This window comes from Phoxinus phoxinus (assembly GCF_949152265.1).
Source record: "Phoxinus phoxinus genome assembly, chromosome: 3".
In the NCBI taxonomy this organism is placed as follows: domain Eukaryota; kingdom Metazoa; phylum Chordata; class Actinopteri; order Cypriniformes; family Leuciscidae; genus Phoxinus; species Phoxinus phoxinus.
This window is the reverse complement of record NC_136878.1, coordinates 20807283-20879371: the sequence shown is the minus strand read 5'-3', so window position 1 is coordinate 20879371 and position 72089 is coordinate 20807283.

The following is a 72089-nucleotide window of genomic DNA, read 5'->3' as shown; positions in this document are numbered from 1 at the left end:
CTAGGCTATAGGGGACAAGTGCAAAGTAAAAGTTTGTTGAGTATTTGAACCTCACTGCGAAGAAAAATGAAGGGGGGGGGGACAGAATCCGACTGCAAAAAAACAGCTGTCGGAATCCGTTCCCCCACCCTCATTTTGAGAGGTTTTGATGAAGTGGCTTAAAAAAAGGCTGATTCAATTTTTTTGTGGATGGAGCTTAACTGCCATCAGTTTAAAGAATATCTTTTGCCTTTTAACCATGATAGGAAAGTATGAAAAAAAAATGGAAAAAAAAAACGATGACCCGGGACCTGTCGTCAAAATCCCAAAAGTATGAAAAAAAAAACAAAAAAAAAACATTGACCCGGGACTTGAACTCTTGTCGTCACAATCCCAAAAGTGTTAAATGTCAATGCTTAGACCACTAGGCTATAGGGGACAAGTGCAAAGCAAAAGTTTGTTGAGTATTTGAACCTCACTGCTAAGAAAAATGAAGGGGGGGGGGGGGAACAGAATCCGACGGCAAAAAAACAGCTGTCGGAATCCGTTCCCCCACCCTCATTTTGAGAGGTTTTGATGAAGTGGCTTAAAAAAAGGCTGATTCAATTTTTTTGTGGATGGAGCTTAACTGGCATCAGTTTAAATAATATCTTTTGCCTTTTAACCATGATAGGGAAGTATGAAAAAAAAAAAAAAAAAAAAAAAAAACGATGACCCGGGACCTGTCGTCAAAATCCCAAAAGTATGAAAAAAAAACTAAACAAAAACGATGACCCGGGACTTGAACTCTGGTCGTCAAAATCCCAAAAGTGTTAAATGTCAGTGCTTAGACCACTAGGCTATAGGGGACAAGTGCAAAGCAAAAGTTTGTTGAGTATTTGAACCTCACTGCTAAGAAAAATGAGAGGGGGGGAACAGAATCCGACGGCAAAAAAACAGCTGTCGGAATCCGTTCCCCCCACCCTCATTTTGAGAGGTTTTGATGAAGTGGCTTAAAAAAAGGCTGATTCAATTTTTTTGTGGATGGAGCTTAACTGCCATCAGTTTAAAGAATATCTTTTGCCTTTTAACCATGATAGGAAAGTATGAAAAAAAATGGAAAAAAACCCCCGATGACCCGGGACCTGTCGTCAAAATCCCAAAAGTATGAAAAAAAAACAAAAAAAAAACATTGACCCGGGACTTGAACTCTTGTCGTCACAATCCCAAAAGTGTTAAATGTCAGTGCTTAGACCACTAGGCTATAGGGGACAAGTGCAAAATAAAAGTTTGTTGAGTATTTGAACCTCACTGCGAAGAAAAATGAAGGGGGGGGGGACAGGATCCGACTGCAAAAAAACAGCTGTCGGAATCCGTTCCCCCACCCTCATTTTGAGAGGTTTTGATGAAGTGGCTTAAAAAAAGGCTGATTCAATTTTTTTGTGGATGGAGCTTAACTGCCATCAGTTTAAAGAATATCTTTTGCCTTTTAACCATGATAGGGAAGTATGAAAAAAAAAAATGGAAAAAAAAAACCGATGACCCGGGACCTGTCGTCAAAATCCCAAAAGTATGAAAAAAAACAAAAAAAAACGATGACCCGGGACTTGAACTCTGGTCGTCAAAATCCCAAAAGTGTTAAATGTCAGTGCTTAGACCACTAGGCTATAGGGGACAAGTGCAAAGCAAAAGTTTGTTGAGTATTTGAACCTCACTGCTAAGAAAAATGAAGGGGGGGGGGGAACAGAATCCGACGGCAAAAAAACAGCTTTCGGAATCCGTTCCCCCACCCTCATTTTGAGAGGTTTTGATGAAGTGGCTTAAAAAAAGGCTGATTCAATTTTTTTGTGGATGGAGCTTAACTGCCATCAGTTTAAATAATATCTTTTGCCTTTTAACCATGATAGGGAAGTATGAAAAAAAAAAAAAAAAAAAAAAAAACGATGACCCGGGACCTGTCGTCAAAATCCCAAAAGTATGAAAAAAAAGCTAAACAAAAACGATGACCCGGGACTTGAACTCTGGTCGTCAAAATCCCAAAAGTGTTAAATGTCAGTGCTTAGACCACTAGGCTATAGGGGACAAGTGCAAACAAAAAGTTTGTTGAGTATTTGAACCTCACTGCTAAGAAAAATGAGAGGGGGGGAACAGAATCCGACGGCAAAAAAACAGCTGTCGGAATCCGTTCCCCCACCCTCATTTTGAGAGGTTTTGATGAAGTGGCTTAAAAAAAGGCTGATTGAATTTTTTTGTGGATGGACCTTCACTGCCATCAGTTTAAAGAATATCTTTTGCCTTTTAACCATGATAGGGAAGTATGAAAAAAAAAAAAAAAAAAAAAACGATGACCCGGGACCTGTCGTCAAAATCCCAAAAGTATGAAAAAAACCTAAAAAAAACGATGACCCGGGACTTGAACTCTGGTCGTCAAAATCCCAAAAGTGTTAAATGTCAGTGCTTAGACCACTAGGCTATAGGGGACAAGTGCAAAGAAAAAGTTTGTTGAGTATTTGAACCTCACTGCTAAGAAAAATGAGAGGGGGTGAACAGAATCCGACGGCAAAAAAACAGCTGTCGGAATCCGTTCCCCCACCCTCATTTTGAGAGGTTTTGATGAAGTGGCTTAAAAAAAGGCTGATTCAATTTTTTTGTGGATGGAGCTTAACTGCCATCAGTTTAAAGAATATCTTTTGCCTTTTAACCATGATAGGGAAGTATGAAAAAAAAAAAAAAAAAAAAAAAACGATGACCCGGGACCTGTCGTCAAAATCCCAAAAGTATGAAAAAAACAAACAAAAAAAAACATTGACCCGGGACTTGAACTCTTGTCGTCACAATCCCAAAAGTGTTAAATGTCAGTGCTTAGACCACTAGGCTATAGGGGACGAGTGCAAAACAAAAGTTTGTTGAGTATTTGAACCTCACTGCTAAGAAAAATGAAGGGGGGGGAACAGAATCCGACGGCAAAAAAACTGCTTTCGGAATCCGTTCCCCCACCCTCATTTTGAGAGGTTTTGATGAAGTGGCTTAAAAAAAGGCTGATTCAATTTTTTTGTGGATGGAGCTTAACTGCCATCAGTTTAAATAATATCTTTTGCCTTTTAACCATGATAGGGAAGTATGAAAAAAAAAAAAAAAAAAAAAAAAACGATGACCCGGGACCTGTCGTCAAAATCCCAAAAGTATGAAAAAAAAACTAAACAAAAACGATGACCCGGGACTTGAACTCTGGTCGTCAAAATCCCAAAAGTGTTAAATGTCAGTGCTTAGACCACTAGGCTATAGGGGACAAGTGCAAAGAAAAAGTTTGTTGAGTATTTGAACCTCACTACTAAGAAAAATGAGAGGGGGGGAACAGAATCCGACGGCAAAAAAACAGCTGTCGGAATCTGTTCCCCCACCCTCATTTTGAGAGGTTTTGATGAAGTGGCTTAAAAAAAGGCTGATTAAATTTTTTTGTGGATGGAGCTTAACTGACATCAGTTTAAAGAATATCTTTAGCCTTTTAACCATGATAGGAAAGTATGAAAAAAAAAAACTGAAAAAAAAAAAACTGATGACCCGGGACCTGTCGTCAAAATCCCAAAAGTATGAAAAAAAACAAAAAAAAAACGATGACCCGGGACTTGAACTCTGGTCGTCAAAATCCCAAAAGTGTTAAATGTCAGTGCTTAGACCACTAGGCTATAGGGGACAAGTGCAAAGCAAAAGTTTGTTGATTATTTGAACCTCACTGCTAAGAAAAATGAGAGGGGGGGAACAGAATCCGACGGCAAAAAAACAGCTGTCGGAATCCGTTCCCCCACCCTCATTTTGAGAGGTTTTGATGAAGTGGCTTAAAAAAAGGCTGATTCAATTTTTTTGTGGATGGACCTTAACTGCCATCAGTTTAAAGAATATCTTTTGCCTTTTAACCATGATAGGGAAGTATGAAAAAACAACAAAAAAAAAAAAACGATGACCCGGGACCTGTCGTCAAAATCCCAAAAGTATGAAAAAAAAACCAAAACAAAAACGATGACCCGGGACTTGAACTCTGGTCGTCAAAATCCCAAAAGTGTTAAATGGCAATGCTTAGACCACTAGGCTATAGGGGACAAGTTCAAAGTAAAAGTTTGTTGAGTATTTGAACCTCACTGCTAAGAAAAATGAAGGGGGGGGGGGGGGGGAACAGAATCCGACGGCAAAAAAACAGCTGTCGGAATCCGTTCCCCCACCCTCATTTTGAGAGGTTTTGATGAAGTGGCTTAAAAAAAGGCTGATTCAATTTTTTTGTGGATGGAGCTTAACTGCCATCAGTTTAAAGAATATCTTTTGCCTTTTAACCATGATAGGGAAGTATGAAAAAAAAAATGGAAAAAAAAAAACGATGACCCGGGACCTGTCGTCAAAATCCCAAAAGTATGAAAAAAACAACAAAAAAAAAACATTGACCCGGGACTTGAACTCTTGTCGTCACAATCCCAAAAGTGTTAAATGTCAGTGCTTAGACCACTAGGCTATAGGGGACAAGTGCAAAGCAAAAGTTTGTTGAGTATTTGAACCTCACTGCTAAGAAAAATGAGAGGGGGGGAACAGAATCCGACGGCAAAAAAACAGCTGTCGGAATCCGTTCCCCCACCCTCATTTTGAGAGGTTTTGATGAAGTGGCTTAAAAAAAGGCTGATTCAATTTTTTTGTGGATGGAGCTTAACTGCCATCAGTTTAAATAATATCTTTTGCCTTTTAACCATGATAGGGAAGTATGAAAAAAAAAATGGAAAAAAAAAACCGATGACCCGGGACCTGTCGTCAAAATCCCAAAAGTATGAAAAAAAAAAAAAAAAAAAAACATTGACCCGGGACTTGAACTCTTGTCGTCACAATCCCAAAAGTGTTAAATGTCAGTGCTTAGACCACTAGGCTATAGGGGACAAGTGCAAAGTAAAAGTTTGTTGAGTATTTGAACCTCACTGCGAAGAAAAATGAAGGGGGGGGGGGACAGAATCCGACTGCAAAAAAACAGCTGTCGGAATCCGTTCCCCCACCCTCATTTTGAGAGGTTTTGATGAAGTGGCTTAAAAAAAGGCTGATTCAATTTTTTTGTGGATGGAGCTTAACTGCCATCAGTTTAAAGAATATCTTTTGCCTTTTAACCATGATAGGAAAGTATGAAAAAAAAATGGAAAAAAAAAACGATGACCCGGGACCTGTCGTCAAAATCCCAAAAGTATGAAAAAAAAAACAAAAAAAAAACATTGACCCGGGACTTGAACTCTTGTCGTCACAATCCCAAAAGTGTTAAATGTCAATGCTTAGACCACTAGGCTATAGGGGACAAGTGCAAAGCAAAAGTTTGTTGAGTATTTGAACCTCACTGCTAAGAAAAATGAAGGGGGGGGGGGGGGGGGGGGAACAGAATCCGACGGCAAAAAAACAGCTGTCGGAATCCGTTCCCCCACCCTCATTTTGAGAGGTTTTGATGAAGTGGCTTAAAAAAAGGCTGATTCAATTTTTTTGTGGATGGAGCTTAACTGGCATCAGTTTAAATAATATCTTTTGCCTTTTAACCATGATAGGGAAGTATGAAAAAAAAAAAAAAAAAAAAAAAAACGATGACCCGGGATCTGTCGTCAAAATCCCAAAAGTATGAAAAAAACCCAAAAAAAAAACGATGACCCGGGACTTGAACTCTGGTCGTCAAAATCCCAAAAGTGTTAAATGTCAGTGCTTAGACCACTAGGCTATAGGGGACAAGTGCAAAGAAAAAGTTTGTTGAGTATTTGAACCTCACTGCTAAGAAAAATGAGAGGGGGGGAACAGAATCCGACGGCAAAAAAAACAGCTGTCGGAATCCGTTCCCCCACCCTCATTTTGAGAGGTTTTGATGAAGTGGCTTAAAAAAAGGCTGATTCAATTTTTTTGTGGATGGACCTTAACTGCCATCAGTTTTAAAGAATATCTTTTGCCTTTTAACCATGATAGGGAAGTATGAAAAAAAAAAATGGAAAAAAAAAAACGATGACCCGGGACCTGTCGTCAAAATCCCAAAAGTATGAAAAAAAACAAAAAAAAACGATGACCCGGGACTTGAACTCTGGTCGTCAAAATCCCAAAAGTGTTAAATGTCAGTGCTTAGACCACTAGGCTATAGGGGACAAGTGCAAAGCAAAAGTTTGTTGAGTATTTGAACCTCACTGCTAAGAAAAATGAAGGGGGGGGGGGGAACAGAATCCGACGGCAAAAAAACAGCTTTCGGAATCCGTTCCCCCACCCTCATTTTGAGAGGTTTTGATGAAGTGGCTTAAAAAAAGGCTGATTCAATTTTTTTGTGGATGGAGCTTAACTGCCATCAGTTTAAATAATATCTTTTGCCTTTTAACCATGATAGGGAAGTATGAAAAAAAAAAAAAAAAAAAAAAAAACGATGACCCGGGACCTGTCGTCAAAATCCCAAAAGTATGAAAAAAAAGCTAAACAAAAACGATGACCCGGGACTTGAACTCTGGTCGTCAAAATCCCAAAAGTGTTAAATGTCAGTGCTTAGACCACTAGGCTATAGGGGACAAGTGCAAAGAAAAAGTTTGTTGAGTATTTGAACCTCACTGCTAAGAAAAATGAGAGGGGGGGAACAGAATCCGACGGCAAAAAAACAGCTGTCGGAATCCGTTCCCCCACCCTCATTTTGAGAGGTTTTGATGAAGTGGCTTAAAAAAAGGCTGATTCAATTTTTTTGTGGATGGACCTTAACTGCCATCAGTTTAAAGAATATCTTTTGCCTTTTAACCATGATAGGGAAGTATGAAAAAAAAAAAAAAAAAAAAAACGATGGCCCGGGACCTGTCGTCAAAATCCCAAAAGTATGAAAAAAAACTAAAAAAAACGATGACCCGGGACTTGAACTCTGGTCGTCAAAATCCCAAAAGTGTTAAATGTCAGTGCTTAGACCACTAGGCTATAGGGGACAAGTGCAAAGAAAAAGTTTGTTGAGTATTTGAACCTCACTGCTAAGAAAAATGAGAGGGGGTGAACAGAATCCGACGGCAAAAAAACAGCTGTCGGAATCCGTTCCCCCACCCTCATTTTGAGAGGTTTTGATGAAGTGGCTTAAAAAAAGGCTGATTCAATTTTTTTGTGGATGGAGCTTAACTGCCATCAGTTTAAATAATATCTTTTGCCTTTTAACCATGATAGGGAAGTATGAAAAAAAAAAAAAAAAAAAAAAAAACGATGACCCGGGACCTGTCGTCAAAATCCCAAAAGTATGAAAAAAAAACTAAACAAAAACGATGACCCGGGACTTGAACTCTGGTCGTCAAAATCCCAAAAGTGTTAAATGTCAGTGCTTAGACCACTAGGCTATAGGGGACAAGTGCAAAGAAAAAGTTTGTTGAGTATTTGAACCTCACTGCTAAGAAAAATGAGAGGGGGGGAACAGAATCCGACGGCAAAAAAACAGCTGTCGGAATCCGTTCCCCCACCCTCATTTTGAGAGGTTTTGATGAAGTGGCTTAAAAAAAGGCTGACTCAATTTTTTTGTGGATGGAGCTTAACTGACATCAGTTTAAAGAATATCTTTAGCCTTTTAACCATGATAGGAAAGTATGAAAAAAAAAAACTGAAAAAAAAAAAACTGATGACCCGGGACCTGTCGTCAAAATCCCAAAAGTATGAAAAAAAACAAAAAAAAACGATGACCCGGGACTTGAACTCTGGTCGTCAAAATCCCAAAAGTGTTAAATGTCAGTGCTTAGACCACTAGGCTATAGGGGACAAGTGCAAAGCAAAAGTTTGTTGAGTATTTGAACCTCACTGCTAAGAAAAATGAAGGGGGGGTGGAACAGAATCCGACGGCAAAAAAACAGCTGTCGGAATCCGTTCCCCCACCCTCATTTTGAGAGGTTTTGATGAAGTGGCTTAAAAAAAGGCTGATTAAATTTTTTTGTGGATGGAGCTTAACTGCCATCAGTTTAAATAATATCTTTTGCCTTTTAACCATGATAGGAAAGTATGAAAAAAAAATGGAAAAAAAAAACCGATGACCCGGGACCTGTCGTCAAAATCCCAAAAGTATGAAAAAAAAAAAAAAAAAAAAACATTGACCCGGGACTTGAACTCTTGTCGTCACAATCCCAAAAGTGTTAAATGTCAGTGCTTAGACCACTAGGCTATAGGGGACAAGTGCAAAGCAAAAGTTTGTTGAGTATTTGAACCTCACTGCTAAGAAAAATGAAGGGGGGGGGACCAGAATCCGACGGCAAAAAAACAGCTGTCGGAATCCGTTCCCCCACCCTCATTTTGAGAGGTTTTGATGAAGTGGCTTAAAAAAAGGCTGATTCAATTTTTTTGTGGATGGAGCTTAACTGCCATCAGTTTAAAGAATATCTTTTGCCTTTTAACCATGATAGGGAAGTATAAAAAAAAAAAAAAAAAAAAAAAAAAACGATGACCCGGGACCTGTCGTCAAAATCCCAAAGGTATGAAAAAAAAACTAAACAAAAACGATGACCCGGGACTTGAACTCTGGTCGTCAAAATCCCAAAAGTGTTAAATGTCAGTGCTTAGACCACTAGGCTATAGGGGACAAGTGCAAACAAAAAGTTTGTTGAGTATTTGAACCTCACTGCTAAGAAAAATGAGAGGGGGGGAACAGAATCCGACGGCAAAAAAACAGCTGTCGGAATCCGTTCCCCCACCCTCATTTTGAGAGGTTTTGATGAAGTGGCTTAAAAAAAGGCTGATTCAATTTTTTTGTGGATGGACCTTAACTGCCATCAGTTTAAAGAATATCTTTTGCCTTTTAACCATGATAGGGAAGTATGAAAAAAAAAAAAAAAAAAAAAAAAACGATGACCCGGGACCTGTCGTCAAAATCCCAAAAGTATGAAAAAAAAAACAAAAAAAAAACATTGACCCGGGACTTGAACTCTTGTCGTCACAATCCCAAAAGTGTTAAATGTCAGTGCTTAGACCACTAGGCTATAGGGGACAAGTGCAAAGAAAAAGTTTGTTGAGTATTTGAACCTCACTGCTAAGAAAAATGAGAGGGGGGGAACAGAATCCGACGGCAAAAAAACAGCTGTCGGAATCCGTTCCCCCCACCCTCATTTTGAGAGGTTTTGATGAAGTGGCTTAAAAAAAGGCTGATTCAATTTTTTTGTGGATGGAGCTTAACTGCCATCAGTTTAAAGAATATCTTTTGCCTTTTAACCATGATAAGGAAGTATGAAAAAAAAAATGGAAAAAAAAAACCGATGACCCGGGACCTGTCGTCAAAATCCCAAAAGTATGAAAAAAAACAAAAAAAAACGATGACCCGGGACTTGAACTCTGGTCGTCAAAATCCCAAAAGTGTTAAATGTCAGTGCTTAGACCGCTTTAGGGGACAAGTGCAAAGCAAAAGTTTGTTGAGTATTTGAACCTCACTGCTAAGAAAAATGAAGGGGGGGTGGAACAGAATCCGACGGCAAAAAAACAGCTGTCGGAATCCGTTCCCCCACCCTCATTTTGAGAGGTTTTGATGAAGTGGCTTAAAAAAAGGCTGATTCAATTTTTTTGTGGATGGACCTTAACTGCCATCAGTTTAAAGAATATCTTTTGCCTTTTAACCATGATAGGGAAGTATGAAAAAAAAAAATGGAAAAAAAAAACGATGACCCGGGACCTGTCGTCAAAATCCCCAAAGTATGAAAAATAAACTAAACAAAAAAGATGACCCGGGACTTGAACTCTGGTCGTCAAAATCCCAAAAGTGTTAAATGTCAGTGCTTAGACCACTAGGCTATAGGGGACAAGTGCAAAGAAAAAGTTTGTTGAGTATTTGAACCTCACTGCTAAGAAAAATGAGAGGGGGGGAACAGAATCCGACGGCAAAAAAACAGCTGTCGGAATCCGTTCCCCCACCCTCATTTTGAGAGGTTTTGATGAAGTGGCTTAAAAAAAGGCTGATTCAATTTTTTTGTGGATGGACCTTAACTGCCATCAGTTTAAAGAATATATTTTGCCTTTTAACCATGATAGGGAAGTATGAAAAAAAAAAATGGAAAAAAAAAACCGATGACCCGGGACCTGTCGTCAAAATCCCAAAAGTATGAAAAAAAAAAAAAAAAAAAAAACATTGACCCGGGACTTGAACTCTTGTCGTCACAATCCCAAAAGTGTTAAATGTCAGTGCTTAGACCACTAGGCTATAGGGGACAAGTGCAAAGTAAAAGTTTGTTGAGTATTTGAACCTCACTGCGAAGAAAAATGAAGGGGGGGGGGACAGAATCCGACTGCAAAAAAACAGCTGTCGGAATCCGTTCCCCCACCCTCATTTTGAGAGGTTTTGATGAAGTGGCTTAAAAAAAGGCTGATTCAATTTTTTTGTGGATGGAGCTTAACTGCCATCAGTTTAAAGAATATCTTTTGCCTTTTAACCATGATAGGGAAGTATGAAAAAAAAATGGAAAAAAAAAACCGATGACCCGGGACCTGTCGTCAAAATCCCAAAAGTATGAAAAAAAACAAAAAAAAACGATGACCCGGGACTTGAACTCTGGTCGTCAAAATCCCAAAAGTGTTAAATGTCAGTGCTTAGACCACTAGGCTATAGGGGACAAGTGCAAAGAAAAAGTTTGTTGAGTATTTGAACCTCACTGCTAAGAAAAATGAGAGGGGGGGAACAGAATCCGACGGCAAAAAAACAGCTGTCGGAATCCGTTCCCCCACCCTCATTTTGAGAGGTTTTGATGAAGTGGCTTAAAAAAAGGCTGATTCAATTTTTTTGTGGATGGACCTTAACTGCCATCAGTTTAAAGAATATCTTTTGCCTTTTAACCATGATAGGGAAGTATGAAAAAAAAAAAAAAAAAAAAAACGATGACCCGGGACCTGTCGTCAAAATCCCAAAAGTATGAAAAAAAAAAAAAAAAAAAAACATTGACCCGGGACTTGAACTCTTGTCGTCACAATCCCAAAAGTGTTAAATGTCAATGCGTAGACCACTAGGCTATAGGGGACAAGTGCAAAGCAAAAGTTTGTTGAGTATTTGAACCTCACTGCTAAGAAAAATGAAGGGGGGGGGGAACAGAATCCGACGGCAAAAAAACAGCTGTCGGAATCCGTTCCCCCACCCTCATTTTGAGAGGTTTTGATGAAGTGGCTTAAAAAAAGACTGATTCAATTTTTTTGTGGATGGAGCTTAACTGGCATCAGTTTAAATAATATCTTTTGCCTTTTAACCATGATAGGGAAGTATGAAAAAAAAACAAAAAAAAAAAAAACGATGACCCGGGACCTGTCGTCAAAATCCCAAAAGTATGAAAAAAAAACTAAACAAAAACGATGACCCGGGACTTGAACTCTGGTCGTCAAAATCCCAAAAGTGTTAAATGTCAGTGCTTAGACCACTAGGCTATAGGGGACAAGTGCAAAGCAAAAGTTTGTTGAGTATTTGAACCTCACTGCTAAGAAAAATGAGAGGGGGGGAACAGAATCCGACGGCAAAAAAACAGCTGTCGGAATCCGTTCCCCCCACCCTCATTTTGAGAGGTTTTGATGAAGTGGCTTAAAAAAAGGCTGATTCAATTTTTTTGTGGATGGAGCTTAACTGCCATCAGTTTAAAGAATATCTTTTGCCTTTTAACCATGATAAGAAAGTATGAAAAAAAAATGGAAAAAAAAAAACCGATGACCCGGGACCTGTCGTCAAAATCCCAAAAGTATGAAAAAAAAAACAAAAAAAAAACATTGACCCGGGACTTGAACTCTTGTCGTCACAATCCCAAAAGTGTTAAATGTCAGTGCTTAGACCACTAGGCTTAAGGGACAAGTGCAAAGAAAAAGTTTGTTGAGTATTTGAACCTCACTGCGAAGAAAAATGAAGGGGGGGGGGGGACAGAATCCGACTGCAAAAAAACAGCTGTCGGAATCCGTTCCCCCACCCTCATTTTGAGAGGTTTTGATGAAGTGGCTTAAAAAAAGGCTGATTCAATTTTTTTGTGGATGGAGCTTAACTGCCATCAGTTTAAAGAATATCTTTTGCCTTTTAACCATGATAGGGAAGTATGAAAAAAAAAATGGAAAAAAAAAACCGATGACCCGGGACTTGTCGTCAAAATCCCAAAAGTATGAAAAAAAACAAAAAAAAAACGATGACCCGGGACTTGAACTCTGGTCGTCAAAATCCCAAAAGTGTTAAATGTCAGTGCTTAGACCACTAGGCTATAGGGGACAAGTATAAAGAAAAAGTTTGTTGAGTATTTGAACCTCACTGCTAAGAAAAATGAGAGGGGGGGAACAGAATCCGACGGCAAAAAAACAGCTGTCGGAATCCGTTCCCCCACCCTCATTTTGAGAGGTTTTGATGAAGTGGCTTAAAAAAAGGCTGATTCAATTTTTTTGTGGATGGACCTTAACTGCCATCAGTTTAAAGAATATCTTTTGCCTTTTAACCATGATAGGGAAGTATGAAAAAAAAAAAAAAAAAAAAAAAACGATGACCCGGGACCTGTCGTCAAAATCCCAAAAGTATGAAAAAAAAAACAAAAAAAAAACATTGACCCGGGACTTGAACTCTTGTCGTCACAATCCCAAAAGCGTTAAATGTCAGTGCTTAGACCACTAGGCTATAGGGGACAAGTGCAAAGCAAAAGTTTGTTGAGTATTTGAACCTCACTGCTAAGAAAAATGAGAGGGGGGGAACAGAATCCGACGGCAAAAAAACAGCTGTCGGAATCCGTTCCCCCCACCCTCATTTTGAGAGGTTTTGATGAAGTGGCTTAAAAAAAGGCTGATTCAATTTTTTTGTGGATGGAGCTTAACTGCCATCAGTTTAAATAATATCTTTTGCCTTTTAACCATGATAGGGAAGTATGAAAAAAAAAAAAAAAAAAAAAAAACGATGACCCGGGACTTGAACTCTGGTCGTCAAAATCCCAAAAGTGTTAAATGTCAGTGCTTAGACCACTAGGCTATAGGGGACAAGTGCAAAGCAAAAGTTTGTTGAGTATTTGAACCTCACTGCTAAGAAAAATGAGAGGGGGGGAACAGAATCCGACGGCAAAAAAACAGCTGTCGGAATCCGTTCCCCCCACCCTCATTTTGAGAGGTTTTGATGAAGTGGCTTAAAAAAAGGCTGATTCAATTTTTTTGTGGATGGAGCTTAACTGCCATCAGTTTAAAGAATATCTTTTGCCTTTTAACCATGATAAGAAAGTATGAAAAAAAAATGGAAAAAAAAAAACCGATGACCCGGGACCTGTCGTCAAAATCCCAAAAGTATGAAAAAAAAAACAAAAAAAAAACATTGACCCGGGACTTGAACTCTTGTCGTCACAATCCCAAAAGTGTTAAATGTCAGTGCTTAGACCACTAGGCTTAAGGGACAAGTGCAAAGAAAAAGTTTGTTGAGTATTTGAACCTCACTGCGAAGAAAAATGAAGGGGGGGGGGGGACAGAATCCGACTGCAAAAAAACAGCTGTCGGAATCCGTTCCCCCACCCTCATTTTGAGAGGTTTTGATGAAGTGGCTTAAAAAAAGGCTGATTCAATTTTTTTGTGGATGGAGCTTAACTGCCATCAGTTTAAAGAATATCTTTTGCCTTTTAACCATGATAGGGAAGTATGAAAAAAAAAATGGAAAAAAAAAACCGATGACCCGGGACTTGTCGTCAAAATCCCAAAAGTATGAAAAAAAACAAAAAAAAAACGATGACCCGGGACTTGAACTCTGGTCGTCAAAATCCCAAAAGTGTTAAATGTCAGTGCTTAGACCACTAGGCTATAGGGGACAAGTATAAAGAAAAAGTTTGTTGAGTATTTGAACCTCACTGCTAAGAAAAATGAGAGGGGGGGAACAGAATCCGACGGCAAAAAAACAGCTGTCGGAATCCGTTCCCCCACCCTCATTTTGAGAGGTTTTGATGAAGTGGCTTAAAAAAAGGCTGATTCAATTTTTTTGTGGATGGACCTTAACTGCCATCAGTTTAAAGAATATCTTTTGCCTTTTAACCATGATAGGGAAGTATGAAAAAAAAAAAAAAAAAAAAAAAACGATGACCCGGGACCTGTCGTCAAAATCCCAAAAGTATGAAAAAAAAAACAAAAAAAAAACATTGACCCGGGACTTGAACTCTTGTCGTCACAATCCCAAAAGCGTTAAATGTCAGTGCTTAGACCACTAGGCTATAGGGGACAAGTGCAAAGCAAAAGTTTGTTGAGTATTTGAACCTCACTGCTAAGAAAAATGAGAGGGGGGGGAACAGAATCCGACGGCAAAAAAATAGCTGTCGGAATCCGTTCCCCCCACCCTCATTTTGAGAGGTTTTGATGAAGTGGCTTAAAAAAAGGCTGATTCAATTTTTTTGTGGATGGAGCTTAACTGCCATCAGTTTAAATAATATCTTTTGCCTTTTAACCATGATAGGAAAGTATGAAAAAAAAATGGAAAAAAAACCGATGACCCGGGACCTGTCGTCAAAATCCCAAAAGTATGAAAAAAAAACAAAAAAAAAACATTGACCCGGGACTTGAACTCTGGTCGTCACAATCCCAAAAGTGTTAAATGTCAGTGCTTAGACCACTAGGCTATAGGGGACAAGTGCAAAGAAAAAGTTTGTTGAGTATTTGAACCTCACTGCTAAGAAAAATGAGAGGGGGGGAACAGAATCCGACGGCAAAAAAACAGCTGTCGGAATCCGTTCCCCCACCCTCATTTTGAGAGGTTTTGATGAAGTGGCTTAAAAAAAGGCTGATTAAATTTTTTTGTGGATGGAGCTTAACTGCCATCAGTTTAAAGAATATCTTTTGCCTTTTAACCATGATAGGGAAGTATGAAAAAAAAAAAAAAAAAAAAAAAACGATGACCCGGGACCTGTCGTCAAAATCCCAAAAGTATGAAAAAAACAACAAAAAAAAAACATTGACCCGGGACTTGAACTCTTGTCGTCACAATCCCAAAAGTGTTAAATGTCAGTGCTTAGACCACTAGGCTATAGGGGACAAGTGCAAAGCAAAAGTTTGTTGAGTATTTGAACCTCACTGCTAAGAAAAATGAGAGGGGGGGAACAGAATCCGACGGCAAAAAAACAGCTGTCGGAATCCGTTCCCCCCACCCTCATTTTGAGAGGTTTTGATGAAGTGGCTTAAAAAAAGGCTGATTCAATTTTTTTGTGGATGGAGCTTAACTGCCATCAGTTTAAAGAATATCTTTTGCCTTTTAACCATGATAGGGAAGTATGAAAAAAAAAAATGGAAAAAAAAACCGATGACCCGGGACCTGTCGTCAAAATCCCAAAAGTATGAAAAAAAAACAAAAAAAAACGATGACCCGGGACTTGAACTCTGGTCGTCAAAATCCCAAAAGTGTTAAATGTCAGTGCTTAGACCACTAGGCTATAGGGGACAAGTGCAAAGCAAAAGTTTGTTGAGTATTTGAACCTCACTGCTAAGAAAAATGAAGGGGGGGGGGGAACAGAATCCGACGGCAAAAAAACAGCTGTCGGAATCCGTTCCCCCCACCCTCATTTTGAGAGGTTTTGATGAAGTGGCTTAAAAAAAGGCTGATTCAATTTTTTTGTGGATGGAGCTTAACTGCCATCAGTTTAAAGAATATCTTTTGCCTTTTAACCATGATAGGAAAGTATGAAAAAAAAACGAAAAAAAAAAACGATGACCCGGGACCTGTCGTCAAAATCCCAAAAGTATGAAAACAAAAAACAAAACAAAAAACATTGACCCGGGACTTGAACTCTTGTCGTCACAATCCCAAAAGTGTTAAATGTCAGTGCTTAGACCACTAGGCTATAGGGGACAAGTGCAAAGCAATAGTTTGTTGAGTATTTGAACCTCACTGCTAAGAAAAATGAAGGGGGGGGGAACAGAATCCGACGGCAAAAAAACAGCTGTCGGAATCCGTTCCCCCACCCTCATTTTGAGAGGTTTTGATGAAGTGGCTTAAAAAAAGGCTGATTCAATTTTTTTGTGGATGGAGCTTAACTGCCATCAGTTTAAATAATATCTTTTGCCTTTTAACCATGATAGGAAAGTATGAAAAAAAAATGGAAAAAAAACCGATGACCCGGGACCTGTCGTCAAAATCCCAAAAGTATGAAAAAAAAACAAAAAAAAAACATTGACCCGGGACTTGAACTCTGGTCGTCACAATCCCAAAAGTGTTAAATGTCAGTGCTTAGACCACTAGGCTATAGGGGACAAGTGCAAAGAAAAAGTTTGTTGAGTATTTGAACCTCACTGCTAAGAAAAATGAGAGGGGGGGAACAGAATCCGACGGCAAAAAAACAGCTGTCGGAATCCGTTCCCCCACCCTCATTTTGAGAGGTTTTGATGAAGTGGCTTAAAAAAAGGCTGATTCAATTTTTTTGTGGATGGAGCTTAACTGGCATCAGTTTAAATAATATCTTTTGCCTTTTAACCATGATAGGGAAGTATGAAAAAAAAACAAAAAACAAAAAAAAAACGATGACCCGGGACCTGTCGTCAAAATCCCAAAAGTATGAAAAAAAAACTAAACAAAAACGATGACCCGGGACTTGAACTCTGGTCGTCAAAATCCCAAAAGTGTTAAATGTCAGTGCTTAGACCACTAGGCTATAGGGGACAAGTGCAAAGCAAAAGTTTGTTGAGTATTTGAACCTCACTGCTAAGAAAAATGAGAGGGGGGAACAGAATCCGACGGCAAAAAAACAGCTGTCGGAATCCGTTCCCCCACCCTCATTTTGAGAGGTTTTGATGAAGTGGCTTAAAAAAGGCTGATTCATTTTTTTTGTGGATGGAGCTTAAAAAAAAAAAAACGATGACCCGGGACTTGAACGAAAACAAAAAACAAAAAAAAAACATTGACCCGGGACTTGAACTCTTGTCGTCACAATCCCAAAAGTGTTAAATGTCAGTGCTTAGACCACTAGGCTATAGGGGACAAGTGCAAAGCAATAGTTTGTTGAGTATTTGAACCTCACTGCTAAGAAAAATGAAGGGGGGGGTAACAGAATCCGACGGCAAAAAAACAGCTGTCGGAATCCGTTCCCCCACCCTCATTTTGAGAGGTTTTGATGAAGTGGCTTAAAAAAAGGCTGATTCAATTTTTTTGTGGATGGAGCTTAACTGCCATCAGTTTAAATAATATCTTTTGCCTTTTAACCATGATAGGAAAGTATGAAAAAAAAATGGAAAAAAAACCGATGACCCGGGACCTGTCGTCAAAATCCCAAAAGTATGAAAAAAAAACAACAAAAAAACATTGACCCGGGACTTGAACTCTGGTCGTCACAATCCCAAAAGTGTTAAATGTCAGTGCTTAGACCACTAGGCTATAGGGGACAAGTGCAAAGAAAAAGTTTGTTGAGTATTTGAACCTCACTGCTAAGAAAAATGAGAGGGGGGGAACAGAATCCGACGGCAAAAAAACAGCTGTCGGAATCCGTTCCCCCACCCTCATTTTGAGAGGTTTTGATGAAGTGGCTTAAAAAAAGGCTGATTCAATTTTTTTTGTGGATGGAGCTTAACTGCCATCAGTTTAAAGAATATCTTTTGCCTTTTAACCATGATAGGAAAGTATGAAAAAAAAATGGAAAAAAAAAACGATGACCCGGGACCTGTCGTCAAAATCCCAAAAGTATGAAAAAAACAACAAAAAAAAAACATTGACCCGGGACTTGAACTCTTGTCGTCACAATCCCAAAAGTGTTAAATGTCAATGCTTAGACCACTAGGCTATAGGGGACAAGTGCAAAGCAAAAGTTTGTTGAGTATTTGAACCTCACTGCTAAGAAAAATGAAGGGGGGGGGGAACAGAATCCGACGGCAAAAAAACAGCTGTCGGAATCCGTTCCCCCACCCTCATTTTGAGAGGTTTTGATGAAGTGGCTTAAAAAAAGGCTGATTCAATTGTTTTGTGGATGGAGCTTAACTGGCATCAGTTTAAATAATATCTTTTGCCTTTTAACCATGATAGGGAAGTATGAAAAAAAAAAAAAAAAAAAAAAAAACGATGACCCGGGACCTGTCGTCAAAATCCCAAAAGTATGAAAAAAAAACTAAACAAAAACGATGACCCGGGACTTGAACTCTGGTCGTCAAAATCCCAAAAGTGTTAAATGTCAGTGCTTAGACCACTAGGCTATAGGGGACAAGTGCAAAGCAAAAGTTTGTTGAGTATTTGAACCTCACTGCTAAGAAAAATGAGAGGGGGGGAACAGAATCCGACGGCAAAAAAACAGCTGTCGGAATCCGTTCCCCCCACCCTCATTTTGAGAGGTTTTGATGAAGTGGCTTAAAAAAAGGCTGATTCAATTTTTTTGTGGATGGAGCTTAACTGCCATCAGTTTAAAGAATATCTTTTGCCTTTTAACCATGATAGGAAAGTATGAAAAAAAAAGCGAAAAAAAAAAAAACGATGACCCGGGACCTGTCGTCAAAATCCCAAAAGTATGAAAACAAAAAACAAAAAAAAAACATTGACCCGGGACTTGAACTCTTGTCGTCACAATCCCAAAAGTGTTAAATGTCAGTGCTTAGACCACTAGGCTATAGGGGACAAGTGCAAAGCAATAGTTTGTTGAGTATTTGAACCTCACTGCTAAGAAAAATGAAGGGGGGGGGGAACAGAATCCGACGGCAAAAAAACAGCTGTCGGAATCCGTTCCCCCACCCTCATTTTGAGAGGTTTTGATGAAGTGGCTTAAAAAAAGGCTGATTCAATTTTTTTGTGGATGGAGCTTAACTGCCATCAGTTTAAATAATATCTTTTGCCTTTTAACCATGATAGGAAAGTATGAAAAAAAAATGGAAAAAAAAAACGATGACCCGGGACCTGTCGTCAAAATCCCAAAAGTATGAAAAAAAAACAAAAAAAAAACATTGACCCGGGACTTGAACTCTGGTCGTCACAATCCCAAAAGTGTTAAATGTCAGTGCTTAGACCACTAGGCTATAGGGGACAAGTGCAAAGAAAAAGTTTGTTGAGTATTTGAACCTCACTGCTAAGAAAAATGAGAGGGGGGGAACAGAATCCGACGGCAAAAAAACAGCTGTCGGAATCCGTTCCCCCACCCTCATTTTGAGAGGTTTTGATGAAGTGGCTTAAAAAAAGGCTGATTCAATTTTTTTGTGGATGGAGCTTAACTGGCATCAGTTTAAATAATATCTTTTGCCTTTTAACCATGATAGGGAAGTATGAAAAAAAAAAAAAAAAAAAAAAAAAAAACGATGACCCGGGACCTGTCGTCAAAATCCCAAAAGTATGAAAAAAAAACTAAACAAAAACGATGACCCGGGACTTGAACTCTGGTCGTCAAAATCCCAAAAGTGTTAAATGTCAGTGCTTAGACCACTAGGCTATAGGGGACAAGTGCAAAGCAAAAGTTTGTTGAGTATTTGAACCTCACTGCTAAGAAAAATGAGAGGGGGGAACAGAATCCGACGGCAAAAAAACAGCTGTCGGAATCCGTTCCCCCACCCTCATTTTGAGAGGTTTTGATGAAGTGGCTTAAAAAAGGCTGATTCATTTTTTTTGTGGATGGAGCTTAAAAAAAAAAAAACGATGACCCGGGACTTGAACGAAAACAAAAAACAAAAAAAAAACATTGACCCGGGACTTGAACTCTTGTCGTCACAATCCCAAAAGTGTTAAATGTCAGTGCTTAGACCACTAGGCTATAGGGGACAAGTGCAAAGCAATAGTTTGTTGAGTATTTGAACCTCACTGCTAAGAAAAATGAAGGGGGGGGGGAACAGAATCCGACGGCAAAAAAACAGCTGTCGGAATCCGTTCCCCCACCCTCATTTTGAGAGGTTTTGATGAAGTGGCTTAAAAAAAGGCTGATTCAATTTTTTTGTGGATGGAGCTTAACTGCCATCAGTTTAAATAATATCTTTTGCCTTTTAACCATGATAGGAAAGTATGAAAAAAAAATGGAAAAAAAAACCGATGACCCGGGACCTGTCGTCAAAATCCCAAAAGTATGAAAAAAAAACAAAAAAAAAACATTGACCCGGGACTTGAACTCTGGTCGTCACAATCCCAAAAGTGTTAAATGTCAGTGCTTAGACCACTAGGCTATAGGGGACAAGTGCAAAGAAAAAGTTTGTTGAGTATTTGAACCTCACTGCTAAGAAAAATGAGAGGGGGGGAACAGAATCCGACGGCAAAAAAACAGCTGTCGGAATCCGTTCCCCCACCCTCATTTTGAGAGGTTTTGATGAAGTGGCTTAAAAAAAGGCTGATTCAATTTTTTTGTGGATGGAGCTTAACTGCCATCAGTTTAAAGAATATCTTTTGCCTTTTAACCATGATAGGAAAGTATGAAAAAAAAATGGAAAAAAAAAACGATGACCCGGGACCTGTCGTCAAAATCCCAAAAGTATGAAAAAAAAAACAAAACAAAAAACATTGACCCGGGACTTGAACTCTTGTCGTCACAATCCCAAAAGTGTTAAATGTCAATGCTTAGACCACTAGGCTATAGGGGACAAGTGCAAAGCAAAAGTTTGTTGAGTATTTGAACCTCACTGCTAAGAAAAATGAAGGGGGGGGGGAACAGAATCCGACGGCAAAAAAACAGCTGTCGGAATCCGTTCCCCCACCCTCATTTTGAGAGGTTTTGATGAAGTGGCTTAAAAAAAGGCTGATTAAATTTTTTTGTGGATGGAGCTTAACTGGCATCAGTTTAAATAATATCTTTTGCCTTTTAACCATGATAGGGAAGTATGAAAAAAAAAAAAAAAAAAAAAAAAAACGATGACCCGGGACCTGTCGTCAAAATCCCAAAAGTATGAAAAAAAAACTAAACAAAAACGATGACCCGGGACTTGAACTCTGGTCGTCAAAATCCCAAAAGTGTTAAATGTCAGTGCTTAGACCACTAGGCTATAGGGGACAAGTGCAAAGCAAAAGTTTGTTGAGTATTTGAACCTCACTGCTAAGAAAAATGAGAGGGGGGGAACAGAATCCGACGGCAAAAAAACAGCTGTCGGAATCCGTTCCCCCCACCCTCATTTTGAGAGGTTTTGATGAAGTGGCTTAAAAAAAGGCTGATTCAATTTTTTTGTGGATGGAGCTTAACTGCCATCAGTTTAAAGAATATCTTTTGCCTTTTAACCATGATAGGAAAGTATGAAAAAAAAAGCGAAAAAAAAAAAACGATGACCCGGGACCTGTCGTCAAAATCCCAAAAGTATGAAAACAAAAAACAAAAAAAAACATTGACCCGGGACTTGAACTCTTGTCGTCACAATCCCAAAAGTGTTAAATGTCAGTGCTTAGACCACTAGGCTATAGGGGACAAGTGCAAAGCAATAGTTTGTTGAGTATTTGAACCTCACTGCTAAGAAAAATGAAGGGGGGGGGGGGAACAGAATCCGACGGCAAAAAAACAGCTGTCGGAATCCGTTCCCCCACCCTCATTTTGAGAGGTTTTGATGAAGTGGCTTAAAAAAAGGCTGATTCAATTTTTTTGTGGATGGAGCTTAACTGCCATCAGTTTAAATAATATCTTTTGCCTTTTAACCATGATAGGAAAGTATGAAAAAAAAATGGAAAAAAAAACCGATGACCCGGGACCTGTCGTCAAAATCCCAAAAGTATGAAAAAAAAACAAAAAAAAAACATTGACCCGGGACTTGAACTCTGGTCGTCACAATCCCAAAAGTGTTAAATGTCAGTGCTTAGACCACTAGGCTATAGGGGACAAGTGCAAAGAAAAAGTTTGTTGAGTATTTGAACCTCACTGCTAAGAAAAATGAGAGGGGGGGAACAGAATCCGACGGCAAAAAAACAGCTGTCGGAATCCGTTCCCCCACCCTCATTTTGAGAGGTTTTGATGAAGTGGCTTAAAAAAAGGCTGATTCAATTTTTTTGTGGATGGAGCTTAACTGCCATCAGTTTAAAGAATATCTTTTGCCTTTTAACCATGATAGGAAAGTATGAAAAAAAAATGGAAAAAAAAAACGATGACCCGGGACCTGTCGTCAAAATCCCAAAAGTATGAAAAAAAAAACAAAAAAAAAACATTGACCCGGGACTTGAACTCTTGTCGTCACAATCCCAAAAGTGTTAAATGTCAATGCTTAGACCACTAGGCTATAGGGGACAAGTGCAAAGCAAAAGTTTGTTGAGTATTTGAACCTCACTGCTAAGAAAAATGAAGGGGGGGGGGGGGGGGGGAACAGAATCCGACGGCAAAAAAACAGCTGTCGGAATCCGTTCCCCCACCCTCATTTTGAGAGGTTTTGATGAAGTGGCTTAAAAAAAGGCTGATTCAATTTTTTTGTGGATGGAGCTTAACTGGCATCAGTTTAAATAATATCTTTTGCCTTTTAACCATGATAGGGAAGTATGAAAAAAAAAAAAAAAAAAACGATGACCCGGGACCTGTCGTCAAAATCCCAAAAGTATGAAAAAAAAACTAAACAAAAACGATGACCCGGGACTTGAACTCTGGTCGTCAAAATCCCAAAAGTGTTAAATGTCAGTGCTTAGACCACTAGGCTATAGGGGACAACTGCAAAGCAAAAGTTTGTTGAGTATTTGAACCTCACTGCTAAAAAAAATGAGAGGGGGGGAACAGAATCCGACGGCAAAAAAACAGCTGTCGGAATCCGTTCCCCCCACCCTCATTTTGAGAGGTTTTGATGAAGTGGCTTAAAAAAAGGCTGATTCAATTTTTTTGTGGATGGAGCTTAACTGCCATCAGTTTAAAGAATATCTTTTGCCTTTTAACCATGATAGGAAAGTATGAAAAAAAATGGAAAAAAACCCCCGATGACCCGGGACCTGTCGTCAAAATCCCAAAAGTATGAAAAAAAAAACTAAAAAAAAACATTGACCCGGGACTTGAACTCTTGTCGTCACAATCCCAAAAGTGTTAAATGTCAGTGCTTAGACCACTAGGCTATAGGGGACAAGTGCAAAGTAGAAGTTTGTTGAGTATTTGAACCTCACTGCTAAGAAAAATGAGAGGGGGGGAACAGAATCCGACGGCAAAAAAACAGCTGTCGGAATCCGTTCCCCCACCCTCATTTTGAGAGGTTTTGATGAAGTGGCTTAAAAAAAGGCTGATTCAATTTTTTTGTGGATGGAGCTTAACTGGCATCAGTTTAAATAATATCTTTTGCCTTTTAACCATGATAGGGAAGTATGAAAAAAAAAAAAAAAAAAAAAAAAAAACGATGACCCGGGACCTGTCGTCAAAATCCCAAAAGTATGAAAAAAAAACTAAACAAAAACGATGACCCGACACTTGAACTCTGGTCGTCAAAATCCCAAAAGTGTTAAATGTCAGTGCTTAGACCACTAGGCTATAGGGGACAAGTGCAAAGCAAAAGTTTGTTGAGTATTTGAACCTCACTGCTAAGAAAAATGAGAGGGGGGAACAGAATCCGACGGCAAAAAAACAGCTGTCGGAATCCGTTCCCCCACCCTCATTTTGAGAGGTTTTGATGAAGTGGCTTAAAAAAGGCTGATTCATTTTTTTTGTGGATGGAGCTTAAAAAAAAAAAAACGATGACCCGGGACTTGAACGAAAACAAAAAACAAAAAAAAAACATTGACCCGGGACTTGAACTCTTGTCGTCACAATCCCAAAAGTGTTAAATGTCAGTGCTTAGACCACTAGGCTATAGGGGACAAGTGCAAAGCAATAGTTTGTTGAGTATTTGAACCTCACTGCTAAGAAAAATGAGAGGGGGGGAACAGAATCCGACGGCAAAAAAACAGCTGTCGGAATCCGTTCCCCCACCCTCATTTTGAGAGGTTTTGATGAAGTGGCTTAAAAAAAGGCTGATTCAATTTTTTTGTGGATGGAGCTTAACTGCCATCAGTTTAAATAATATCTTTTGCCTTTTAACCATGATAGGAAAGTATGAAAAAAAAATGGAAAAAAAAACCGATGACCCGGGACCTGTCGTCAAAATCCCAAAAGTATGAAAAAAAAACAAAAAAAAAACATTGACCCGGGACTTGAACTCTGGTCGTCACAATCCCAAAAGTGTTAAATGTCAGTGCTTAGACCACTAGGCTATAGGGGACAAGTGCAAAGAAAAAGTTTGTTGAGTATTTGAACCTCACTGCTAAGAAAAATGAGAGGGGGGGAACAGCATCCGACGGCAAAAAAACAGCTGTCGGAATCCGTTCCCCCACCCTCATTTTGAGAGGTTTTGATGAAGTGGCTTAAAAAAAGGCTGATTCAATTTTTTTGTGGATGGAGCTTAACTGCCATCAGTTTAAAGAATATCTTTTGCCTTTTAACCATGATAGGAAAGTATGAAAAAAAAATGGAAAAAAAAAACGATGACCCGGGACCTGTCGTCAAAATCCCAAAAGTATGAAAAAAAAAACAAAAAAAAAACATTGACCCGGGACTTGAACTCTTGTCGTCACAATCCCAAAAGTGTTAAATGTCAATGCTTAGACCACTAGGCTATAGGGGACAAGTGCAAAGCAAAAGTTTGTTGAGTATTTGAACCTCACTGCTAAGAAAAATGAAGGGGGGGGGGAACAGAATCCGACGGCAAAAAAACAGCTGTCGGAATCCGTTCCCCCACCCTCATTTTGAGAGGTTTTGATGAAGTGGCTTAAAAAAAGGCTGATTCAATTGTTTTGTGGATGGAGCTTAACTGGCATCAGTTTAAATAATATCTTTTGCCTTTTAACCATGATAGGGAAGTATGAAAAAAAAAAATGGAAAAAAAAAACCGATGACCCGGGACCTGTCGTCAAAATCCCAAAAGTATGAAAAAAAACCAAAAAAAAACGATGACCCGGGACTTGAACTCTGGTCGTCAAAATCCCAAAAGTGTTAAATGTCAGTGCTTAGACCACTAGGCTATAGGGGACAAGTGCAAAGAAAAAGTTTGTTGAGTATTTGAACCTCACTGCTAAGAAAAATGAGAGGGGGGGAACAGAATCCGACGGCAAAAAAACAGCTGTCGGAATCCGTTCCCCCACCCTCATTTTGAGAGGTTTTGATGAAGTGGCTTAAAAAAAGGCTGATTCAATTTTTTTGTGGATGGAGCTTAACTGCCATCAGTTTAAAGAATATCTTTTGCCTTTTAACCATGATAGGAAAGTATGAAAAAAAAATGGAAAAAAAAAACGATGACCCGGGACCTGTCGTCAAAATCCCAAAAGTATGAAAACAAAACAAAAAAAAAAACATTGACCCGGGACTTGAACTCTGGTCGTCACAATCCCAAAAGTGTTAAATGTCAGTGCTTAGACCACTAGGCTATAGGGGACAAGTGCAAAGAAAAAGTTTGTTGAGTATTTGAACCTCACTGCTAAGAAAAATGAGAGGGGGGGAACAGAATCCGACGGCAAAAAAACAGCTGTCGGAATCCGTTCCCCCACCCTCATTTTGAGAGGTTTTGATGAAGTGGCTTAAAAAAAGGCTGATTCAATTTTTTTGTGGATGGAGCTTAACTGGCATCAGTTTAAATAATATCTTTTGCCTTTTAACCATGATAGGGAAGTATGAAAAAAAAAAAAAAAAAAAAAAAACGATGACCCGGGACCTGTCGTCAAAATCCCAAAAGTATGAAAAAAAAACTAAACAAAAACGATGACCCGGGACTTGAACTCTGGTCGTCAAAATCCCAAAAGTGTTAAATGTCAGTGCTTAGACCACTAGGCTATAGGGGACAAGTGCAAAGCAAAAGTTTGTTGAGTATTTGAACCTCACTGCTAAGAAAAATGAGAGGGGGGGAACAGAATCCGACGGCAAAAAAACAGCTGTCGGAATCCGTTCCCCCCACCCTCATTTTGAGAGGTTTTGATGAAGTGGCTTAAAAAAAGGCTGATTCAATTTTTTTGTGGATGGAGCTTAACTGCCATCAGTTTAAAGAATATCTTTTGCCTTTTAACCATGATAAGAAAGTATGAAAAAAAAATGGAAAAAAAAAAACCGATGACCCGGGACCTGTCGTCAAAATCCCAAAAGTATGAAAACAAAAAAAAAAAAAAAACATTGACCCGGGACTTGAACTCTTGTCGTCACAATCCCAAAAGTGTTAAATGTCAGTGCTTAGACCACTAGGCTATAGGGGACAAGTGCAAAGCAATAGTTTGTTGAGTATTTGAACCTCACTGCTAAGAAAAATGAAGGGGGGGGGGGAACAGAATCCGACGGCAAAAAAACAGCTGTCGGAATCCATTCCCCCACCCTCATTTTGAGAGGTTTTGATGAAGTGGCTTAAAAAAAGGCTGATTCAATTTTTTTGTGGATGGAGCTTAACTGCCATCAGTTTAAATAATATCTTTTGCCTTTTAACCATGATAGGAAAGTATGAAAAAAAAATGGAAAAAAAACCGATGACCCGGGACCTGTCGTCAAAATCCCAAAAGTATGAAAAAAAAACAAAAAAAAAACATTGACCCGGGACTTGAACTCTGGTCGTCACAATCCCAAAAGTGTTAAATGTCAGTGCTTAGACCACTAGGCTATAGGGGACAAGTGCAAAGAAAAAGTTTGTTGAGTATTTGAACCTCACTGCTAAGAAAAATGAGAGGGGGGGAACAGAATCCGACGGCAAAAAAACAGCTGTCGGAATCCGTTCCCCCACCCTCATTTTGAGAGGTTTTGATGAAGTGGCTTAAAAAAAGGCTGATTCAATTTTTTTTGTGGATGGAGCTTAACTGCCATCAGTTTAAAGAATATCTTTTGCCTTTTAACCATGATAGGAAAGTATGAAAAAAAAATGGAAAAAAAAAACGATGACCCGGGACCTGTCGTCAAAATCCCAAAAGTATGAAAAAAACAACAAAAAAAAAACATTGACCCGGGACTTGAACTCTTGTCGTCACAATCCCAAAAGTGTTAAATGTCAATGCTTAGACCACTAGGCTATAGGGGACAAGTGCAAAGCAAAAGTTTGTTGAGTATTTGAACCTCACTGCTAAGAAAAATGAAGGGGGGGGGGAACAGAATCCGACGGCAAAAAAACAGCTGTCGGAATCCGTTCCCCCACCCTCATTTTGAGAGGTTTTGATGAAGTGGCTTAAAAAAAGGCTGATTCAATTGTTTTGTGGATGGAGCTTAACTGGCATCAGTTTAAATAATATCTTTTGCCTTTTAACCATGATAGGGAAGTATGAAAAAAAAAAAAAAAAAAAAAAAAACGATGACCCGGGACCTGTCGTCAAAATCCCAAAAGTGTGAAAAAAAAACTAAACAAAAACGATGACCCGGGACTTGAACTCTGGTCGTCAAAATCCCAAAAGTGTTAAATGTCAGTGCTTAGACCACTAGGCTATAGGGGACAAGTGCAAAGCAAAAGTTTGTTGAGTATTTGAACCTCACTGCTAAGAAAAATGAGAGGGGGGGAACAGAATCCGACGGCAAAAAAACAGCTGTCGGAATCCGTTCCCCCCACCCTCATTTTGAGAGGTTTTGATGAAGTGGCTTAAAAAAAGGCTGATTCAATTTTTTTGTGGATGGAGCTTAACTGCCATCAGTTTAAAGAATATCTTTTGCCTTTTAACCATGATAGGAAAGTATGAAAAAAAAAAAAAAAAAAAAAAAAAAACGATGACCCGGGACCTGTCGTCAAAATCCCAAAAGTATGAAAACAAAAAACAAAAAAAAAACATTGACCCGGGACTTGAACTCTTGTCGTCACAATCCCAAAAGTGTTAAATGTCAGTGCTTAGACCACTAGGCTATAGGGGACAAGTGCAAAGCAATAGTTTGTTGAGTATTTGAACCTCACTGCTAAGAAAAATGAAGGGGGGGGGGAACAGAATCCGACGGCAAAAAAACAGCTGTCGGAATCCGTTCCCCCACCCTCATTTTGAGAGGTTTTGATGAAGTGGCTTAAAAAAAGGCTGATTCAATTTTTTTGTGGATGGAGCTTAACTGCCATCAGTTTAAATAATATCTTTTGCCTTTTAACCATGATAGGAAAGTATGAAAAAAAATGGAAAAAAAAACCGATGACCCGGGACCTGTCGTCAAAATCCCAAAAGTATGAAAAAAAAACAAAAAAAAAAACATTGACCCGGGACTTGAACTCTGGTCGTCACAATCCCAAAAGTGTTAAATGTCAGTGCTTAGACCACTAGGCTATAGGGGACAAGTGCAAAGAAAAAGTTTGTTGAGTATTTGAACCTCACTGCTAAGAAAAATGAGAGGGGGGGAACAGAATCCGACGGCAAAAAAACAGCTGTCGGAATCCGTTCCCCCACCCTCATTTTGAGAGGTTTTGATGAAGTGGCTTAAAAAAAGGCTGATTCAATTTTTTTGTGGATGGAGCTTAACTGGCATCAGTTTAAATAATATCTTTTGCCTTTTAACCATGATAGGGAAGTATGAAAAAAAAAAAAAAAAAAAAAAAAAAACGATGACCCGGGACCTGTCGTCAAAATCCCAAAAGTATGAAAAAAAAACTAAACAAAAACGATGACCCGGGACTTGAACTCTGGTCGTCAAAATCCCAAAAGTGTTAAATGTCAGTGCTTAGACCACTAGGCTATAGGGGACAAGTGCAAAGCAAAAGTTTGTTGAGTATTTGAACCTCACTGCTAAGAAAAATGAGAGGGGGGAACAGAATCCGACGGCAAAAAAACAGCTGTCGGAATCCGTTCCCCCACCCTCATTTTGAGAGGTTTTGATGAAGTGGCTTAAAAAAGGCTGATTCATTTTTTTTGTGGATGGAGCTTAAAAAAAAAAAAACGATGACCCGGGACTTGAACGAAAACAAAAAACAAAAAAAAAAACATTGACCCGGGACTTGAACTCTTGTCGTCACAATCCCAAAAGTGTTAAATGTCAGTGCTTAGACCACTAGGCTATAGGGGACAAGTGCAAAGTAATAGTTTGTTGAGTATTTGAACCTCACTGCTAAGAAAAATGAAGGGGGGGGGGGGGGGAACAGAATCCGACGGCAAAAAAACAGCTGTCGGAATCCGTTCCCCCACCCTCATTTTGAGAGGTTTTGATGAAGTGGCTTAAAAAAAGGCTGATTCAATTTTTTTGTGGATGGAGCTTAACTGCCATCAGTTTAAATAATATCTTTTGCCTTTTAACCATGATAGGAAAGTATGAAAAAAAAATGGAAAAAAAAACCGATGACCCGGGACCTGTCGTCAAAATCCCAAAAGTATGAAAAAAAAACAAAAAAAAAACATTGACCCGGGACTTGAACTCTGGTCGTCACAATCCCAAAAGTGTTAAATGTCAGTGCTTAGACCACTAGGCTATAGGGGACAAGTGCAAAGAAAAAGTTTGTTGAGTATTTGAACCTCACTGCTAAGAAAAATGAGAGGGGGGGAACAGAATCCGACGGCAAAAAAACAGCTGTCGGAATCCGTTCCCCCACCCTCATTTTGAGAGGTTTTGATGAAGTGGCTTAAAAAAAGGCTGATTAAATTTTTTTGTGGATGGAGCTTAACTGCCATCAGTTTAAAGAATATCTTTTGCCTTTTAACCATGATAGGAAAGTATGAAAAAAAAATGGAAAAAAAAAACGATGACCCGGGACCTGTCGTCAAAATCCCAAAAGTATGAAAAAAAAAACAAAAAAAAAACATTGACCCGGGACTTGAACTCTTGTCGTCACAATCCCAAAAGTGTTAAATGTCAATGCTTAGACCACTAGGCTATAGGGGACAAGTGCAAAGCAAAAGTTTGTTGAGTATTTGAACCTCACTGCTAAGAAAAATGAAGGGGGGGGGGAACAGAATCCGACGGCAAAAAAACAGCTGTCGGAATCCGTTCCCCCACCCTCATTTTGAGAGGTTTTGATGAAGTGGCTTAAAAAAAGGCTGATTCAATTGTTTTGTGGATGGAGCTTAACTGGCATCAGTTTAAATAATATCTTTTGCCTTTTAACCATGATAGGGAAGTATGAAAAAAAAAAATGGAAAAAAAAAACCGATGACCCGGGACCTGTCGTCAAAATCCCAAAAGTATGAAAAAAAACAAAAAAAAACGATGACCCGGGACTTGAACTCTGGTCGTCAAAATCCCAAAAGTGTTAAATGTCAGTGCTTAGACCACTAGGCTATAGGGGACAAGTGCAAAGAAAAAGTTTGTTGAGTATTTGAACCTCACTGCTAAGAAAAATGAGAGGGGGGGAACAGAATCCGACGGCAAAAAAACAGCTGTCGGAATCCGTTCCCCCACCCTCATTTTGAGAGGTTTTGATGAAGTGGCTTAAAAAAAGGCTGATTCAATTTTTTTGTGGATGGAGCTTAACTGCCATCAGTTTAAAGAATATCTTTTGCCTTTTAACCATGATAGGAAAGTATGAAAAAAAAATGGAAAAAAAAAACGATGACCCGGGACCTGTCGTCAAAATCCCAAAAGTATGAGAAAAAAACAAAAAAAAAAACATTGACCCGGGACTTGAACTCTGGTCGTCACAATCCCAAAAGTGTTAAATGTCAGTGCTTAGACCACTAGGCTATAGGGGACAAGTGCAAAGAAAAAGTTTGTTGAGTATTTGAACCTCACTGCTAAGAAAAATGAGAGGGGGGGAACAGAATCCGACGGCAAAAAAACAGCTGTCGGAATCCGTTCCCCCACCCTCATTTTGAGAGGTTTTGATGAAGTGGCTTAAAAAAAGGCTGATTCAATTTTTTTGTGGATGGAGCTTAACTGGCATCAGTTTAAATAATATCTTTTGCCTTTTAACCATGATAGGGAAGTATGAAAAAAAAAAAAAAAAAAAAAAAACGATGACCCGGGACCTGTCGTCAAAATCCCAAAAGTATGAAAAAAAAACTAAACAAAAACGATGACCCGGGACTTGAACTCTGGTCGTCAAAATCCCAAAAGTGTTAAATGTCAGTGCTTAGACCACTAGGCTATAGGGGACAAGTGCAAAGCAAAAGTTTGTTGAGTATTTGAACCTCACTGCTAAGAAAAATGAGAGGGGGGGAACAGAATCCGACGGCAAAAAAACAGCTGTCGGAATCCGTTCCCCCCACCCTCATTTTGAGAGGTTTTGATGAAGTGGCTTAAAAAAAGGCTGATTCAATTTTTTTGTGGATGGAGCTTAACTGCCATCAGTTTAAAGAATATCTTTTGCCTTTTAACCATGATAAGAAAGTATGAAAAAAAAATGGAAAAAAAAAAACCGATGACCCGGGACCTGTCGTCAAAATCCCAAAAGTATGAAAACAAAAACAAAAAAAAAACATTGACCCGGGACTTGAACTCTTGTCGTCACAATCCCAAAAGTGTTAAATGTCAGTGCTTAGACCACTAGGCTATAGGGGACAAGTGCAAAGCAATAGTTTGTTGAGTATTTGAACCTCACTGCTAAGAAAAATGAAGGGGGGGGGGAACAGAATCCGACGGCAAAAAAACAGCTGTCGGAATCCATTCCCCCACCCTCATTTTGAGAGGTTTTGATGAAGTGGCTTAAAAAAAGGCTGATTCAATTTTTTTGTGGATGGAGCTTAACTGCCATCAGTTTAAATAATATCTTTTGCCTTTTAACCATGATAGGAAAGTATGAAAAAAAAATGGAAAAAAAACCGATGACCCGGGACCTGTCGTCAAAATCCCAAAAGTATGAAAAAAAAACAAAAAAAAAACATTGACCCGGGACTTGAACTCTGGTCGTCACAATCCCAAAAGTGTTAAATGTCAGTGCTTAGACCACTAGGCTATAGGGGACAAGTGCAAAGAAAAAGTTTGTTGAGTATTTGAACCTCACTGCTAAGAAAAATGAGAGGGGGGGAACAGAATCCGACGGCAAAAAAACAGCTGTCGGAATCCGTTCCCCCACCCTCATTTTGAGAGGTTTTGATGAAGTGGCTTAAAAAAAGGCTGATTCAATTTTTTTTGTGGATGGAGCTTAACTGCCATCAGTTTAAAGAATATCTTTTGCCTTTTAACCATGATAGGAAAGTATGAAAAAAAAATGGAAAAAAAAAACGATGACCCGGGACCTGTCGTCAAAATCCCAAAAGTATGAAAAAAAAACTAAACAAAAACGATGACCCGGGACTTGAACTCTGGTCGTCAAAATCCCAAAAGTGTTAAATGTCAGTGCTTAGACCACTAGGCTATAGGGGACAAGTGCAAAGCAAAAGTTTGTTGAGTATTTGAACCTCACTGCTAAGAAAAATGAGAGGGGGGGAACAGAATCCGACGGCAAAAAAACAGCTGTCGGAATCCGTTCCCCCCACCCTCATTTTGAGAGGTTTTGATGAAGTGGCTTAAAAAAAGGCTGATTCAATTTTTTTGTGGATGGAGCTTAACTGCCATCAGTTTAAAGAATATCTTTTGCCTTTTAACCATGATAGGAAAGTATGAAAAAAAAAGCGAAAAAAAAAAAACGATGACCCGGGACCTGTCGTCAAAATCCCAAAAGTATGAAAACAAAAAACAAAAAAAAAACATTGACCCGGGACTTGAACTCTTGTCGTCACAATCCCAAAAGTGTTAAATGTCAGTGCTTAGACCACTAGGCTATAGGGGACAAGTGCAAAGCAATAGTTTGTTGAGTATTTGAACCTCACTGCTAAGAAAAATGAAGGGGGGGGGGGAACAGAATCCGACGGCAAAAAAACAGCTGTCGGAATCCGTTCCCCCACCCTCATTTTGAGAGGTTTTGATGAAGTGGCTTAAAAAAAGGCTGATTCAATTTTTTTGTGGATGGAGCTTAACTGCCATCAGTTTAAATAATATCTTTTGCCTTTTAACCATGATAGGAAAGTATGAAAAAAAATGGAAAAAAAAACCGATGACCCGGGACCTGTCGTCAAAATCCCAAAAGTATGAAAAAAAAACAAAAAAAAAACATTGACCCGGGACTTGAACTCTGGTCGTCACAATCCCAAAAGTGTTAAATGTCAGTGCTTAGACCACTAGGCTATAGGGGACAAGTGCAAAGAAAAAGTTTGTTGAGTATTTGAACCTCACTGCTAAGAAAAATGAGAGGGGGGGAACAGAATCCGACGGCAAAAAAACAGCTGTCGGAATCCGTTCCCCCACCCTCATTTTGAGAGGTTTTGATGAAGTGGCTTAAAAAAAGGCTGATTCAATTTTTTTGTGGATGGAGCTTAACTGCCATCAGTTTAAATAATATCTTTTGCCTTTTAACCATGATAGGGAAGTATGAAAAAAAAAAAAAAAAAAAAAAAAAAACGATGACCCGGGACCTGTCGTCAAAATCCCAAAAGTATGAAAAAAAAACTAAACAAAAACGATGACCCGGGACTTGAACTCTGGTCGTCAAAATCCCAAAAGTGTTAAATGTCAGTGCTTAGACCACTAGGCTATAGGGGACAAGTGCAAAGCAAAAGTTTGTTGAGTATTTGAACCTCACTGCTAAGAAAAATGAGAGGGGGGAACAGAATCCGACGGCAAAAAAACAGCTGTCGGAATCCGTTCCCCCACCCTCATTTTGAGAGGTTTTGATGAAGTGGCTTAAAAAAGGCTGATTCATTTTTTTTGTGGATGGAGCTTAAAAAAAAAAAAACGATGACCCGGGACTTGAACGAAAACAAAAAACAAAAAAAAAACATTGACCCGGGACTTGAACTCTTGTCGTCACAATCCCAAAAGTGTTAAATGTCAGTGCTTAGACCACTAGGCTATAGGGGACAAGTGCAAAGCAATAGTTTGTTGAGTATTTGAACCTCACTGCTAAGAAAAATGAAGGGGGGGGGGAACAGAATCCGACGGCAAAAAAACAGCTGTCGGAATCCGTTCCCCCACCCTCATTTTGAGAGGTTTTGATGAAGTGGCTTAAAAAAAGGCTGATTCAATTTTTTTGTGGATGGAGCTTAACTGCCATCAGTTTAAATAATATCTTTTGCCTTTTAACCATGATAGGAAAGTATGAAAAAAAAATGGAAAAAAAAACCGATGACCCGGGACCTGTCGTCAAAATCCCAGAAGTATGAAAAAAAAACAAAAAAAAAACATTGACCCGGGACTTGAACTCTGGTCGTCACAATCCCAAAAGTGTTAAATGTCAGTGCTTAGACCACTAGGCTATAGGGGACAAGTGCAAAGAAAAAGTTTGTTGAGTATTTGAACCTCACTGCTAAGAAAAATGAGAGGGGGGGAACAGAATCCGACGGCAAAAAAACAGCTGTCGGAATCCGTTCCCCCACCCTCATTTTGAGAGGTTTTGATGAAGTGGCTTAAAAAAAGGCTGATTCAATTTTTTTGTGGATGGAGCTTAACTGCCATCAGTTTAAAGAATATCTTTTGCCTTTTAACCATGATAGGAAAGTATGAAAAAAAAATGGAAAAAAAAAACGATGACCCGGGACCTGTCGTCAAAATCCCAAAAGTATGAAAAAAAAAAAAAAAAAAAAACATTGACCCGGGACTTGAACTCTGGTCGTCACAATCCCAAAAGTGTTAAATGTCAGTGCTTAGACCACTAGGCTATAGGGGACAAGTGCAAAGAAAAAGTTTGTTGAGTATTTGAACCTCACTGCTAAGAAAAATGAGAGGGGGGGAACAGAATCCGACGGCAAAAAAACAGCTGTCGGAATCCGTTCCCCCACCCTCATTTTGAGAGGTTTTGATGAAGTGGCTTAAAAAAAGGCTGATTCAATTTTTTTGTGGATGGAGCTTAACTGGCATCAGTTTAAATAATATCTTTTGCCTTTTAACCATGATAGGGAAGTATGAAAAAAAAAAAAAAAAAAAAAAAAAAACGATGACCCGGGACCTGTCGTCAAAATCCCAAAAGTATGAAAAAAAAACTAAACAAAAACGATGACCCGGGACTTGAACTCTGGTCGTCAAAATCCCAAAAGTGTTAAATGTCAGTGCTTAGACCACTAGGCTATAGGGGACAAGTGCAAAGCAAAAGTTTGTTGAGTATTTGAACCTCACTGCTAAGAAAAATGAGAGGGGGGAACAGAATCCGACGGCAAAAAAACAGCTGTCGGAATCCGTTCCCCCACCCTCATTTTGAGAGGTTTTGATGAAGTGGCTTAAAAAAGGCTGATTCATTTTTTTTGTGGATGGAGCTTAAAAAAAAAAAAACGATGACCCGGGACTTGAACGAAAACAAAAAACAAAAAAAAAAACATTGACCCGGGACTTGAACTCTTGTCGTCACAATCCCAAAAGTGTTAAATGTCAGTGCTTAGACCACTAGGCTATAGGGGACAAGTGCAAAGCAATAGTTTGTTGAGTATTTGAACCTCACTGCTAAGAAAAATGAAGGGGGGGGGGGGGGGGAACAGAATCCGACGGCAAAAAAACAGCTGTCGGAATCCGTTCCCCCACCCTCATTTTGAGAGGTTTTGATGAAGTGGCTTAAAAAAAGGCTGATTCAATTTTTTTGTGGATGGAGCTTAACTGCCATCAGTTTAAATAATATCTTTTGCCTTTTAACCATGATAGGAAAGTATGAAAAAAAAATGGAAAAAAAACCGATGACCCGGGACCTGTCGTCAAAATCCCAAAAGTATGAAAAAAAAACAAAAAAAAAACATTGACCCGGGACTTGAACTCTGGTCGTCACAATCCCAAAAGTGTTAAATGTCAGTGCTTAGACCACTAGGCTATAGGGGACAAGTGCAAAGAAAAAGTTTGTTGAGTATTTGAACCTCACTGCTAAGAAAAATGAGAGGGGGGGAACAGAATCCGACGGCAAAAAAACAGCTGTCGGAATCCGTTCCCCCACCCTCATTTTGAGAGGTTTTGATGAAGTGGCTTAAAAAAAGGCTGATTAAATTTTTTTGTGGATGGAGCTTAACTGCCATCAGTTTAAAGAATATCTTTTGCCTTTTAACCATGATAGGAAAGTATGAAAAAAAAATGGAAAAAAAAAACGATGACCCGGGACCTGTCGTCAAAATCCCAAAAGTATGAAAAAAAAAACAAAAAAAAAACATTGACCCGGGACTTGAACTCTTGTCGTCACAATCCCAAAAGTGTTAAATGTCAATGCTTAGACCACTAGGCTATAGGGGACAAGTGCAAAGCAAAAGTTTGTTGAGTATTTGAACCTCACTGCTAAGAAAAATGAAGGGGGGGGGGAACAGAATCCGACGGCAAAAAAACAGCTGTCGGAATCCGTTCCCCCACCCTCATTTTGAGAGGTTTTGATGAAGTGGCTTAAAAAAAGGCTGATTCAATTGTTTTGTGGATGGAGCTTAACTGGCATCAGTTTAAATAATATCTTTTGCCTTTTAACCATGATAGGGAAGTATGAAAAAAAAAAATGGAAAAAAAAAACCGATGACCCGGGACCTGTCGTCAAAATCCCAAAAGTATGAAAAAAAACAAAAAAAAACGATGACCCGGGACTTGAACTCTGGTCGTCAAAATCCCAAAAGTGTTAAATGTCAGTGCTTAGACCACTAGGCTATAGGGGACAAGTGCAAAGAAAAAGTTTGTTGAGTATTTGAACCTCACTGCTAAGAAAAATGAGAGGGGGGGAACAGAATCCGACGGCAAAAAAACAGCTGTCGGAATCCGTTCCCCCACCCTCATTTTGAGAGGTTTTGATGAAGTGGCTTAAAAAAAGGCTGATTCAATTTTTTTGTGGATGGAGCTTAACTGCCATCAGTTTAAAGAATATCTTTTGCCTTTTAACCATGATAGGAAAGTATGAAAAAAAAATGGAAAAAAAAAACGATGACCCGGGACCTGTCGTCAAAATCCCAAAAGTATGAGAAAAAAACAAAAAAAAAAACATTGACCCGGGACTTGAACTCTGGTCGTCACAATCCCAAAAGTGTTAAATGTCAGTGCTTAGACCACTAGGCTATAGGGGACAAGTGCAAAGCAAAAGTTTGTTGAGTATTTGAACCTCACTGCTAAGAAAAATGAGAGGGGGGGAACAGAATCCGACGGCAAAAAAACAGCTGTCGGAATCCGTTCCCCCCACCCTCATTTTGAGAGGTTTTGATGAAGTGGCTTAAAAAAAGGCTGATTCAATTTTTTTGTGGATGGAGCTTAACTGCCATCAGTTTAAAGAATATCTTTTGCCTTTTAACCATGATAAGAAAGTATGAAAAAAAAATGGAAAAAAAAAAACCGATGACCCGGGACCTGTCGTCAAAATCCCAAAAGTATGAAAACAAAAACAAAAAAAAAACATTGACCCGGGACTTGAACTCTTGTCGTCACAATCCCAAAAGTGTTAAATGTCAGTGCTTAGACCACTAGGCTATAGGGGACAAGTGCAAAGCAATAGTTTGTTGAGTATTTGAACCTCACTGCTAAGAAAAATGAAGGGGGGGGGGAACAGAATCCGACGGCAAAAAAACAGCTGTCGGAATCCATTCCCCCACCCTCATTTTGAGAGGTTTTGATGAAGTGGCTTAAAAAAAGGCTGATTCAATTTTTTTGTGGATGGAGCTTAACTGCCATCAGTTTAAATAATATCTTTTGCCTTTTAACCATGATAGGAAAGTATGAAAAAAAAATGGAAAAAAAACCGATGACCCGGGACCTGTCGTCAAAATCCCAAAAGTATGAAAAAAAAACAAAAAAAAAACATTGACCCGGGACTTGAACTCTGGTCGTCACAATCCCAAAAGTGTTAAATGTCAGTGCTTAGACCACTAGGCTATAGGGGACAAGTGCAAAGAAAAAGTTTGTTGAGTATTTGAACCTCACTGCTAAGAAAAATGAGAGGGGGGGAACAGAATCCGACGGCAAAAAAACAGCTGTCGGAATCCGTTCCCCCACCCTCATTTTGAGAGGTTTTGATGAAGTGGCTTAAAAAAAGGCTGATTCAATTTTTTTTGTGGATGGAGCTTAACTGCCATCAGTTTAAAGAATATCTTTTGCCTTTTAACCATGATAGGAAAGTATGAAAAAAAAATGGAAAAAAAAAACGATGACCCGGGACCTGTCGTCAAAATCCCAAAAGTATGAAAAAAAAACTAAACAAAAACGATGACCCGGGACTTGAACTCTGGTCGTCAAAATCCCAAAAGTGTTAAATGTCAGTGCTTAGACCACTAGGCTATAGGGGACAAGTGCAAAGCAAAAGTTTGTTGAGTATTTGAACCTCACTGCTAAGAAAAATGAGAGGGGGGGAACAGAATCCGACGGCAAAAAAACAGCTGTCGGAATCCGTTCCCCCCACCCTCATTTTGAGAGGTTTTGATGAAGTGGCTTAAAAAAAGGCTGATTCAATTTTTTTGTGGATGGAGCTTAACTGCCATCAGTTTAAAGAATATCTTTTGCCTTTTAACCATGATAGGAAAGTATGAAAAAAAAAGCGAAAAAAAAAAAACGATGACCCGGGACCTGTCGTCAAAATCCCAAAAGTATGAAAACAAAAAACAAAAAAAAAACATTGACCCGGGACTTGAACTCTTGTCGTCACAATCCCAAAAGTGTTAAATGTCAGTGCTTAGACCACTAGGCTATAGGGGACAAGTGCAAAGCAATAGTTTGTTGAGTATTTGAACCTCACTGCTAAGAAAAATGAAGGGGGGGGGGGAACAGAATCCGACGGCAAAAAAACAGCTGTCGGAATCCGTTCCCCCACCCTCATTTTGAGAGGTTTTGATGAAGTGGCTTAAAAAAAGGCTGATTCAATTTTTTTGTGGATGGAGCTTAACTGCCATCAGTTTAAATAATATCTTTTGCCTTTTAACCATGATAGGAAAGTATGAAAAAAAATGGAAAAAAAAACCGATGACCCGGGACCTGTCGTCAAAATCCCAAAAGTATGAAAAAAAAACAAAAAAAAAACATTGACCCGGGACTTGAACTCTGGTCGTCACAATCCCAAAAGTGTTAAATGTCAGTGCTTAGACCACTAGGCTATAGGGGACAAGTGCAAAGAAAAAGTTTGTTGAGTATTTGAACCTCACTGCTAAGAAAAATGAGAGGGGGGGAACAGAATCCGACGGCAAAAAAACAGCTGTCGGAATCCGTTCCCCCACCCTCATTTTGAGAGGTTTTGATGAAGTGGCTTAAAAAAAGGCTGATTCAATTTTTTTGTGGATGGAGCTTAACTGCCATCAGTTTAAATAATATCTTTTGCCTTTTAACCATGATAGGGAAGTATGAAAAAAAAAAAAAAAAAAAAAAAAAAACGATGACCCGGGACCTGTCGTCAAAATCCCAAAAGTATGAAAAAAAAACTAAACAAAAACGATGACCCGGGACTTGAACTCTGGTCGTCAAAATCCCAAAAGTGTTAAATGTCAGTGCTTAGACCACTAGGCTATAGGGGACAAGTGCAAAGCAAAAGTTTGTTGAGTATTTGAACCTCACTGCTAAGAAAAATGAGAGGGGGGAACAGAATCCGACGGCAAAAAAACAGCTGTCGGAATCCGTTCCCCCACCCTCATTTTGAGAGGTTTTGATGAAGTGGCTTAAAAAAGGCTGATTCATTTTTTTTGTGGATGGAGCTTAAAAAAAAAAAAACGATGACCCGGGACTTGAACGAAAACAAAAAACAAAAAAAAAACATTGACCCGGGACTTGAACTCTTGTCGTCACAATCCCAAAAGTGTTAAATGTCAGTGCTTAGACCACTAGGCTATAGGGGACAAGTGCAAAGCAATAGTTTGTTGAGTATTTGAACCTCACTGCTAAGAAAAATGAAGGGGGGGGGGAACAGAATCCGACGGCAAAAAAACAGCTGTCGGAATCCGTTCCCCCACCCTCATTTTGAGAGGTTTTGATGAAGTGGCTTAAAAAAAGGCTGATTCAATTTTTTTGTGGATGGAGCTTAACTGCCATCAGTTTAAATAATATCTTTTGCCTTTTAACCATGATAGGAAAGTATGAAAAAAAAATGGAAAAAAAAACCGATGACCCGGGACCTGTCGTCAAAATCCCAGAAGTATGAAAAAAAAACAAAAAAAAAACATTGACCCGGGACTTGAACTCTGGTCGTCACAATCCCAAAAGTGTTAAATGTCAGTGCTTAGACCACTAGGCTATAGGGGACAAGTGCAAAGAAAAAGTTTGTTGAGTATTTGAACCTCACTGCTAAGAAAAATGAGAGGGGGGGAACAGAATCCGACGGCAAAAAAACAGCTGTCGGAATCCGTTCCCCCACCCTCATTTTGAGAGGTTTTGATGAAGTGGCTTAAAAAAAGGCTGATTCAATTTTTTTGTGGATGGAGCTTAACTGCCATCAGTTTAAAGAATATCTTTTGCCTTTTAACCATGATAGGAAAGTATGAAAAAAAAATGGAAAAAAAAAACGATGACCCGGGACCTGTCGTCAAAATCCCAAAAGTATGAAAAAAAAAAAAAAAAAAAAACATTGACCCGGGACTTGAACTCTTGTCGTCACAATCCCAAAAGTGTTAAATGTCAATGCTTAGACCACTAGGCTATAGGGGACAAGTGCAAAGCAAAAGTTTGTTGAGTATTTGAACCTCACTGCTAAGAAAAATGAAGGGGGGGGGGGGAACAGAATCCGACGGCAAAAAAACAGCTGTCGGAATCCGTTCCCCCACCCTCATTTTGAGAGGTTTTGATGAAGTGGCTTAAAAAAAGGCTGATTAAATTTTTTTGTGGATGGAGCTTAACTGGCATCAGTTTAAATAATATCTTTTGCCTTTTAACCATGATAGGGAAGTATGAAAAAAAAAAAAAAAAAAAAAAAACGATGACCCGGGACCTGTCGTCAAAATCCCAAAAGTATGAAAAAAAAACTAAACAAAAACGATGACCCGGGACTTGAACTCTGGTCGTCAAAATCCCAAAAGTGTTAAATGTCAGTGCTTAGACCACTAGGCTATAGGGGACAAGTGCAAAGCAAAAGTTTGTTGAGTATTTGAACCTCACTGCTAAGAAAAATGAGAGGGGGGGAACAGAATCCGACGGCAAAAAAACAGCTGTCGGAATCCGTTCCCCCCACCCTCATTTTGAGAGGTTTTGATAAAGTGGCTTAAAAAAAGGCTGATTCAATTTTTTTGTGGATGGAGCTTAACTGCCATCAGTTTAAAGAATATCTTTTGCCTTTTAACCATGATAGGAAAGTATGAAAAAAAAAGCGAAAAAAAAAAACCGATGACCCGGGACCTGTCGTCAAAATCCCAAAAGTATGAAAACAAAAAACAAAAAAAAAACATTGACCCGGGACTTGAACTCTTGTCGTCACAATCCCAAAAGTGTTAAATGTCAGTGCTTAGACCACTAGGCTATAGGGGACAAGTGCAAAGCAATAGTTTGTTGAGTATTTGAACCTCACTGCTAAGAAAAATGAAGGGGGGGGGGGAACAGAATCCGACGGCAAAAAAACAGCTGTCGGAATCCGTTCCCCCACCCTCATTTTGAGAGGTTTTGATGAAGTGGCTTAAAAAAAGGCTGATTCAATTTTTTTGTGGATGGAGCTTAACTGCCATCAGTTTAAATAATATCTTTTGCCTTTTAACCATGATAGGAAAGTATGAAAAAAAATGGAAAAAAACCCCCGATGACCCGGGACCTGTCGTCAAAATCCCAAAAGTATGAAAAAAAAAACTAAAAAAAAACATTGACCCGGGACTTGAACTCTTGTCGTCACAATCCCAAAAGTGTTAAATGTCAGTGCTTAGACCACTAGGCTATAGGGGACAAGTGCAAAGTAGAAGTTTGTTGAGTATTTGAACCTCACTGCGAAGAAAAATGAAGGGGGGGGGGACAGGATCCGACTGCAAAAAAACAGCTGTCGGAATCCGTTCCCTCACCCTCATTTTGAGAGGTTTTGATGAAGTGGCTTAAAAAAAGGCTGATTCAATTTTTTTGTGGATGGAGCTTAACTGCCATCAGTTTAAAGAATATCTTTTGCCTTTTAACCATGATAGGGAAGTATGAAAAAAAAAAATGGAAAAAAAAAAACCGATGACCCGGGACCTGTCGTCAAAATCCCAAAAGTATGAAAAAAAACAAAAAAAAACGATGACCCGGGACTTGAACTCTGGTCGTCAAAATCCCAAAAGTGTTAAATGTCAGTGCTTAGACCACTAGGCTATAGGGGACAAGTGCAACGAAAAAGTTTGTTGAGTATTTGAACCTCACTGCTAAGAAAAATGAGAGGGGGGGAACAGAATCTGACGGCAAAAAAACAGCTGTCGGAATCCGTTCCCCCACCCTCATTTTGAGAGGTTTTGATGAAGTGGCTTAAAAAAAGGCTGATTCAATTTTTTTGTGGATGGAGCTTAACTGCCATCAGTTTAAAGAATATCTTTTGCCTTTTAACCATGATAGGAAAGTATGAAAAAAAAAGCGAAAAAAAAAAAACGATAACCCGGGACCTGTCGTCAAAATCCCAAAAGTATGAAAACAAAAAACAAAAAAAAAACATTGACCCGGGACTTGAACTCTTGTCGTCACAATCCCAAAAGTGTTAAATGTCAGTGCTTAGACCACTAGGCTATAGGGGACAAGTGCAAAGCAATAGTTTGTTGAGTATTTGAACCTCACTGCTAAGAAAAATGAAGGGGGGGGGGGAACAGAATCCGACGGCAAAAAAACAGCTGTCGGAATCCGTTCCCCCACCCTCATTTTGAGAGGTTTTGATGAAGTGGCTTAAAAAAAGGCTGATTCAATTTTTTTGTGGATGGAGCTTAACTGCCATCAGTTTAAATAATATCTTTTGCCTTTTAAACATGATAGGAAAGTATGAAAAAAAAATGGAAAAAAAAACCGATGACCCGGGACCTGTCGTCAAAATCCCAAAAGTATGAAAAAAAAACAAAAAAAAAACATTGACCCGGGACTTGAACTCTGGTCGTCACAATCCCAAAAGTGTTAAATGTCAGTGCTTAGACCACTAGGCTATAGAGGACAAGTGCAAAGAAAAAGTTTGTTGAGTATTTGAACCTCACTGCTAAGAAAAATGAGAGGGGGGGAACAGAATCCGACGGCAAAAAAACAGCTGTCGGAATCCGTTCCCCCACCCTCATTTTGAGAGGTTTTGATGAAGTGGCTTAAAAAAAGGCTGATTCAATTTTTTTGTGGATGGAGCTTAACTGCCATCAGTTTAAAGAATATCTTTTGCCTTTTAACCATGATAGGAAAGTATGAAAAAAAAATGGAAAAAAAAAACGATGACCCGGGACCTGTCGTCAAAATCCCAAAAGTATGAAAAAAAAACAAAAAAAAAAACATTGACCCGGGACTTGAACTCTGGTCGTCACAATCCCAAAAGTGTTAAATGTCAGTGCTTAGACCACTAGGCTATAGGGGACAAGTGCAAAGAAAAAGTTTGTTGAGTATTTGAACCTCACTGCTAAGAAAAATGAGAGGGGGGGAACAGAATCCGACGGCAAAAAAACAGCTGTCGGAATCCGTTCCCCCACCCTCATTTTGAGAGGTTTTGATGAAGTGGCTTAAAAAAAGGCTGATTCAATTTTTTTGTGGATGGAGCTTAACTGGCATCAGTTTAAATAATATCTTTTGCCTTTTAACCATGATAGGGAAGTATGAAAAAAAAAAAAAAAAAAAAAAAACGATGACCCGGGACCTGTCGTCAAAATCCCAAAAGTATGAAAAAAAAACTAAACAAAAACGATGACCCGGGACTTGAACTCTGGTCGTCAAAATCCCAAAAGTGTTAAATGTCAGTGCTTAGACCACTAGGCTATCGGGGACAAGTGCAAAGCAAAAGTTTGTTGAGTATTTGAACCTCACTGCTAAGAAAAATGAGAGGGGGGGAACAGAATCCGACGGCAAAAAAACAGCTGTCGGAATCCGTTCCCCCCACCCTCATTTTGAGAGGTTTTGATGAAGTGGCTTAAAAAAAGGCTGATTCAATTTTTTTGTGGATGGAGCTTAACTGCCATCAGTTTAAAGAATATCTTTTGCCTTTTAACCATGATAAGAAAGTATGAAAAAAAAATGGAAAAAAAAAAACCGATGACCCGGGACCTGTCGTCAAAATCCCAAAAGTATGAAAACAAAAACAAAAACAAAACATTGACCCGGGACTTGAACTCTTGTCGTCACAATCCCAAAAGTGTTAAATGTCAGTGCTTAGACCACTAGGCTTAAGGGACAAGTGCAAAGAAAAAGTTTGTTGAGTATTTGAACCTCACTGCGAAGAAAAATGAAGGGGGGGGGGGACAGAATCCGACTGCAAAAAAACAGCTGTCGGAATCCGTTCCCCCACCCTCATTTTGAGAGGTTTTGATGAAGTGGCTTAAAAAAAGGCTGATTCAATTTTTTTGTGGATGGAGCTTAACTGCCATCAGTTTAAAGAATATCTTTTGCCTTTTAACCATGATAGGGAAGTATGAAAAAAAAAATGGAAAAAAAAAACCGATGACCCGGGACCTGTCGTCAAAATCCCAAAAGTATGAAAAAAAACAAAAAAAAACGATGACCCGGGACTTGAACTCTGGTCGTCAAAATCCCAAAAGTGTTAAATGTCAGTGCTTAGACCACTAGGCTATAGGGGACAAGTATAAAGAAAAAGTTTGTTGAGTATTTGAACCTCACTGCTAAGAAAAATGAGAGGGGGGGAACAGAATCCGACGGCAAAAAAACAGCTGTCGGAATCCGTTCCCCCACCCTCATTTTGAGAGGTTTTGATGAAGTGGCTTAAAAAAAGGCTGATTCAATTTTTTTGTGGATGGACCTTAAATGCCATCAGTTTAAAGAATATCTTTTGCCTTTTAACCATGATAGGGAAGTATGAAAAAAAAAAAAAAAAAAAAAAAACGATGACCCGGGACCTGTCGTCAAAATCCCAAAAGTACGAAAAAAAAAACAAAAAAAAAACATTGACCCGGGACTTGAACTCTTGTCGTCACAATCCCAAAAGTGTTAAATGTCAGTGCTTAGACCACTAGGCTATAGGGGACAAGTGCAAAGCAAAAGTTTGTTGAGTATTTGAACCTCACTGCTAAGAAAAATGAGAGGGGGGGAACAGAATCCGACGGCAAAAAAACAGCTGTCGGAATCCGTTCCCCCCACCCTCATTTTGAGAAGTTTTGATGAAGTGGCTTAAAAAAAGGCTGATTCAATTTTTTTGTGGATGGAGCTTAACTGCCATCAGTTTAAATAATATCTTTTGCCTTTTAACCATGATAGGAAAGTATGAAAAAAAAATGGAAAAAAAAACCGATGACCCGGGACCTGTCGTCAAAATCCCAAAAGTATGAAAAAAAAACAAAAAAAAAACATTGACCCGGGACTTGAACTCTGGTCGTCACAATCCCAAAAGTGTTAAATGTCAGTGCTTAGACCACTAGGCTATAGGGGACAAGTGCAAAGAAAAAGTTTGTTGAGTATTTGAACCTCACTGCTAAGAAAAATGAGAGGGGGGGAACAGAATCCGACGGCAAAAAAACAGCTGTCGGAATCCGTTCCCCCACCCTCATTTTGAGAGGTTTTGATGAAGTGGCTTAAAAAAAGGCTGATTAAATTTTTTTGTGGATGGAGCTTAACTGCCATCAGTTTAAAGAATATCTTTTGCCTTTTAACCATGATAGGGAAGTATGAAAAAAAAAAAAAAAAAAAAAAACGATGACCCGGGACCTGTCGTCAAAATCCCAAAAGTATGAAAAAAACAACAAAAAAAAAACATTGACCCGGGACTTGAACTCTTGTCGTCACAATCCCAAAAGTGTTAAATGTCAGTGCTTAGACCACTAGGCTATAGGGGACAAGTGCAAAGCAAAAGTTTGTTGAGTATTTGAACCTCACTGCTAAGAAAAATGAGAGGGGGGGAACAGAATCCGACGGCAAAAAAACAGCTGTCGGAATCCGTTCCCCCCACCCTCATTTTGAGAGGTTTTGATGAAGTGGTTTAAAAAAAGGCTGATTCAATTTTTTTGTGGATGGAGCTTAACTGCCATCAGTTTAAAGAATATCTTTTGCCTTTTAACCATGATAGGAAAGTATGAAAAAAAAATGGAAAAAAAAAACCGATGACCCGGGACCTGTCGTCAAAATCCCAAAAGTATGAAAAAAAAAAAAAAAAAAAAAACATTGACCCGGGACTTGAACTCTTGTCGTCACAATCCCAAAAGTGTTAAATGTCAGTGCTTAGACCACTAGGCTATAGGGGACAAGTGCAAAGTAAAAGTTTGTTGAGTATTTGAACCTCACTGCGAAGAAAAATGAAGGGGGGGGGGACAGAATCCGACTGCAAAAAAACAGCTGTCGGAATCCGTTCCCCCACCCTCATTTTGAGAGGTTTTGATGAAGTGGCTTAAAAAAGGCTGATTCATTTTTTTTGTGGATGGAGCTTAACTGCCATCAGTTTAAAGAATATCTTTTGCCTTTTAACCATGATAGGGAAGTATGAAAAAAAAAAATGGAAAAAAAAAACCGATGACCCGGGACCTGTCGTCAAAATCCCAAAAGTATGAAAAAAAAACAAAAAAAAACGATGACCCGGGACTTGAACTCTGGTCGTCAAAATCCCAAAAGTGTTAAATGTCAGTGCTTAGACCACTAGGCTATAGGGGACAAGTGCAAAGAAAAAGTTTGTTGAGTATTTGAACCTCACTGCTAAGAAAAATGAGAGGGGGGGAACAGAATCCGACGGCAAAAAAACAGCTGTCGGAATCCGTTCCCCCCACCCTCATTTTGAGAGGTTTTGATGAAGTGGCTTAAAAAAAGGCTGATTCAATTTTTTTGTGGATGGAGCTTAACTGCCATCAGTTTAAAGAATATCTTTTGCCTTTTAACCATGATAGGAAAGTATGAAAAAAAAACGAAAAAAAAAAAACGATGACCCGGGACCTGTCGTCAAAATCCCAAAAGTATGAAAACAAAAAACAAAAAAAAAACATTGACCCGGGACATGAACTCTTGTCGTCACAATCCCAAAAGTGTTAAATGTCAGTGCTTAGACCACTAGGCTATAGGGGACAAGTGCAAAGCAATAGTTTGTTGAGTATTTGAACCTCACTGCTAAGAAAAATGAAGGGGGGGGGGGGGGAACAGAATCCGACGGCAAAAAAACAGCTGTCGGAATCCGTTCCCCCACCCTCATTTTGAGAGGTTTTGATGAAGTGGCTTAAAAAAAGGCTGAATCAATTTTTTTGTGGATGGAGCTTAACTGCCATCAGTTTAAATAATATCTTTTGCCTTTTAACCATGATAGGAAAGTATGAAAAAAAAATGGAAAAAAAAACCGATGACCCGGGACCTGTCGTCAAAATCCCAAAAGTATGAAAAAAAAACAAAAAAAAACATTGACCCGGGACTTGAACTCTGGTCGTCACAATCCCAAAAGTGTTAAATGTCAGTGCTTAGACCACTAGGCTATAGGGGACAAGTGCAAAGAAAAAGTTTGTTGAGTATTTGAACCTCACTGCTAAGAAAAATGAGAGGGGGGGAACAGAATCCGACGGCAAAAAAACAGCTGTCGGAATCCGTTCCCCCACCCTCATTTTGAGAGGTTTTGATGAAGTGGCTTAAAAAAAGGCTGATTCAATTTTTTGTGGATGGAGCTTAACTGCCATCAGTTTAAAGAATATCTTTTGCCTTTTAACCATGATAGGAAAGTATGAAAAAAAAATGGAAAAAAAAAACGATGACCCGGGACCTGTCGTCAAAATCCCAAAAGTATGAAAAAAAAAACAAAAAAAAAACATTGACCCGGGACTTGAACTCTTGTCGTCACAATCCCAAAAGTGTTAAATGTCAATGCTTAGACCACTAGGCTATAGGGGACAAGTGCAAAGCAAAAGTTTGTTGAGTATTTGAACCTCACTGCTAAGAAAAATGAAGGGGGGGGGGAACAGAATCCGACGGCAAAAAAACAGCTGTCGGAATCCGTTCCCCCACCCTCATTTTGAGAGGTTTTGATGAAGTGGCTTAAAAAAAGGCTGATTCAATTTTTTTGTGGATGGAGCTTAACTGGCATCAGTTTAAATAATATCTTTTGCCTTTTAACCATGATAGGGAAGTATAAAAAAAAAAAAAAAAAAAAAAAAAACCATGACCCGGGACCTGTCGTCAAAATCCCAAAAGTATGAAAAAAAAACTAAACAAAAACGATGACCCGGGACTTGAACTCTGGTCGTCAAAATCCCAAAAGTGTTAAATGTCAGTGCTTAGACCACTAGGCTATAGGGGACAAGTGCAAAGCAAAAGTTTGTTGAGTATTTGAACCTCACTGCTAAGAAAAATGAGAGGGGGGGAACAGAATCCGACGGCAAAAAAACAGCTGTCGGAATCCGTTCCCCCCACCCTCATTTTGAGAGGTTTTGATGAAGTGGCTTAAAAAAAGGCTGATTCAATTTTTTTGTGGATGGAGCTTAACTGCCATCAGTTTAAAGAATATCTTTTGCCTTTTAACCATGATAGGAAAGTATGAAAAAAAAAGCGAAAAAAAAAAAACGATGACCCGGGACCTGTCGTCAAAATCCCAAAAGTATGAAAAAAAAAACAAAAAAAAAACATTGACCCGGGACTTGAACTCTGGTCGTCACAATCCCAAAAGTGTTAAATGTCAGTGCTTAGACCACTAGGCTATAGGGGACAAGTGCAAAGTAAAAGTTTGTTGAGTATTTGAACCTCACTTCTAAGAAAAATGAGAGGGGGGGAACAGAATCCGACGGCAAAAAAACAGCTGTCGGAATCCGTTCCCCCACCCTCATTTTGAGAGGTTTTGATGAAGTGGCTTAAAAAAAGGCTGATTCAATTTTTTTGTGGATGGAGCTTAACTGCCATCAGTTTAAAGAATATCTTTTGCCTTTTAACCATGATAGGAAAGTATGAAAAAAAAATGAAAAAAAAAAACGATGACCCGGGACCTGTCGTCAAAATCCCAAAAGTATGAAAAAACAAACAAAAAAAAAAACATTGACCCGGGACTTGAACTCTTGTCGTCACAATCCCAAAAGTGTTAAATGTCAATGCTTAGACCACTAGGCTATAGGGGACAAGTGCAAAGCAAAAGTTTGTTGAGTATTTGAACCTCACTGCTAAGAAAAATGAAGGGGGGGGGGAACAGAATCCGACGGCAAAAAAACAGCTGTCGGAATCCGTTCCCCCACCCTCATTTTGAGAGGTTTTGATGAAGTGGCTTAAAAAAAGGCTGATTCAATTTTTTTGTGGATGGAGCTTAACTGGCATCAGTTTAAATAATATCTTTTGCCTTTTAACCATGATAGGGAAGTATGAAAAAAAAAAAAAAAAAAAAAAAAACGATGACCCGGGACCTGTCGTCAAAATCCCAAAAGTATGAAAAAAAAACTAAACAAAAACGATGACCCGGGACTTGAACTCTGGTCGTCAAAATCCCAAAAGTGTTAAATGTCAGTGCTTAGACCACTAGGCTATAGGGGACAAGTGCAAAGCAAAAGTTTGTTGAGTATTTGAACCTCACTGCTAAGAAAAATGAGAGGGGGGGAACAGAATCCGACGGCAAAAAAACAGCTGTCGGAATCCGTTCCCCCCACCCTCATTTTGAGAGGTTTTGATGAAGTGGCTTAAAAAAAGGCTGATTAAATTTTTTTGTGGATGGAGCTTAACTGCCATCAGTTTAAAGAATATCTTTTGCCTTTTAATCATGATAGGAAAGTATGAAAAAAAATGGAAAAAAACCCCCGATGACCCGGGACCTGTCGTCAAAATCCCAAAAGTATGAAAAAAAAAACTAAAAAAAAACATTGACCCGGGACTTGAACTCTTGTCGTCACAATCCCAAAAGTGTTAAATGTCAGTGCTTAGACCACTAGGCTATAGGGGACAAGTGCAAAGTAAAAGTTTGTTGAGTATTTGAACCTCACTGCGAAGAAAAATGAAGGGGGGGGGGACAGGATCCGACTGCAAAAAAACAGCTGTCGGAATCCGTTCCCCCACCCTCATTTTGAGAGGTTTTGATGAAGTGGCTTAAAAAAAGGCTGATTCAATTTTTTTGTGGATGGAGCTTAACTGCCATCAGTTTAAAGAATATCTTTTGCCTTTTAACCATGATAGGGAAGTATGAAAAAAAAAAAATGGAAAAAAAAAACCGATGACCCGGGACCTGTCGTCAAAATCCCAAAAGTATGAAAAAAAACAAAAAAAAACGATGACCCGGGACTTGAACTCTGGTCGTCAAAATCCCAAAAGTGTTAAATGTCAGTGCTTAGACCACTAGGCTATAGGGGACAAGTGCAACGAAAAAGTTTGTTGAGTATTTGAACCTCACTGCTAAGAAAAATGAGAGGGGGGGAACAGAATCCGACGGCAAAAAAACAGCTGTCGGAATCCGTTCCCCCACCCTCATTTTGAGAGGTTTTGATGAAGTGGCTTAAAAAAAGGCTGATTCAATTTTTTTGTGGATGGAGCTTAACTGCCATCAGTTTAAAGAATATCTTTTGCCTTTTAACCATGATAGGAAAGTATGAAAAAAAAAGCGAAAAAAAAAAAACGATGACCCGGGACCTGTCGTCAAAATCCCAAAAGTATGAAAACAAAAAACAAAACAAAAACATTGACCCGGGACTTGAACTCTTGTCGTCACAATCCCAAAAGTGTTAAATGTCAGTGCTTAGACCACTAGGCTATAGGGGACAAGTGCAAAGCAATAGTTTGTTGAGTATTTGAACCTCACTGCTAAGAAAAATGAAGGGGGGGGGGGGAACAGAATCCGACGGCAAAAAAACAGCTGTCGGAATCCGTTCCCCCACCCTCATTTTGAGAGGTTTTGATGAAGTGGCTTAAAAAAAGGCTGATTCAATTTTTTTGTGGATGGAGCTTAAATGCCATCAGTTTAAATAATATCTTTTGCCTTTTAACCATGATAGGAAAGTATGAAAAAAAAATGGAAAAAAAAAACGATGACCCGGGACCTGTCGTCAAAATCCCAAAAGTATGAAAAAAAAACAAAAAAAAAACATTGACCCGGGACTTGAACTCTGGTCGTCACAATCCCAAAAGTGTTAAATGTCAGTGCTTAGACCACTAGGCTATAGGGGACAAGTGCAAAGAAAAAGTTTGTTGAGTATTTGAACCTCACTGCTAAGAAAAATGAGAGGGGGGGAACAGAATCCGACGGCAAAAAAACAGCTGTCGGAATCCGTTCCCCCACCCTCATTTTGAGAGGTTTTGATGAAGTGGCTTAAAAAAAGGCTGATTCAATTTTTTTGTGGATGGAGCTTAACTGCCATCAGTTTAAAGAATATCTTTTGCCTTTTAACCATGATAGGAAAGTATGAAAAAAAAAATGGAAAAAAAAAACGATGACCCGGGACCTGTCGTCAAAATCCCAAAAGTATGAAAAAAAAAACAAAAAAAAAACATTGACCCGGGACTTGAACTCTTGTCGTCACAATCCCAAAAGTGATAAATGTCAATGCTTAGACCACTAGGCTATAGGGGACAAGTGCAAAGCAAAAGTTTGTTGAGTATTTGAACCTCACTGCTAAGAAAAATGAAGGGGGGGGGGAACAGAATCCGACGGCAAAAAAACAGCTGTCGGAATCCGTTCCCCCACCCTCATTTTGAGAGGTTTTGATGAAGTGGCTTAAAAAAAGGCTGATTCAATTTTTTTGTGGATGGAGCTTAACTGGCATCAGTTTAAATAATATCTTTTGCCTTTTAACCATGATAGGGAAGTATGAAAAAAAAAAAAAAAAAAAAAAACGATGACCCGGGACCTGTCGTCAAAATCCCAAAAGTATGAAAAAAAAACTAAACAAAAACGATGACCCGGGACTTGAACTCTGGTCGTCACAATCCCAAAAGTGTTAAATGTCAGTGCTTAGACCACTAGGCTATAGGGGACAAGTGCAAAGAAAAAGTTTGTTGAGTATTTGAACCTCACTGCTAAGAAAAATGAGAGGGGGGGAACAGAATCCGACGGCAAAAAAACAGCTGTCGGAATCCGTTCCCCCACCCTCATTTTGAGAGGTTTTGATGAAGTGGCTTAAAAAAAGGCTGATTCAATTTTTTTGTGGATGGAGCTTAACTGCCATCAGTTTAAAGAATATCTTTTGCCTTTTAACCATGATAGGAAAGTATGAAAAAAAAAATGGAAAAAAAAAACGATGACCCGGGACCTGTCGTCAAAATCCCAAAAGTATGAAAAAAAAAACAAAAAAAAAACATTGACCCGGGACTTGAACTCTTGTCGTCACAATCCCAAAAGTGATAAATGTCAATGCTTAGACCACTAGGCTATAGGGGACAAGTGCAAAGCAAAAGTTTGTTGAGTATTTGAACCTCACTGCTAAGAAAAATGAAGGGGGGGGGGAACAGAATCCGACGGCAAAAAAACAGCTGTCGGAATCCGTTCCCCCACCCTCATTTTGAGAGGTTTTGATGAAGTGGCTTAAAAAAAGGCTGATTCAATTTTTTTGTGGATGGAGCTTAACTGGCATCAGTTTAAATAATATCTTTTGCCTTTTAACCATGATAGGGAAGTATGAAAAAAAAAAAAAAAAAAAAAAAACGATGACCCGGGACCTGTCGTCAAAATCCCAAAAGTATGAAAAAAAAACTAAACAAAAACGATGACCCGGGACTTGAACTCTGGTCGTCAAAATCCCAAAAGTGTTAAATGTCAGTGCTTAGACCACTAGGCTATAGGGGACAAGTGTAAAGCAAAAGTTTGTTGAGTATTTGAACCTCACTGCTAAGAAAAATGAGAGGGGGGGAACAGAATCCGACGGCAAAAAAACAGCTGTCGGAATCCGTTCCCCCCACCCTCATTTTGAGAGGTTTTGATGAAGTGGCTTAAAAAAAGGCTGATTCAATTTTTTTGTGGATGGAGCTTAACTGCCATCAGTTTAAATAATATCTTTTGCCTTTTAACCATGATAGGAAAGTATGAAAAAAAAATGGAAAAAAAAACCGATGACCCGGGACCTGTCGTCAAAATCCCAAAAGTATGAAAAAAAAACAAAAAAAAAACATTGACCCGGGACTTGAACTCTGGTCGTCACAATCCCAAAAGTGTTAAATGTCAGTGCTTAGACCACTAGGCTATAGGGGACAAGTGCAAAGAAAAAGTTTGTTGAGTATTTGAACCTCACTGCTAAGAAAAATGAGAGGGGGGGAACAGAATCCGACGGCAAAAAAACAGCTGTCGGAATCCGTTCCCCCCACCCTCATTTTGAGAGGTTTTGATGAAGTGGCTTAAAAAAAGGCTGATTCAATTTTTTTGTGGATGGAGCTTAACTGCCATCAGTTTAAAGAATATCTTTTGCCTTTTAACCATGATAAGAAAGTATGAAAAAAAAATGGAAAAAAAAAAACCGATGACCCGGGACCTGTCGTCAAAATCCCAAAAGTATAAAAAAAAAAACAAAAAAAAAACATTGACCCGGGTTTTGAACTCTTGTCGTCACAATCCCAAAAGTGTTAAATGTCAGTGCTTAGACCACTAGGCTTAAGGGACAAGTGCAAAGAAAAAGTTTGTTGAGTATTTGAACCTCACTGCGAAGAAAAATGAAGGGGGGGGGGGACAGAATCCGACTGCAAAAAAACAGCTGTCGGAATCCGTTCCCCCACCCTCATTTTGAGAGGTTTTGATGAAGTGGCTTAAAAAAAGGCTGATTCAATTTTTTTGTGGATGGAGCTTAACTGCCATCAGTTTAAAGAATATCTTTTGCCTTTTAACCATGATAGGGAAGTATGAAAAAAAAATGGAAAAAAAAAACCGATGACCCGGGACCTGTCGTCAAAATCCCAAAAGTGTTAAATGTCAGTGCTTAGACCACTAGGCTATAGGGGACAAGTATAAAGAAAAAGTTTGTTGAGTATTTGAACCTCACTGCTAAGAAAAATGAGAGGGGGGGAACAGAATCCGACGGCAAAAAAACAGCTGTCGGAATCCGTTCCCCCACCCTCATTTTGAGAGGTTTTGATGAAGTGGCTTAAAAAAAGGCTGATTCAATTTTTTTGTGGATGGACCTTAACTGCCATCAGTTTAAAGAATATCTTTTGCCTTTTAACCATGATAGGGAAGTATGAAAAAAAAAAAAAAAAAAAAAAAACGATGACCCGGGACCTGTCGTCAAAATCCCAAAAGTATGAAAAACAAAACAAAAAAAAAACATTGACCCGGGACTTGAACTCTTGTCGTCACAATCCCAAAAGTGTTAAATGTCAGTGCTTAGACCACTAGGCTATAGGGGACAAGTGCAAAGCAAAAGTTTGTTGAGTATTTGAACCTCACTGCTAAGAAAAATGAGAGGGGGGGAACAGAATCCGACGGCAAAAAAACAGCTGTCGGAATCCGTTCCCCCCACCCTCATTTTGAGAGGTTTTGATGAAGTGGCTTAAAAAAAGGCTGATTCAATTTTTTTGTGGATGGAGCTTAACTGCCATCAGTTTAAATAATATCTTTTGCCTTTTAACCATGATAGGAAAGTATGAAAAAAAAATGGAAAAAAAAAACGATGACCCGGGACCTGTCGTCAAAATCCCAAAAGTATGAAAAAAAAACAAAAAAAAAACATTGACCCGGGACTTGAACTCTGGTCGTCACAATCCCAAAAGTGTTAAATGTCAGTGCTTAGACCACTAGGCTATAGGGGACAAGTGCAAAGAAAAAGTTTGTTGAGTATTTGAACCTCACTGCTAAGAAAAATGAGAGGGGGGGAACAGAATCCGACGGCAAAAAAACAGCTGTCGGAATCCGTTCCCCCACCCTCATTTTGAGAGGTTTTGATGAAGTGGCTTAAAAAAAGGCTGATTAAATTTTTTTGTGGATGGAGCTTAACTGCCATCAGTTTAAAGAATATCTTTTGCCTTTTAACCATGATAGGGAAGTATGAAAAAAAAAAAAAAAAAAAAAAACGATGACCCGGGACCTGTCGTCAAAATCCCAAAAGTATGAAAAAAAAACTAAACAAAAACGATGACCCGGGACTTGAACTCTGGTCGTCAAAATCCCAAAAGTGTTAAATGTCAGTGCTTAGACCACTAGGCTATAGGGGACAAGTGCAAAGCAAAAGTTTGTTGAGTATTTGAACCTCACTGCTAAGAAAAATGAGAGGGGGGGAACAGAATCCGACGGCAAAAAAACAGCTGTCGGAATCCGTTCCCCCCACCCTCATTTTGAGAGGTTTTGATGAAGTGGCTTAAAAAAAGGCTGATTCAATTTTTTTGTGGATGGAGCTTAACTGCCATCAGTTTAAAGAATATCTTTTGCCTTTTAACCATGATAGGAAAGTATGAAAAAAAATGGAAAAAAACCCCCGATGACCCGGGACCTGTCGTCAAAATCCCAAAAGTATGAAAAAAAAAACAAACAAAAAAACATTGACCCGGGACTTGAACTCTTGTCGTCACAATCCCAAAAGTGTTAAATGTCAGTGCTTAGACCACTAGGCTATAGGGGACAAGTGCAAAATAAAAGTTTGTTGAGTATTTGAACCTCACTGCGAAGAAAAATGAAGGGGGGGGGGACAGGATCCGACTGCAAAAAAACAGCTATCGGAATCCGTTCCCCCACCCTCATTTTGAGAGGTTTTGATGAAGTGGCTTAAAAAAAGGCTGATTCAATTTTTTTGTGGATGGAGCTTAACTGCCATCAGTTTAAAGAATATCTTTTGCCTTTTAACCATGATAGGGAAGTATGAAAAAAAAAAATGGAAAAAAAAAACCGATGACCCGGGACCTGTCGTCAAAATCCCAAAAGTATGAAAAAAAACAAAAAAAAACGATGACCCGGGACTTGAACTCTGGTCGTCAAAATCCCAAAAGTGTTAAATGTCAGTGCTTAGACCACTAGGCTATAGGGGACAAGTGCAAAGAAAAAGTTTGTTGAGTATTTGAACCTCACTGCTAAGAAAAATGAGAGGAGGGGAACAGAATCCGACGGCAAAAAAACAGCTGTCGGAATCCGTTCCCCCACCCTCATTTTGAGAGGTTTTGATGAAGTGGCTTAAAAAAAGGCTGATTCAATTTTTTTGTGGATGGAGCTTAACTGCCATCAGTTTAAAGAATATCTTTTGCCTTTTAACCATGATAGGAAAGTATGAAAAAAAAAGCGAAAAAAAAAAAACGATGACCCGGGACCTGTCGTCAAAATCCCAAAAGTATGAAAACAAAAAACAAAAAAAAAACATTGACCCGGGACTTGAACTCTTGTCGTCACAATCCCAAAAGTGTTAAATGTCAGTGCTTAGACCACTAGGCTATAGGGGACAAGTGCAAAGCAATAGTTTGTTGAGTATTTGAACCTCACTGCTAAGAAAAATGAAGGGGGGGGGGACAGGATCCGACTGCAAAAAAAACAGCTATCGGAATCCGTTCCCCCACCCTCATTTTGAGAGGTTTTGATGAAGTGGCTTAAAAAAAGGCTGATTCAATTTTTTTGTGGATGGAGCTTAACTGCCATCAGTTTAAAGAATATCTTTTGCCTTTTAACCATGATAGGGAAGTATGAAAAAAAAAAATGGAAAAAAAAAACCGATGACCCGGGACCTGTCGTCAAAATCCCAAAAGTATGAAAAAAAACAAAAAAAAACGATGACCCGGGACTTGAACTCTGGTCGTCAAAATCCCAAAAGTGTTAAATGTCAGTGCTTAGACCACTAGGCTATAGGGGACAAGTGCAAAGAAAAAGTTTGTTGAGTATTTGAACCTCACTGCTAAGAAAAATGAGAGGAGGGGAACAGAATCCGACGGCAAAAAAACAGCTGTCGGAATCCGTTCCCCCACCCTCATTTTGAGAGGTTTTGATGAAGTGGCTTAAAAAAAGGCTGATTCAATTTTTTTGTGGATGGAGCTTAACTGCCATCAGTTTAAAGAATATCTTTTGCCTTTTAACCATGATAGGAAAGTATGAAAAAAAAAGCGAAAAAAAAAAAACGATGACCCGGGACCTGTCGTCAAAATCCCAAAAGTATGAAAACAAAAAACAAAAAAAAAACATTGACCCGGGACTTGAACTCTTGTCGTCACAATCCCAAAAGTGTTAAATGTCAGTGCTTAGACCACTAGGCTATAGGGGACAAGTGCAAAGCAATAGTTTGTTGAGTATTTGAACCTCACTGCTAAGAAAAATGAAGGGGGGGGGGAACAGAATCCGACGGCAAAAAAACAGCTGTCGGAATCCGTTCCCCCACCCTCATTTTGAGAGGTTTTGATGAAGTGGCTTAAAAAAAGGCTGATTCAATTTTTTTGTGGATGGAGCTTAACTGCCATCAGTTTAAATAATATCTTTTGCCTTTTAACCATGATAGGAAAGTATGAAAAAAAAATGGAAAAAAAAACCGATGACCCGGGACCTGTCGTCAAAATCCCAAAAGTATGAAAAAAACCCAAAAAAAAAACATTGACCCGGGACTTGAACTCTGGTCGTCACAATCCCAAAAGTGTTAAATGTCAGTGCTTAGACCACTAGGCTATAGGGGACAAGTGCAAAGAAAAAGTTTGTTGAGTATTTGAACCTCACTGCTAAGAAAAATGAGAGGGGGGGAACAGAATCCGACGGCAAAAAAACAGCTGTCGGAATCCGTTCCCCCACCCTCATTTTGAGAGGTTTTGATGAAGTGGCTTAAAAAAAGGCTGATTCAATTTTTTTGTGGATGGAGCTTAACTGCCATCAGTTTAAATAATATCTTTTGCCTTTTAACCATGATAGGGAAGTATGAAAAAAAAAAAAAAAAAAAAAAACGATGACCCGGGACCTGTCGTCAAAATCCCAAAAGTATGAAAAAAACAACAACAAAAAAACATTGACCCGGGACTTGAACTCTTGTCGTCACAATCCCAAAAGTGTTAAATGTCAGTGCTTAGACCACTAGGCTATAGGGGACAAGTGCAAAGCAAAAGTTTGTTGAGTATTTGAACCTCACTGCTAAGAAAAATGAGAGGGGGGGAACAGAATCCGACGGCAAAAAAACAGCTGTCGGAATCCGTTCCCCCCACCCTCATTTTGAGAGGTTTTGATGAAGTGGCTTAAAAAAAGGCTGATTCAATTTTTTTGTGGATGGAGCTTAACTGCCATCAGTTTAAAGAATATCTTTTGCCTTTTAACCATGATAGGAAAGTATGAAAAAAAAATGGAAAAAAAAAACCGATGACCCGGGACCTGTCGTCAAAATCCCAAAAGTATGAAAAAACAAAACAAAAAAAAAACATTGACCCGGGACTTGAACTCTTGTCGTCACAATCCCAAAAGTGTTAAATGTCAGTGCTTAGACCACTAGGCTATAGGGGACAAGTGCAAAGTAAAAGTTTGTTGAGTATTTGAACCTCACTGCGAAGAAAAATGAAGGGGGGGGGGGACAGAATCCGACTGCAAAAAAACAGCTGTCGGAATCCGTTCCCCCACCCTCATTTTGAGAGGTTTTGATGAAGTGGCTTAAAAAAGGCTGATTCAATTTTTTTGTGGATGGAGCTTAACTGCCATCAGTTTAAAGAATATCTTTTGCCTTTTAACCATGATAGGGAAGTATGAAAAAAAAAAATGGAAAAAAAAAACCGATGACCCGGGACCTGTCGTCAAAATCCCAAAAGTATGAAAAAAAACAAAAAAAAACGATGACCCGGGACTTGAACTCTGGTCGTCAAAATCCCAAAAGTGTTAAATGTCAGTGCTTAGACCACTAGGCTATAGGGGACAAGTGCAAAGAAAAAGTTTGTTGAGTATTTGAACCTCACTGCTAAGAAAAATGAGAGGGGGGGAACAGAATCCGACGGCAAAAAAACAGCTGTCGGAATCCGTTCCCCCCACCCTCATTTTGAGAGGTTTTGATGAAGTGGCTTAAAAAAAGGCTGATTCAATTTTTTTGTGGATGGAGCTTAACTGCCATCAGTTTAAAGAATATCTTTTGCCTTTTAACCATGATAGGGAAGTATGTAAAAAAAAATGGAAAAAAAAAACGATGACCCGGGACCTGTCGTCAAAATCCCAAAAGTATGAAAAAAAAAACAAACAAAAAAACATTGACCCGGGACTTGAACTCTTGTCGTCAGAATCCCAAAAGTGTTAAATGTCAGTGCTTAGACCACTAGGCTATAGGGGACAAGTGCAAAGTAAAAGTTTGTTGAGTATTTGAACCTCACTGCGAAGAAAAATGAAGGGGGGGGGGACAGGATCCGACTGCAAAAAAACAGCTGTCGGAATCCGTTCCCCCACCCTCATTTTGAGAGGTTTTGATGAAGTGGCTTAAAAAAAGGCTGATTCAATTTTTTTGTGGATGGAGCTTAACTGCCATCAGTTTAAAGAATATCTTTTGCCTTTTAACCATGATAGGGAAGTATGAAAAAAAAAAATGGAAAAAAAAAACCGATGACCCGGGACCTGTCGTCAAAATCCCAAAAGTATGAAAAAAAACAAAAAAAAACGATGACCCGGGACTTGAACTCTGGTCGTCAAAATCCCAAAAGTGTTAAATGTCAGTGCTTAGACCACTAGGCTATAGGGGACAAGTGCAAAGAAAAAGTTTGTTGAGTATTTGAACCTCACTGCTAAGAAAAATGAGAGGAGGGGAACAGAATCCGACGGCAAAAAAACAGCTGTCGGAATCCGTTCCCCCACCCTCATTTTGAGAGGTTTTGATGAAGTGGCTTAAAAAAAGGCTGATTCAATTTTTTTGTGGATGGAGCTTAACTGCCATCAGTTTAAAGAATATCTTTTGCCTTTTAACCATGATAGGAAAGTATGAAAAAAAAATGGAAAAAAAAAAAACGATGACCCGGGACCTGTCGTCAAAATCCCAAAAGTATGAAAACAAAAAACAAAAAAAAAACATTGACCCGGGACTTGAACTCTTGTCGTCACAATCCCAAAAGTGTTAAATGTCAGTGCTTAGACCACTAGGCTATAGGGGACAAGTGCAAAGCAATAGTTTGTTGAGTATTTGAACCTCACTGCTAAGAAAAATGAAGGGGGGGGGGAACAGAATCCGACGGCAAAAAAACAGCTGTCGGAATCCGTTCCCCCCACCCTCATTTTGAGAGGTTTTGATGAAGTGGCTTAAAAAAAGGCTGATTCAATTTTTTTGTGGATGGAGCTTAACTGCCATCAGTTTAAAGAATATCTTTTGCCTTTTAACCATGATAAGAAAGTATGAAAAAAAAATGGAAAAAAAAAACCCGATGACCCGGGACCTGTCGTCAAAATCCCAAAAGTATGAAAACAAAAACAAAAAAAAACCATTGACCCGGGACTTGAACTCTTGTCGTCACAATCCCAAAAGTGTTAAATGTCAGTGCTTAGACCACTAGGCTTAAGGGACAAGTGCAAAGAAAAAGTTTGTTGAGTATTTGAACCTCACTGCGAAGAAAAATGAAGGGGGGGGGGGACAGAATCCGACTGCAAAAAAACAGCTGTCGGAATCCGTTCCCCCACCCTCATTTTGAGAGGTTTTGATGAAGTGGCTTAAAAAAAGGCTGATTCAATTTTTTTGTGGATGGAGCTTAACTGCCATCAGTTTAAAGAATATCTTTTGCCTTTTAACCATGATAGGGAAGTATGAAAAAAAAAATGGAAAAAAAAAACCGATGACCCGGGACCTGTCGTCAAAATCCCAAAAGTATGAAAAAAAACAAAAAAAAACGATGACCCGGGACTTGAACTCTGGTCGTCAAAATCCCAAAAGTGTTAAATGTCAGTGCTTAGACCACTAGGCTATAGGGGACAAGTATAAAGAAAAAGTTTGTTGAGTATTTGAACCTCACTGCTAAGAAAAATGAGAGGGGGGGAACAGAATCCGACGGCAAAAAAACAGCTGTCGGAATCCGTTCCCCCACCCTCATTTTGAGAGGTTTTGATGAAGTGGCTTAAAAAAAGGCTGATTCAATTTTTTTGTGGATGGACCTTAACTGCCATCAGTTTAAAGAATATCTTTTGCCTTTTAACCATGATAGGGAAGTATGAAAAAAAAAAAAAAAAAAAAAAAAACGATGACCCGGGACCTGTCGTCAAAATCCCAAAAGTATGAAAAAAAAAACAAAAAAAAAACATTGACCCGGGACTTGAACTCTTGTCGTCACAATCCCAAAAGTGTTAAATGTCAGTGCTTAGACCACTAGGCTATAGGGGACAAGTGCAAAGCAAAAGTTTGTTGAGTATTTGAACCTCACTGCTAAGAAAAATGAGAGGGGGGGAACAGAATCCGACGGCAAAAAAACAGCTGTCGGAATCCGTTCCCCCCACCCTCATTTTGAGAAGTTTTGATGAAGTGGCTTAAAAAAAGGCTGATTCAATTTTTTTGTGGATGGAGCTTAACTGCCATCAGTTTAAATAATATCTTTTGCCTTTTAACCATGATAGGAAAGTATGAAAAAAAAATGGAAAAAAAAACCGATGACCCGGGACCTGTCGTCAAAATCCCAAAAGTATGAAAAAAAAACAAAAAAAAAACATTGACCCGGGACTTGAACTCTGGTCGTCACAATCCCAAAAGTGTTAAATGTCAGTGCTTAGACCACTAGGCTATAGGGGACAAGTGCAAAGCAAAAGTTTGTTGAGTATTTGAACCTCACTGCTAAGAAAAATGAGAGGGGGGGAACAGAATCCGACGGCAAAAAAACAGCTGTCGGAATCCGTTCCCCCACCCTCATTTTGAGAGGTTTTGATGAAGTGGCTTAAAAAAAGGCTGATTAAATTTTTTTGTGGATGGAGCTTAACTGCCATCAGTTTAAAGAATATCTTTTGCCTTTTAACCATGATAGGGAAGTATGAAAAAAAAAAAAAAAAAAAAAAACGATGACCCGGGACCTGTCGTCAAAATCCCAAAAGTATGAAAAAAACAACAACAAAAAAACATTGACCCGGGACTTGAACTCTTGTCGTCACAATCCCAAAAGTGTTAAATGTCAGTGCTTAGACCACTAGGCTATAGGGGACAATTGCAAAGCAAAAGTTTGTTGAGTATTTGAACCTCACTGCTAAGAAAAATGAGAGGGGGGGAACAGAATCCGACGGCAAAAAAACAGCTGTCGGAATCCGTTCCCCCCACCCTCATTTTGAGAGGTTTTGATGAAGTGGCTTAAAAAAAGGCTGATTCAATTTTTTTGTGGATGGAGCTTAACTGCCATCAGTTTAAAGAATATCTTTTGCCTTTTAACCATGATAGGAAAGTATGAAAAAAAAATGGAAAAAAAAAACCGATGACCCGGGACCTGTCGTCAAAATCCCAAAAGTATGAAAAAAAAAAAAAAAAAAAAAACATTGACCCGGGACTTGAACTCTTGTCGTCACAATCCCAAAAGTGTTAAATGTCAGTGCTTAGACCACTAGGCTATAGGGGACAAGTGCAAAGTAAAAGTTTGTTGAGTATTTGAACCTCACTGCGAAGAAAAATGAAGGGGGGGGGGGGACAGAATCCGACTGCAAAAAAACAGCTGTCGGAATCCGTTCCCCCACCCTCATTTTGAGAGGTTTTGATGAAGTGGCTTAAAAAAGGCTGATTCATTTTTTTTGTGGATGGAGCTTAACTGCCATCAGTTTAAAGAATATCTTTTGCCTTTTAACCATGATAGGGAAGTATGAAAAAAAAAAATGGAAAAAAAAAACCGATGACCCGGGACCTGTCGTCAAAATCCCAAAAGTATGAAAAAAAACAAAAAAAAACGATGACCCGGGACTTGAACTCTGGTCGTCAAAATCCCAAAAGTGTTAAATGTCAGTGCTTAGACCACTAGGCTATAGGGGACAAGTGCAAAGAAAAAGTTTGTTGAGTATTTGAACCTCACTGCTAAGAAAAATGAGAGGGGGGGAACAGAATCCGACGGCAAAAAAACAGCTGTCGGAATCCGTTCCCCCCACCCTCATTTTGAGAGGTTTTGATGAAGTGGCTTAAAAAAAGGCTGATTCAATTTTTTTGTGGATGGAGCTTAACTGCCATCAGTTTAAAGAATATCTTTTGCCTTTTAACCATGATAGGAAAGTATGAAAAAAAAACGAAAAAAAAAAAACGATGACCCGGGACCTGTCGTCAAAATCCCAAAAGTATGAAAACAAAAAACAAAAAAAAAACATTGACCCGGGACATGAACTCTTGTCGTCACAATCCCAAAAGTGTTAAATGTCAGTGCTTAGACCACTAGGCTATAGGGGACAAGTGCAAAGCAATAGTTTGTTGAGTATTTGAACCTCACTGCTAAGAAAAATGAAGGGGGGGGGGGAACAGAATCCGACGGCAAAAAAACAGCTGTCGGAATCCGTTCCCCCACCCTCATTTTGAGAGGTTTTGATGAAGTGGCTTAAAAAAAGGCTGATTCAATTTTTTTGTGGATGGAGCTTAACTGCCATCAGTTTAAATAATATCTTTTGCCTTTTAACCATGATAGGAAAGTATGAAAAAAAAATGGAAAAAAAAACCGATGACCCGGGACCTGTCGTCAAAATCCCAAAAGTATGAAAAAAAAACAAAAAAAAACATTGACCCGGGACTTGAACTCTGGTCGTCACAATCCCAAAAGTGTTAAATGTCAGTGCTTAGACCACTAGGCTATAGGAGACAAGTGCAAAGAAAAAGTTTGTTGAGTATTTGAACCTCACTGCTAAGAAAAATGAGAGGGGGGGAACAGAATCCGACGGCAAAAAAACAGCTGTCGGAATCCGTTCCCCCACCCTCATTTTGAGAGGTTTTGATGAAGTGGCTTAAAAAAAGGCTGATTCAATTTTTTTGTGGATGGAGCTTAACTGCCATCAGTTTAAAGAATATCTTTTGCCTTTTAACCATGATAGGAAAGTATGAAAAAAAAATGGAAAAAAAAAACGATGACCCGGGACCTGTCGTCAAAATCCCAAAAGTATGAAAAAAAAAACAAAAAAAAAACATTGACCCGGGACTTGAACTCTTGTCGTCACAATCCCAAAAGTGTTAAATGTCAATGCTTAGACCACTAGGCTATAGGGGACAAGTGCAAAGCAAAAGTTTGTTGAGTATTTGAACCTCACTGCTAAGAAAAATGAAGGGGGGGGGGAACAGAATCCGACGGCAAAAAACAGCTGTCGGAATCCGTTCCCCCACCCTCATTTTGAGAGGTTTTGATGAAGTGGCTTAAAAAAAGGCTGATTCAATTTTTTTGTGGATGGAGCTTAACTGGCATCAGTTTAAATAATATCTTTTGCCTTTTAACCATGATAGGGAAGTATGAAAAAAAAAAAAAAAAAAAAAAAAACCATGACCCGGGACCTGTCGTCAAAATCCCAAAAGTATGAAAAAAAAACTAAACAAAAACGATGACCCGGGACTTGAACTCTGGTCGTCAAAATCCCAAAAGTGTTAAATGTCAGTGCTTAGACCACTAGGCTATAGGGGACAAGTGCAAAGCAAAAGTTTGTTGAGTATTTGAACCTCACTGCTAAGAAAAATGAGAGGGGGGGAACAGAATCCGACGGCAAAAAAACAGCTGTCGGAATCCGTTCCCCCCACCCTCATTTTGAGAGGTTTTGATGAAGTGGCTTAAAAAAAGGCTGATTCAATTTTTTTGTGGATGGAGCTTAACTGGCATCAGTTTAAATAATATCTTTTGCCTTTTAACCATGATAGGGAAGTATGAAAAAAAAAAAAAAAAAAAAAAAAACCATGACCCGGGACCTGTCGTCAAAATCCCAAAAGTATGAAAAAAAAACTAAACAAAAACGATGACCCGGGACTTGAACTCTGGTCGTCAAAATCCCAAAAGTGTTAAATGTCAGTGCTTAGACCACTAGGCTATAGGGGACAAGTGCAAAGCAAAAGTTTGTTGAGTATTTGAACCTCACTGCTAAGAAAAATGAGAGGGGGGGAACAGAATCCGACGGCAAAAAAACAGCTGTCGGAATCCGTTCCCCCCACCCTCATTTTGAGAGGTTTTGATGAAGTGGCTTAAAAAAAGGCTGATTCAATTTTTTTGTGGATGGAGCTTAACTGCCATCAGTTTAAAGAATATCTTTTGCCTTTTAACCATGATAGGAAAGTATGAAAAAAAAAGCGAAAAAAAAAAAACGATGACCCGGGACCTGTCGTCAAAATCCCAAAAGTATGAAAAAAAAAACAAAAAAAAAACATTGACCCGGGACTTGAACTCTGGTCGTCACAATCCCAAAAGTGTTAAATGTCAGTGCTTAGACCACTAGGCTATAGGGGACAAGTGCAAAGAAAAAGTTTGTTGAGTATTTGAACCTCACTTCTAAGAAAAATGAGAGGGGGGGAACAGAATCCGACGGCAAAAAAACAGCTGTCGGAATCCGTTCCCCCACCCTCATTTTGAGAGGTTTTGATGAAGTGGCTTAAAAAAAGGCTGATTCAATTTTTTTGTGGATGGAGCTTAACTGCCATCAGTTTAAAGAATATATTTTGCCTTTTAACCATGATAGGAAAGTATGAAAAAAAAATGGAAAAAAAAAAAGATGACCCGGGACCTGTCGTCAAAATCCCAAAAGTATGAAAAAACAAACAAAAAAAAAACATTGACCCGGGACTTGAACTCTTGTCGTCACAATCCCAAAAGTGTTAAATGTCAATGCTTAGACCACTAGGCTATAGGGGACAAGTGCAAAGCAAAAGTTTGTTGAGTATTTGAACCTCACTGCTAAGAAAAATGAAGGGGGGGGGGAACAGAATCCGACGGCAAAAAAACAGCTGTCGGAATCCGTTCCCCCACCCTCATTTTGAGAGGTTTTGATGAAGTGGCTTAAAAAAAGGCTGATTCAATTTTTTTGTGGATGGAGCTTAACTGGCATCAGTTTAAATAATATCTTTTGCCTTTTAACCATGATAGGGAAGTATGAAAAAAAAAAAAAAAAAAAAAAAAACGATGACCCGGGACCTGTCGTCAAAATCCCAAAAGTATGAAAAAAAAACTAAACAAAAACGATGACCCGGGACTTGAACTCTGGTCGTCAAAATCCCAAAAGTGTTAAATGTCAGTGCTTAGACCACTAGGCTATAGGGGACAAGTGCAAATCAAAAGTTTGTTGAGTATTTGAACCTCACTGCTAAGAAAAATGAGAGGGGGGGAACAGAATCCGACGGCAAAAAAACAGCTGTCGGAATCCGTTCCCCCCACCCTCATTTTGAGAGGTTTTGATGAAGTGGCTTAAAAAAAGGCTGATTAAATTTTTTTGTGGATGGAGCTTAACTGCCATCAGTTTAAAGAATATCTTTTGCCTTTTAATCATGATAGGAAAGTATGAAAAAAAATGGAAAAAAACCCCCGATGACCCGGGACCTGTCGTCAAAATCCCAAAAGTATGAAAAAAAAAACTAAAAAAAAACATTGACCCGGGACTTGAACTCTTGTCGTCACAATCCCAAAAGTGTTAAATGTCAGTGCTTAGACCACTAGGCTATAGGGGACAAGTGCAAAGTAAAAGTTTGTTGAGTATTTGAACCTCACTGCGAAGAAAAATGAAGGGGGGGGGGACAGGATCCGACTGCAAAAAAACAGCTGTCGGAATCCGTTCCCCCACCCTCATTTTGAGAGGTTTTGATGAAGTGGCTTAAAAAAAGGCTGATTCAATTTTTTTGTGGATGGAGCTTAACTGCCATCAGTTTAAAGAATATCTTTTGCCTTTTAACCATGATAGGGAAGTATGAAAAAAAAAAAATGGAAAAAAAAAACCGATGACCCGGGACCTGTCGTCAAAATCCCAAAAGTATGAAAAAAAACAAAAAAAAAAGATGACCCGGGACTTGAACTCTGGTCGTCAAAATCCCAAAAGTGTTAAATGTCAGTGCTTAGACCACTAGGCTATAGGGGACAAGTGCAACGAAAAAGTTTGTTGAGTATTTGAACCTCACTGCTAAGAAAAATGAGAGGGGGGGAACAGAATCCGACGGCAAAAAAACAGCTGTCGGAATCCGTTCCCCCACCCTCATTTTGAGAGGTTTTGATGAAGTGGCTTAAAAAAAGGCTGATTCAATTTTTTTGTGGATGGAGCTTAACTGCCATCAGTTTAAAGAATATCTTTTGCCTTTTAACCATGATAGGAAAGTATGAAAAAAAAAGCGAAAAAAAAAAAACGATGACCCGGGACCTGTCGTCAAAATCCCAAAAGTATGAAAACAAAAAACAAAACAAAAACATTGACCCGGGACTTGTACTCTTGTCGTCACAATCCCAAAAGTGTTAAATGTCAGTGCTTAGACCACTAGGCTATAGGGGACAAGTGCAAAGCAATAGTTTGTTGAGTATTTGAACCTCACTGCTAAGAAAAATGAAGGGGGGGGGGGAACAGAATCCGACGGCAAAAAAACAGCTGTCGGAATCCGTTCCCCCACCCTCATTTTGAGAGGTTTTGATGAAGTGGCTTAAAAAAAGGCTGATTCAATTTTTTTGTGGATGGAGCTTAACTGCCATCAGTTTAAATAATATCTTTTGCCTTTTAACCATGATAGGAAAGTATGAAAAAAAAATGGAAAAAAAAACCGATGACCCGGGACCTGTCGTCAAAATACCAAAAGTATGAAAAAAAAACAAAAAAAAAACATTGACCCGGGACTTGAACTCTGGTCGTCACAATCCCAAAAGTGTTAAATGTCAGTGCTTAGACCACTAGGCTATAGGGGACAAGTGCAAAGAAAAAGTTTGTTGAGTATTTGAACCTCACTGCTAAGAAAAATGAGAGGGGGGGAACAGAATCCGACGGCAAAAAAACAGCTGTCGGAATCCGTTCCCCCACCCTCATTTTGAGAGGTTTTGATGAAGTGGCTTAAAAAAAGGCTGATTCAATTTTTTTGTGGATGGACCTTCACTGCCATCAGTTTAAAGAATATCTTTTGCCTTTTAACCATGATAAGAAAGTATGAAAAAAAAATGGAAAAAAAACCCCGATGACCCGGGACCTGTCGTCAAAATCCCAAAAGTATGAAAAAAAAAAAAAAAAAAAACATTGACCCGGGACTTGAACTCTTGTCGTCACAATCCCAAAAGTGTTAAATGTCAGTGCTTAGACCACTAGGCTATAGGGGACAAGTGCAAAGTAAAAGTTTGTTGAGTATTTGAACCTCACTGCGAAGAATAATGAAGGGGGGGAACAGAATCCGACGGCAAAAAAACAGCTGTCGGAATCCGTTCCCCCCACCCTCATTTTGAGAGGTTTTGATGAAGTGGCTTAAAAAAAGGCTGATTCAATTTTTTTGTGGATGGAGCTTAACTGCCATCAGTTTAAAGAATATCTTTTGCCTTTTAACCATGATAGGAAAGTATGAAAAAAAAATGGAAAAAAAAACCCGATGACCCGGGACCTGTCGTCAAAATCCCAAAAGTATGAAAAAAAAACAAAAAAAAACGATGACCCGGGACTTGAACTCTGGTCGTCAAAATCCCAAAAGTGTTAAATGTCAGTGCTTAGACCACTAGGCTATAGGGGACAAGTATAAAGAAAAAGTTTGTTGAGTATTTGAACCTCACTGCTAAGAAAAATGAGAGGGGGGGAACAGAATCCGACGGCAAAAAAACAGCTGTCGGAATCCGTTCCCCCCACCCTCATTTTGAGAGGTTTTGATGAAGTGGCTTAAAAAAAGGCTGATTCAATTTTTTTGTGGATGGAGCTTAACTGCCATCAGTTTAAAGAATATATTTTGCCTTTTAACCATGATAGGAAAGTATGAAAAAAAAATGGAAAAAAAAACCGATGACCCGGGACCTGTCGTCAAAATCCCAAAAGTATGAAAAAAACACACAAAAAAAACATTGACCCGGGACTTGAACTCTTGTCGTCACAATCCCAAAAGTGTTAAATGTCAGTGCTTAGACCACTAGGCTATAGGGGACAAGTGCAGAGAAAAAGTTTGTTGAGTATTTGAACCTCACTGCTAAGAAAAATGAGAGGGGGGGAACAGAATCCGACGGCAAAAAAACAGCTGTCGGAATCCGTTCCCCCACCCTCATTTTGAGAGGTTTTGATGAAGTGGCTTAAAAAAAGGCTGATTCAATTTTTTTGTGGATGGAGCTTAACTGCCATCAGTTTAAAGAATATCTTTTGCCTTTTAACCATGATAGGAAAGTATGAAAAAAAAATGGAAAAAAAAAACGATGACCCGGGACCTGTCGTCAAAATCCCAAAAGTATGAAAAAACAAACAAAAAAAAAACATTGACCCGGGACTTGAACTCTTGTCGTCACAATCCCAAAAGTGTTAAATGTCAATGCTTAGACCACTAGGCTATAGGGGACAAGTGCAAAGCAAAAGTTTGTTGAGTATTTGAACCTCACTGCTAAGAAAAATGAAGGGGGGGGGGAACAGAATCCGACGGCAAAAAAACAGCTGTCGGAATCCGTTCCCCCACCCTCATTTTGAGAGGTTTTGATGAAGTGGCTTAAAAAAAGGCTGATTCAATTTTTTTGTGGATGGAGCTTAACTGGCATCAGTTTAAATAATATCTTTTGCCTTTTAACCATGATAGGGAAGTATGAAAAAAAAAAAAAAAAAAAAAAAACGATGACCCGGGACCTGTCGTCAAAATCCCAAAAGTATGAAAAAAAAACTAAACAAAAACGATGACCCGGGACTTGAACTCTGGTCGTCAAAATCCCAAAAGTGTTAAATGTCAGTGCTTAGACCACTAGGCTATAGGGGACAAGGGCAAAGCAAAAGTTTGTTGAGTATTTGAACCTCACTGCTAAGAAAAATGAGAGGGGGGGAACAGAATCCGACGGCAAAAAAACAGCTGTCGGAATCCGTTCCCCCCACCCTCATTTTGAGAGGTTTTGATGAAGTGGCTTAAAAAAAGGCTGATTCAATTTTTTTGTGGATGGAGCTTAACTGCCATCAGTTTAAAGAATATCTTTTGCCTTTTAACCATGATAAGAAAGTATGAAAAAAAAATGGAAAAAAAAAAACCGATGACCAGGGACCTGTCGTCAAAATCCCAAAAGTATGAAAAAAAAAACAAAAAAAAAACATTGACCCGGGTTTTGAACTCTTGTCGTCACAATCCCAAAAGTGTTAAATGTCAGTGCTTAGACCACTAGGCTTAAGGGACAAGTGCAAAGAAAAAGTTTGTTGAGTATTTGAACCTCACTGCGAAGAAAAATGAAGGGGGGGGGGGACAGAATCCGACTGCAAAAAAACAGCTGTCGGAATCCGTTCCCCCACCCTCATTTTGAGAGGTTTTGATGAAGTGGCTTAAAAAAAGGCTGATTCAATTTTTTTGTGGATGGAGCTTAACTGCCATCAGTTTAAAGAATATCTTTTGCCTTTTAACCATGATAGGGAAGTATGAAAAAAAAATGGAAAAAAAAAACCGATGACCCGGGACCTGTCGTCAAAATCCCAAAAGTGTTAAATGTCAGTGCTTAGACCACTAGGCTATAGGGGACAAGTATAAAGAAAAAGTTTGTTGAGTATTTGAACCTCACTGCTAAGAAAAATGAGAGGGGGGGAACAGAATCCGACGGCAAAAAAACAGCTGTCGGAATCCGTTCCCCCACCCTCATTTTGAGAGGTTTTGATGAAGTGGCTTAAAAAAAGGCTGATTCATTTTTTTTGTGGATGGACCTTAACTGCCATCAGTTTAAAGAATATCTTTTGCCTTTTAACCATGATAGGGAAGTATGAAAAAAAAAAAAAAAAAAAAAAAACGATGACCCGGGACCTGTCGTCAAAATCCCAAAAGTATGAAAAAAAAAACAAAAAAAAAACATTGACCCGGGACTTGAACTCTTGTCGTCACAATCCCAAAAGTGTTAAATGTCAGTGCTTAGACCACTAGGCTATAGGGGACAAGTGCAAAGCAAAAGTTTGTTGAGTATTTGAACCTCACTGCTAAGAAAAATGAGAGGGGGGGAACAGAATCCGACGGCAAAAAAACAGCTGTCGGAATCCGTTCCCCCCACCCTCATTTTGAGAGGTTTTGATGAAGTGGCTTAAAAAAAGGCTGATTCAATTTTTTTGTGGATGGAGCTTAACTGCCATCAGTTTAAAGAATATCTTTTGCCTTTTAACCATGATAGGGAAGTATGAAAAAAAAAAAAAAAAAAAAAAACGATGACCCGGGACCTGTCGTCAAAATCCCAAAAGTATGAAAAAAAAACTAAACAAAAACGATGACCCGGGACTTGAACTCTGGTCGTCAAAATCCCAAAAGTGTTAAATGTCAGTGCTTAGACCACTAGGCTATAGGGGACAAGTGCAAAGCAAAAGTTTGTTGAGTATTTGAACCTCACTGCTAAGAAAAATGAGAGGGGGGGAACAGAATCCGACGGCAAAAAAACAGCTGTCGGAATCCGTTCCCCCCACCCTCATTTTGAGAGGTTTTGATGAAGTGGCTTAAAAAAAGGCTGATTCAATTTTTTTGTGGATGGAGCTTAACTGCCATCAGTTTAAAGAATATCTTTTGCCTTTTAACCATGATAGGAAAGTATGAAAAAAAATGGAAAAAAAACCCCGATGACCCGGGACCTGTCGTCAAAATCCCAAAAGTATGAAAAAAAAAAAAAAAAAAAAAACATTGACCCGGGACTTGAACTCTTGTCGTCACAATCCCAAAAGTGTTAAATGTCAGTGCTTAGACCACTAGGCTATAGGGGACAAGTGCAAAATAAAAGTTTGTTGAGTATTTGAACCTCACTGCGAAGAAAAATGAAGGGGGGGGGGACAGGATCCGACTGCAAAAAAACAGCTATCGGAATCCGTTCCCCCACCCTCATTTTGAGAGGTTTTGATGAAGTGGCTTAAAAAAAGGCTGATTCAATTTTTTTGTGGATGGAGCTTAACTGCCATCAGTTTAAAGAATATCTTTTGCCTTTTAACCATGATAGGGAAGTATGAAAAAAAAAAATGGAAAAAAAAAACCGATGACCCGGGACCTGTCGTCAAAATCCCAAAAGTATGAAAAAAAACAAAAAAAAACGATGACCCGGGACTTGAACTCTGGTCGTCAAAATCCCAAAAGTGTTAAATGTCAGTGCTTAGACCACTAGGCTATAGGGGACAAGTGCAAAGAAAAAGTTTGTTGAGTATTTGAACCTCACTGCTAAGAAAAATGAGAGGAGGGGAACAGAATCCGACGGCAAAAAAACAGCTGTCGGAATCCGTTCCCCCACCCTCATTTTGAGAGGTTTTGATGAAGTGGCTTAAAAAAAGGCTGATTCAATTTTTTTGTGGATGGAGCTTAACTGCCATCAGTTTAAAGAATATCTTTTGCCTTTTAACCATGATAGGAAAGTATGAAAAAAAAAGCGAAAAAAAAAAAACGATGACCCGGGACCTGTCGTCAAAATCCCAAAAGTATGAAAACAAAAAACAAAAAAAAAAACATTGACCCGGGACTTGAACTCTTGTCGTCACAATCCCAAAAGTGTTAAATGTCAGTGCTTAGACCACTAGGCTATAGGGGACAAGTGCAAAGCAATAGTTTGTTGAGTATTTGAACCTCACTGCTAAGAAAAATGAAGGGGGGGGGGAACAGAATCCGACGGCAAAAAAACAGCTGTCGGAATCCGTTCCCCCACCCTCATTTTGAGAGGTTTTGA